This window comes from Spermophilus citellus (genome assembly GCF_964194105.1).
Source record: "Spermophilus citellus genome assembly, chromosome: 9".
Taxonomy (NCBI): Eukaryota; Metazoa; Chordata; class Mammalia; order Rodentia; family Sciuridae; genus Spermophilus; species Spermophilus citellus.
Window position 1 is genome coordinate 54,440,712 of NC_138191.1, and position 72,089 is coordinate 54,512,800.

Below are 72,089 nucleotides of genomic sequence, written 5' to 3' on the forward strand. Positions count from 1 at the left end.
TATTAATAAATAATATTTTTCTATTTCTCTATTTTCATAATCAATAAGTAGCATTACATAAATTCACTTTCTCTCCTTTATAGCACATTTTAATATGAATGTATAAGTAGTAAATCAGAAAGTAACGATCTGTGGCATATTTTTATGGCAAATGCAAGATATAGAAATCTGTATGATTGAATAATATCAAATAAAATTTTATAAAGTATTTCAGATATGCTCTTTTGTTGCCTCTTTTACTAATGCAACCTTATGTCAACAGGTTTCGGTTAGTTCTACAATGAATCCATCCAAATGTATGTATAAGGCCAGTTCATATCTAATAAGGGTGGTGAAGAATAGCCCTTCAATGTTTCCCTCCCTATCCCCCTTACCCTCTTTCTCTAATTCAGTTCTACTGTGCCCAAATGCATCCTTCAGAGGGAGCAAACTTAGGTACTACCATTTCCCAAATGAATGAGGACATGGTTATACAGTCTAAGTAACCTGTTCCAAGTCACAATGCTAATTGGGTATGTTTCTAGATGCCCTTGGTTATGTTTAATACACTGCCAGCCTTTCCCCTGTTGTTCATTCAGCCATGATTTATTCAACAAATGATGGTCAAATAACTACCGTGTACCAAGCACTCAACTAGAGTTGAGAGTATGAATGCTCCCAGCCTTAGTCTGTTTGGGCTGCGGTAACAAAATATTATAAACTGGGTGCCTTATAAACAACAGAACATTTTTGTCACTGTTCTGGAGGCTGAGGAAGTCCAAGATTCATGCACTGGCAGATGAAATATCTGTTGAGGGCCAGCCTTCTGGTTCATAGATGGCTTCTTCTCATTGTGTCCTCCATGGTAGAAGGTATTAATAAACTCCTGGGGGCCTATTTACAAGGGCACTTGTTAGAGTCTGTAAACAAGTCAAGATGGCGCCTGGCATTTTGCCAGAGGGAGTGGTTTGTGAAGTAACGCCAGTGAGCCATTAAGTGTGGAGATTCCTTATTGGTTGACTGCTGTATCTATTTTATGTTAATTAAGATAAGCTGTGTGGAATGTATAAATACCCCTCCGGTCCTACTATAAACGGCTCCCACTACTGCTGTATCAATCTACACAAGCTCCCTGTCACCCCCGGGGTTATTTTGCTGCAGCCAGACTACAGCAGGCACTCATACCACTTATGAGTGTTCCACCCTCATGACCTTGTCACCTCTCAAAAGCCCTACTTCAAAATTCTATTCCATTGAAGATTAGAATTTCAACATATGAATTTTAGGAGGGCTCCAGAACGTGGCACTATCTAACTTCATGGCTCTTCTAATGGCGAAGGAAAACAGGCAGGTAACAGTTCTTTTGTCACATGTTACAAGTGCTGGGAAAGCAATTTTGAGAGACAGGAATGGGTCACAAGTCCAGATCAGAGAATCTAGTTAATATTTCACAGAATGTGAAGAGGATAGAATGTTCAGGGAGTCACCTTGGAATTAGCTAGGGCAAAAGGATCATGTGGAGGTAAAGAGAGTGACAGATTTGGGTCATGTTAGTATCCCTCAAAATCAAAATCCACATTTTATTATTTATTCAGTCATTCATTCATTCAAAAACTGTAAGTGCCTTCTTTATACCCAGTACTTCCTAGTTGATGGTGATTCATCTTTGAGCAAGACAAACCATGGTTCCAGCCTTACTCTTGCCTCTCAATGGTTGACACGAAGCACAATTCCAAGTAAATCAAGTGCAAATTATAACAAGTGCTCTGGAAGTAACAATGTGGATCAGAGACAAGGGCAGTTGTTTTTCAATGAGTTGGCAAGTAAGTCCTTGCAAAGAGAAGGAGCCAACCACATAAAGAAGAGGTAAGAGTGTGTTGTAGAAGTAAGACCAGAGTGCAAATGTGGAGCAATTAGCAAGAGCCTGGATTATTCAAATTATCAAAATGGTAACTTGAGGTACAGTAGTAAAAGGCAATTCCTAAAATCCATAAGAACCATGGAGTCTTCAAGCAATTCCTTTGTATTTGTTCCCCCTCTCCATGCTAAGGTTTCAATGGCCCTTTCTATATAGAGATGCCAACAGTTGCACTTCCAAGTTGGACTTCTATTCAAATACCTGAACACTTGTTGGATTTGAGTATTTCAAACTCAAATAAAAATAGTCATTCCCCCTACATTTTATGTCCCATACCTGCATCCAGTCAGTCACAGTATCTAAAAATTGTATCTCTAATGCATTTCCACAGACTTTCTCTGTCTTCCCTTTCTATACACTGCCAAAGTTTATTTCCTCCACTGTGTGTTCTTGAGAACCGTGTCCCACTCATTCACCCACTGATCTAGATTACTTATCAGCATGAAAATCCACCATGGTCCTCCACCATCATAAAACCCTCAAGCCCCTCCATGTGTTAACAACTTAAAATGAAAATCAAGACCTCCTAATTAAGCCTCTCATTCCCATTGCAACAGTATGTGACCTTAGAGACATACCTCTGGGCTCTAACCAAAGTAGGAAGATGAGTACAGTCTTTGGAATTTAATACCCTGCTGTCACTTAATTGCTTGTGACCTCAGACAATGAAACCTTAACTTCCTAATGTGTAAAATTGTTATTAAAATAATTTATACCTCCTAAAGCCATTGTACAATAAAGGGAGACAATGCCATTTAATCTAAAGGACACATCAAATAAGCATTCAGTTATTGTTTTCTTATTTTATTTTTAAAATTTTTTTTTGTAGTTGTAGACGGACAGAATACCTTTATTTTATTTGTTTATTTTTATGTGATGCAGAGGATTGAACCCAGTGCCTCATGCATGCTAGTCAAGCGCTCTGCCGCTAAGCTACAGACCCTTGTTTTCTTATTTTAAAGAATCCTATGTGAAATATTTACAAAACAAAGAAAAGTTTTTAATATATATCATATTGTCTCTTTACTTAGATAGTATTATTTTTTTAAAGAGAGAGAGAGAGAATTTCAATATTTATTTTTTAGTTTTCGGCGGACACAACATCTTTGTTTGTATGTGGTGCTAAGGATCGAACCCCGGGCCGCACGCATGCCAGGCAAGCCTGTTACCTCTTGAGCCACATCCCCAGCCCTAGATAGTATGATTTTAAGATCTAAGTGTTTATACCAGAGCTAGTTGTAAATCTTTTAGGTTATCTCATTAATAATCGGTTAAATAAGATTTTTAATCTGGTTTGCATTAAAAATTGTTTATGCTAGAGTTCTAATCAGGTTATACATTACACTACATAGAGTCTTTCAATAAAAATAAAAATGAGACAACCAAAGATTGATCTTATATTAAGTACTCTGATGAGAGCCTGTCACTTTAATAAAATAATTTCAAAATTTATACTGACTCTGTATCATAGAAAGGAAGAGCCTTACTTATAGATAATAGGATTTTTATATAAAACATGCATTTTATATAAAGCAATTAAAAATAGAGAACAAATTCTTCTAGTGTTGTTTTAAAACTACATAAACAAAAATAAGTAAGTAAATAAAGCCAAATTGAAGTATAAATAAAGCATCTCATTTAACCGCACAGGGCTTTGGTCATGTAGGGGTAATCAGCACCATTTTATAGATGAAAACGAGACTCAGGGAATTTATGTGCTTTCTCTAAGTGTGTAAATTTATGTATTTATAAATACATAAATTTATATATTTATTATATAAAATAATTTTAATATATAAATTTATATATTATATAAAAAATTTATTTATTTATTATAATTTATGTGCTTTCTCTAAGTGTGTAAATTTATGTATTTATATTCATCCCTCCATTCATCCACCCCACAGCCTACAGTGTGTGTTCCCTGACTTTGCTTGAGCCTCTCAAAACTTAATGCTACTATGAAAATGAGTTTTCATCTTACACATCCAGAATATTAGGATCTGATTCTTTCACTTGCTGAGTGTGTGAACTTGGATATGTTAACTAGACCACTGAGCTTCATTTTCCTCACCTAGAAAATACAGACAGTAGTCTCTCATTAGTAAGCTAGATATAATTAGCACTGCTGTTATTTGTGGACATAGAAATTTCAAGCAGAGTGACTAGATTCAAAGTCAGATGGTAATGGTAGTAGGTAATAGTGTGAATTTTTACACTAACATTTGTCATAGCGACCTGGGAAAAGTTCTTCTATACAGTAAAAAGATGAAGATTTTAAGTAAAGACCAAGATAACTATTTCTTCCAGTAATAAAAGATCTTAGTAATATAATTTAACATACACACATACACATATAGAAGGTAAAAGATGATTCTATTAAATATATCTATATACTACATATTTATACATGTCTGTATATATGTAAAACATAAATAAATATAAAATGACCTTATTTGACCTTCTCAATTATGAATTATTTATTTTTATTTCTTGGGGGAGGGGAAGGAAATAGGAAGACAGCAGATAAGTAACAATTAAATTGGTACATTTAATTGGAACTGGATTTGGAACAGAAGCTCAGTAGACTTGACTTTTAGGCAATGCTCTCTCTGTCAGATCATTTTGCTGAGTGTTATATATTTTGCTATAATATGGGTATTTGGAGATGCATTATTCATTTTTGCATGGTCTTAGGTTACCACTAAATGGCCAGGTAAAATCATGTAATCATGTTGTCTGAAAGGTACTGCCCTGAGCAAGGAACATATTCTCTAACAGAATCAGGTCTACTTCTATCCTACGAAGTTAATCCAATTAACAGGAAAGCCATTAGACAGACTATTATCCACCCTGAGTTGTAACATTTTCCTCTTACCCACAGATGCACACAATTCAGCAAATTGCCTGCCAAATGAAAATTTGGACCAGATTCTTAATGGTTCTGGGAGGTTCATGTAGTCTATAACTCTCTCTTTTATTAATTAATAGGATACCCTTTTTATGAAATGGATTCTCTTCTTATATTTTAAAAATTACAGATAGCATCTTTAAATTGGATAGTCTCATTTACATTGGAAACATGTATACCTGACTGTCCCTTTGAGTGTGTTAGACTTTCATTAACGGTTCTGGAACATTTTTAAACTCTGACATTATCTTACCTTGTATTTATATTTATTACTCTTCTCATATGCACTATAAAACATTGTGTCATAAAAGAATCCAATCCATTTTGTCACTTGTAAATAGGCTGTAGTAGTGAGTTATCCTTATTTACAAAATCTGTAGTTATTCATTTACAGAATTTATATTGAACTTTTCCATATGGTGTGTTCTGCATGCACTGAGCCATTGTGTGCTCCTGTTCTTTCTACATACCTCTGCCTTCTTTATTATACAACCACTGAGAAATTTCACTACCATTGATAAATTCACGTTTATACATTGCTGGCCATACTCAAAGATTTGCAAAGATCAACAGAAATTTAAATTAAGATAATCTCAAAGATTAATCAACATATGGGTCAAGACCTCCTCTTTTACCAATACTTTTAAGTATTTCTGTTGAAAATGTGCTCTACATGCCTATTAATGTTGGCTTATTCTTTCCTGGCTTTCTATGCTATCTATCTTCTTAAAACACAGGTATTTTGTCAAAAGTAAAGCAAAACATATTTCCATACATATACATACATGAGTGTGCGTAAACACACATGTATATTGAAATCCAAGATTAATGAAAAATATGGGTATTTTTTCCTGAAAACATAATAAACTGAGTGGAAGATAAGAACCTTTTGATTCAATTTATGCCTTTAGAAAAGAAACTCAAGGGCTGGGGATGTGGCTCAAGAGGTAACAGACTCGCCTGGCATGGGTGGGGCGCTGGTTTCGATCCTCAGCACCACATACAAATAAAATAAAGATGTTGTGTCCACCGAAAACTGAAAAATAAATATTTAAAAATTCTCTCTCTCTTCTCTTTCTTTATCTCTCTCTAAAAAAGAAAAGAAAAGAAAAGAAACTCAAATATGCTTTTTTTCTCTCTTTTAAAAGATCGGCTTTTAAGTAAAATGGGATTGCGGGGTGATATGGTTTGTATGTGAGGTGACCCTCAAAAGCTCATGTGAGATACAGTACAAGAAAGTTTAGAGGAGAAATGACTGGGTTATGAGAGCCTTAAACCAACCAGTGAATTAACCACCTGATGGGAATAATTGAGTGGTAACTGCAGGCAGGTGGAATATGCCTGGAAGAGGTGGGGCATTGAGGGTGTGGCTTTGGGTATATATTTTTATTTGGCAGGGGCGATCTCTCTCTGCCTTCTGATCATCATGTGAGCTCCTTCCCTCCACCACACTTTTCCATCTTGTGCTGCCTGACTATGAGCCCCAGGGATTGGAGGCTGCTGTTTATGGACTGAGACTTCTGAAACTGTGAGCCCCTAATTATACTTTTCCTCCTTTACAGTTGTTCACTGGATTTTAGTCACAGCAGCAAAAAAATCTGACTAAAACAAGGGGATTACAGATTTGGGACAGGACTGTAGGAAGTTAGTTGTGAATATTTTTATACTCTATTTATTTATATAGTATTTAGGTGATCACATCTGGTTCCTCCTTCTCATAGGCTGGAATGTTTTGATGGGCCTTCAACCAATGTGTGTGTGTGTGTCCGTTTTTCACCACTGTGACAAAGTACTGGAGATGAACAACTTTTAAAAGAAAAATTTATCTTGCCCCATGGTCTCAGAGGTTTAAGTCCATAGTCACTGATTCCTCTCATAGCAGGTGCACACGGCTAAGGAACTCCTCACCTCATGGCACCAAAGAAGCAAAGAGAAACATACGAGAAAAAATTGGGCTTCCAACATGCCCATCATGGTAGACCCCAAGGCCTAACTTCTCCAAGTAGTACCCACCTCTTAAAAATTTTACCACTTCCCAATAAAGCCACAGAATTGTAGCGAAGCCTATAACATACGAGCCTTTGAGGAACATCTAAGACCAAATCATAACAACCAACATATAAGATTGGGTGGGGAAAAATTGTAATGAAAATTTATTTTCTTTTTGAAACTAGAAATAAGTGTGATTTTATCATACTCCAAAGTTTGGCCAACAAGTATAGCCAATGTTAGTGCCTTTATTACAATATAAATCTTAACTAACTCTTAAAATAAAAACTTCAAAAATTTCTTAAATACAAGAATGTATTATCTTTACATTATTTTCTGTTTAAGATAGTCATATAGGAGACCAGCAAACCAAGAACACCAAAACAAAACATCTAATAGCAAAGATAAATTTTTAGATATTGCAAAATATATTATTGTCATCCCTATGTCTTTAAATTTCAGACCTCTATATCAGAGTGCTTATTGGATGTGGATATTCAAAGACAAATCCTAAACTCAATATGCCTAAAGTCTACTCTATTTGTTCCTTAGTTTGTGTCTTCTCTCCTTCCTACATGTATATCTTCACCCTTCTCCTAGTCACTCAGGATTGACAATTATATTTGCAATGAACTCTTCCTTTTCTTTCCTCCCTAACTCATCCTTTTCTTTCCTTCCCTATATCAGTCAAGATGTTTGATTTCAAGTGACAAAAAAAAAAAAAAGCCAACTCAAACTGGTTTAGGAAAAGAACAAAGAAATTTGTTGCCTCACATAACTCAAAAACCCAGGGATAGAGTTCACTGAAGTTTCTACTGAATTCAGAGTTTCAAACAGTGGCCTCACCACAACTCAGTTTCCCTTCATCTCTGTTTTGCTTTGTGTGGCTTTATTTTCAGGCTTCACACATGACCCCTGGAGTTCAAATTTCATACCATCTTTATTGTTCTGTGTGGTAGGCAGAACAAGGCCGTTTCCCCTCCCAAAGTTACAGCATTCCCTGGAACCTGGGAATGTATTGTTACTCTGCAAAGGAGAACTAAGTTTTAGAGAATTAAGTTTTAGGTTACTAATGTGCTGACCTCCACCAAAAATAGGGAAATTATGCTAGATTATCTAGATGGGAAGAATGAAATCATAGGAGTTCTTGTAAGTGGCAGGAAGAGGCAGAAGAGTGTTAGGGTGATGAGATTTGAGCTAGATTTAGCTGGTCATTTCTGGCTTTGGAAAAGGAGGTAGATCACTCAGCAGAATATGAATAGCCTCTAGCAGATGGGAAAGAGAAGACAATGGGTGTTCTCCTGCTACCTCTAGAGAAGAATGTAGTACACCCATATCTTGATTTCAGCTCTATGATACCCATTTTAGACTCTAAACTCCAGAACTGTAAGATAATTAATATTTGTGTTGCTAATTTAAACCACTTAGATTGTGATAGTGTGTTGTAGCAGCAGTAAGAAATTTATACATTCTGCAAGAAAAATAAAATTTCTGTGGCATCCTATCTTCTATGTCTCCGCTGTGAACAAATTTGGCTAAATGCATGATGCATACATCAAAAAAAGAATAAATTATAGTCTTTTCCTCTTTATTCTTCTTATCATTTGCCATTTCCTATCAAATCTGCCTTTGAAATACGTATTCCTATGTCTACCTCTATTCTCACTGCTCTATTTTAGGTGCTAATCAGGGGATTAAAAGAGATTGATTTTAAGATCTGTTTTGCTTCTTTGCAGGAATCTAGTATTTAAGATATAAAGAAAAATGCCTAGAGTAGCTACTTACATGATCTTAGAATTAGAATATGAGTATTTATATACACAAAATAAATTGTAGAGGAAACAGACATGGGAGATGAGACATAGCAAAAAGTAAATATTTTTCAAAAATTTTTAATACTTTATCTTATGCACTAATTTTATTTCTGAATAAATTCCTTTAATTAAAACTTAATATATTCAGAAAATTGCATATTAGAGTTATTTAACCACCACCCAAATAAAGAGATCTCCATGCACTCATAATCCTCTTTGGACTCCATTCTCTCTCCACAAAGGCAACCAATGTCCTAATCTCTCCTACCCATTGATTTTGCCTATTTTTTAACTTTATACAAATTGAATCACATGGTATGCATTTTTATTGGTTTCTTTCATTTAATATTATTCTTGATAAAGTCATTGATGTCATTGCATAGAGTAGTAATTTGGTCAGTTTCAATGCTGTCCAGTATTCTATTGCATGAGTTGTCATGGTTTTGTATCTTCACTATTATGGAAGAAAATGCGTGTCATTGGCAGATTTTTACTATTACAAATAATTCTGCAATAAAAACTCATATGTGTGTCTTTTGATGCACAAATTTATGCATTTATTGGATAAATAACTGGAAGTGGAATTGATAAATCATAGGAATTGAGCATGTTTAGTTTTATTTGTGTTACCAAAGTGTTTTCCAAATTAGTCATAGCAATTTACACCTCTCCAGCAATATTCTGGTTGCATCACATCCTTGCTAACATTTTATATTATAAAAAAAAATTAGTCATTCTGATGGGTGAATATTGGCAAACACTGCATAAATATAAAGCAAAAACACTGGTCATGAAGGAGAAAGTTGATAATGATGACATTAAAATTAGGAATTTCATAGTACCTAAAGACACTATTACAAAAATGAACAGATAAGTCACACAGTGAGGATATATATTTGCAATACATATAAATACAAAGAACTCACATGTAGAACATTAAGAAAAAATTTACAAACCAATTTTAAAAAATGACAAATTACCAGTGGAACAAATGGGCAAATGATGTGAGCAGGCACTATCGTAAAGATGATCTACAAAAGGTCAATAAATGTGTGAAAAGGAGCTTAACTTCACTGGTTATCAAGGTATGAAAAATTAAATTGGTTATCAAGGTATGAAAAATTGAATTCTATAAGTCCAAATCTGGGTTATGGTACAAATCTACTGATAGAACAAAAATTTGAAGAAACTATATAGCAAAAGAGAAAATTCTGAAGCTGCCTGGCCTCTAACTAGATTGTGTAATTGAGCGGTTAATGAAATTTAGCCTACAAGTTTCATGCTGAGACAAATATGAAGTACTCTTAATCTTTATGCATTGTAAAAAGATTTATTTATGAAGGAGAACTTATTAATTTCTATATCAAGTGATATTTTAATGAATGGATGACTGTCAATTCACAGAGTCTAAAAGTCAGACTTCTACTAGGTTCTGAATGTTTGCACATGGTGAATCCATATGGTGAAACTTACCCCACAAAATGGTGGTATTAGGAGGTGAGACTCTTCAGCAAAAGTCATGAAGGTTTCTAATAAATTCCAATGGGATTAGTGACCTTATAAAAAAGACTGCAGGGAGCTCATTTTCCCTTCTACCTTGTGAGGACCCAGCAAGAAGGCAGCATCTGTGAATTAGGAAATGGGCCCTTTTAGACACCAAGTCTGCTGATTTCTTGAGCTTAGATTTCCCATCCTCCAGAACTGTGAGAGACATTTTTCTGTTGTATAGCCACCCTCTGGATGGTGTTTTCTTATGGACTAAGACTTGATCTTATTGAAAATTGTCAGAGTTATAAGCAAACCAGCATGAAAATTGTCAGGCACTTGAAAATTTTAGATGACTTGTTTGATACAACAGTAAAGAAAACCATACTTTGCATATTACTTTGCATATTAAACCATTTTTTAACTTTTTTCAATAAATACTTTATTGACATATAATCATTATACATATTCATGACTATAGTATGATACCCTCAATAGATGATCATATCAGTGTAATTTTCATTTTCACTTCCTTTAAATAGCTACCATTTCCTTCCTTCAAATCCTCTCTTCTTGTTCTTTGTAAAAATATATGAGTGAACTATAGTTATTACCTTATTATATTGTGGAACGTTAGAATTCATCTAACTAACTGTATTATACAACCTCCTTCTATCCCCTGCTTCCTAACCTTTGATGACAACTATTATACACTTCCAAATATGAGCAAGTCAACCATTTGTACTTGTGTATTCAGCCAAGATGTGATTACAAGTCAACACTCTTCATCACCATTCTTTAAGTACTAGGGATTGTATCACATTCATCAAATAATAATTAGAAAAAGACTCTCCTATGGCAGGGCTGTCCAAATTTTCATAAAGTTACTGGGCTATGTATATCACATTTAGCTATTGGACCAATTTCATCAGCTGGGAAGCTAGATTCTTTTGGTTGCACAGAACAGAGACTCACAAAGATGATCTCATATGACAAAGTATGGTGAGGGATATGACAGCAAAGGGTCTAATTAGGATGCTGTTATATCCGCTCAAGCAAGAAAATTTGAGTGCTGGGACTAATAAGGCAGTGTTCATGGGATTAAGGAGGAGGGAATGGATTGAAGAAATATTCATCCATAGAGTTGAGAACAATCACATGTATTTATTAAGAACCTTTGTAAAGTAATAGGAAAATACTAGAAACACAATAGCATAATATGCTTCTAATAAAATGTTGAATGTGATATCTTGAAAATACAGATAAAGGAAACCTTAAATCCATCTGGGGAAAAATAAAAGATGCCTCATAGTAGATATATACCACATATACTCAATTTGAAGAGTATAATATAAATTCTGGAATCAAGCTCTGTATTTTTGAATCCTGGCTTTGTCTTTTAATTTGTGGGAGGTATGTAATAATTTAGACTATAACAGAAACAGAAATGAGATTACTGAAAATGATACAAAAAAACAGTAGTCACCACAAGTCAGATGCATTCCAAATACGGTACATGTAATCATCTTTTCATTCATCACAGAGATCCTATGAAATAGGTATTGTTGTGATCACCAATTTAGAGGTGAGAAAACTGAGGTACTGACATATTAAATTGCACAGCCCACACTGTGGTGAATGGCAGAACTATCATGAACCCATGCATTCCAGCTCCCGGATGCACATTGTTGATCAATATGCCACTCTCTCAAGGACCAAGTGCTCAGCATTAATGTGAGCTCTAGAGGAGATAATGCACCTAACGGGCTTAGCACAGTGCCTACACATGGGATTTCGTCCGCTTCTCCCTCCCCCTTGTCTCTTTCCTCTTCTGATCTCCCTGAGATTTTCAAGAGATCTCTTCCCGCCTTTCTTTCCTTTTTCTTCTCTAGCTTCCCTATATGAGAGAAAACATATGACCCTAAGTTTCTGAGTTTGGCTTATTTCTTTCCACATAATGTTCTCAAGTCCCATCTATTTTCCTAGAAATGACATAATTTCATTTTTCTCTTTGCCTAAATAGAACTCCATTGTGTATATAAACCACATTTTCTTTATCCACTCATCCATTGACAGATACCTAGGCTGGATCCCCAGTTTGGCTATTATAAATTGTGCTGCTATAAACATGGGTATGCATGTATCACTATAGTGTGATGATTTAATTCTTTAGGATATAATACTGAGGAGTGATATAGCTGGGTTGTATGTTGGTTCCAGGCCTTCTTCTGGGGATCCCCCATGCTGATTTCCATAGTGTCTGTATTAACTTACAATCCCACCAACAGTGTAAAAGTGTGTGGGAATAGTTTAATAAGTATTAGCTTGATCATGCAAATATTGCAATGTGAATTGAAACATTAAGTAATGCTAGCTATGCAGAATGGTGCCACTGTGTAGTAGGATCTGCTGGCTGGACATCCTAAGGAGTACAAAGGGAGGAAGTAAGTGGTGGTGGTGAAATAGGAGCCCATGATCCCCATGTCCAGCTTCTCTGGTGCAGGCAGTGGTCTGGCCCATGTTCAGGGAGGGCTTCATAGTGTGGAATTTGGGACCTGGACAGATAGGAGAGCATGGATCTGTTCAATCAGTTCTCATTGTTAAGGAGCAGCCTCGGGAAGTGTGAATCTGGAGGTATAGCGATACCAGAGGTCAAACTGTACTACAAAGCAATAGTAACAAAAACAGCATGGTACTGGTACCAAAACAGGCAGGTGGACCAATGGTACAGAATAGAGGACACAGAGACTAATCCACAAAGTTACAACTATCTTATATTTGATAAAGGGGCTAAAAACATGCAATGGAGGAAGGATAGCATCTTCAACAAATGGTGCTGGGAAAATTGGAAATCCATATGCAACAAAATGAAATTGAATCCCTTTCTCTCGCCATCCACAAAAATTAACTCAAAATGGATCAAGGAGCTAGATATCAAATCAGAGACGCTGCGTCTGATAGAAGAAAAAGTTGGCTACAATCTACATATTGTGGGGTCGGGCTCCAAATTCCTTAATAGGACACCCATAGCCCAAGAGTTAATAACAAGAATAAACAAATGGGACTTACTTAAACTAAAAAGTTTTTTCTCAGCAAGAGAAACAATAAAAGAGGTAAATAGAGAGCCTACATCCTGGGAACAAATTTTTACCCCCCACACCTCAGATAGAGCCCTAATATCCAGAATGTACAAAGAACTCAAAAAATTAAACAATAAGATAACAAATAACCCAATCAACAAATGGGCCAAGGACCTGAACAGACACTTCTCAGAGGAGGACATACAATCAATCAACAAGTACATGAAAAAATGCTCACCATCTCTAGCAATCAGAGAAATGCAAATAAAAACCACCCTAAGATACCATCTCACTCCAGTAAGATTGGCAGCCATTATGAAGTCAAACAACAATAAGTGTTGGCAGGGATGTGGGGAAAAGGGTACACTTGTACACTGCTGGTGGGGCTGCAAAATGGTGAGGCCAATTTGGAAAGCAGTATGGAAATTCCTGGGAAAGCTGGGAATGGATCCACCATTTGACCCAGCTATCGCACTTCTCGGACTATTCCCTGAGGACCTTAAAAGAGCGCACTATAGGGATACGGCTGCATCAGTGATTATAGCGGCACAATTCACAATAGCTAGACTGTGGAACCAACCTAGATGCCCCTCAATAGATGAATGGATAAAAAAAAATGTGGCATCTATACACAATGGAGTATTATGCAGCACTAAGAAATGACAAAATCATAGAATTTGCAGGGAAATGGATGGCATTAGAGCAGATTATGCTAAGTGAAGCTAGCCAAGCCCTAAAAAACAAATGCCAAATGTCTGCTTTGATATAAAGAGAGCAACTAAGAACAGAACAGGAAGGAAGAGCATGAGGAAAAGACTACAGTAAACAAAGACGAATGGGGGGAGAGAAAGGGAGAGAGAAGGGAAAGCATATGGAAATAGTAGGAGACCTTCAATGATACATAAAATTATAAGAGGTTATGAGGGGCAAGGGGGAGGGAAAAAAAGGGAGAGAATTGAACAACAGCAGAGGAGGTAGAGAGGGAAGATGGGAGGGGAGGGGAGGGGAGGGGGGATAGTAGGGGATAGGAAAGGTAGCAGAATACAACAGTCACTAATATGTCATTATGTAAAAATGTGAATATGTAACAGATGTGATTCTGCAATCTGGATTTGGGGTGAAAATGGGAGTTCAAACCCCAATTTGAGTCAAATGTATGAAAGATGATATATCATGAGCTATGTAATGCTTTAAATAATCAATAAAAAAAAAGGAGAAGCCTGGGGCCTGGCCTTGTATCATGTTTCATAGGAAATGCAAGATTGGAATATTTTCAAAATAAGAGTTGCAGCAGATAACTCTTGATTCTGGGGACAGATTTTTCAGGTTTCAACACCAGCTGTACCACTTAGCAGCTTTGGGCAAATCACTTTCCCTCTCTGTGCTTCATTTCTTGTGTCTATAAAAGGGAGAGAAAAGGAAACAGATCTCACAGGGTTGTTTACAGATGAATAGAGGTTCCACAAAGCAAGTGCTCCACAAATGATTCCCCTGTCCCCTGCTGATTCCTCATCTACTCCCACCCACACCACTGACCTGTACTGACATCATTGAGACACGGCAATCACTCAACCAGGTGCCCTTCAAACATCTTTCTTTTTTCTTTTGTAGTATGTTTTTAAAAATAAATTTCATACCAAAATCAAATACATGAAGCACCTCCATTGCTTAGCATGTGCTATTTCCTCTTTCTATATGCCACTTTGTCATCTCACACTTGGAACAAGTTTCTTTTCCTTCTTCAAAAACTACCTTAAGTAACTGGAGCCTTCTCCCTGAGGACATCCCTGACTGAAAGAATTAATCATTCCTTCCTGATAAACTCTTTGCTTATTATGTATCTGCCTACCAATGGACCAGGCTGCAAGTGATTGTCATATTTATCTTTGCATTCCCACAGTCAGGTGCAAGGCCTAACAATAATAGGCTGAGAACACAATAAATTATTTTTATAACAGCTTTATAAAATATAATTCACATAATAGACATTTAAATCACTCAGTTCAAAAACTTTTAGTACATTCATAGTTAGGCAATAATCATCAGACTCGATCTTTATCACACCAAAAAGTAATCCAGACCCATTATTAGCGGTCACTCCCCATTCACCTCTGCTCCAACCCCAGGCAAACACTAATCTACTTCCTCTATCTATGGATTTGCTTATCACAGATATTTCAGGTAAATAAAATCACATAATTCATGCTCTTTGTGACTGACTCCTTTTGCTTACCATAATGCTTTCAAGGTATATCTATGTAGCAGCACCTGTCAATATTTCATTTTTTATGGCCAAATACAATCCTATTATATGGACTTAATATATTTTATTTACCCCTTCATGAGTTGATGGACATTTGAGTTGTTTTCGCCTTTAGACTCTAACAAATAAAGCTCCTAGGAACATCCATGTACAAGTTTTGTTGTGGACACAATTTTATTTCTCTTGAGTATATACTATACACGCCAGTGGGTTTTCTGGGTCATGGGGTAACTTTCTTTTTTAACCTTTTGAGAATGTTTTCCTAAGGGCACATCTATGCCCTTTGCCATTCCCACCAACAGTCCTCGTCCTCACCCACACTTGTCATTCTCTCTCCTTTGGATTAGAGCCACCCTAGTGTTATGGTTTGGATTGGAATGTCCTAAAGTCTCAGGTGTTGAAGTCTTGGTGTAAAAGGCCACAATGTTCAGAGGTGGAACTTTATAGGAGTGATTGGATCATGAGAGCTCTGACCTCACAGTGAATTAACCCATCAATTTCTACATGGACAACTGGGTGGTGGTGGGAACTGTGGATGGTGGGCATACTGGAGGAAGTAGGTCACTAGGGGTGTGCCCTGAGAGCACTTCTTTTCCTTGGCCCCTCCCCGCTCCTCTTTAATTTCATTAGCGGAGTTGCTTTCCTCTTTCATGCCCTTTTACCATAATGTTCTGCCTCACCTTGGGCCCAAATCAGTAGAGCCATCTTGCCACGCGATGAACTCTCTGAAACCATGAGCCAAAATAAAACTTTCTTTCTCTGATTTGTTTTCCTTAGGTGTTTGTCATATCAACAAATGCTAACATGCTAGTGATGTGATGTAGCATCTCATTATGGTTTTGATTTACATTTCCTTAATGACTTATAATTTTTTTTTTAAAAAAAAGCATCTTTTCATGTACATATTTCCTATTTCCCACCTCTGTTAGACATAGTCTGGGCTTATTTTTAATTGGACGTTTATATTATTAATGACTTGTAGCACTTCTTTAAATAGTTTAGATACGAGTCCCTAGCATATATAATTTGCAAAAATGTTTCTCATTCTGTGAGTCATCTCTTCAACTTTCTCCAAAGTGACCTTTGAAGCAAAAAAGTTTTAAATTTTGGTGATATTTAATATATCTTTTTTTAAAAATTTATACTCTTTACTTTTGGTGTAAATACCTAAATTATTATTGCTTAATGCAAATCACAAAATTTAGGCCTGTTTTCTTCTAAGATTCTTTCATTTTTATTTTTTTTTTATTTTTTTTTTATTTTTTTTTAATTTTTTATTGATTATTTAAAGCATTACATAGCTCATGATATATCATCTTTCATACATTAGACTCAAATTGTGTTTTGAACTCCCATTTTCACCCCAAATATAGATTGCAGAATCACATCTGTTACATATTCACATTTTTACATAATGCCATATTAGTGACTGTTGTATTCTGCTACCTTTCCTAACCCCTTTCATTTTTAGCTTTTACCTTTCTGTTTTGATCCATTTTGAGTTGATTTTTTTTAAGATGGTGAAAGGTTGATTACAACTTTATTCTTTTGCATGTGGGTATCCAGTTGAACCAGCCCAATCTTTTCCCCAAAATACAATATAGAATTAAACTCAACACCACTGGGCTCCTGTCTTCAAGGAGCACTGTGCCACCACAATGAGAGGAGCTGGTGGTACAGACAAAATGAGAACACAGCATAATGGGGGAGTCCAGAGGAAGGCAGGAGCCGGCTGGGATCTCTCCTGGATTTCTGGACTGAACTCTGATATTGAACACAGAATTATCACAAATAGTGGCCTCTCTTCCTGAGAGAGATAGTTAAAAGTGACAGCTGCATAGGACCTGAATTTCTAGAGGGCACTAGTCTTTCCACTCATATGCAAATTCCAACAATTAATAATCACCAAGGGAGTTAAAACAGAAACAGATGCAGGTTCCTTTATTCCAAAAGAAGGAAAACTTAAGTCTGATTTAAAAAAAAACAAACAAACTAAGAAACCATGGCAGGACCCTTGAAGTAACCCCCACACACACACACACATTATCTTTGATTATAACATCCTGATATTGGTTAAATTAGTCTACTAATTTTAAAAAAAAATTCACTGAATTTCCCTTTCCCACCCTTCTTCTATCTTGTTCTCCATTCTGAATCTGAGAGTCTGGCTTCTCTGTAAATATTGCTAAAATCACCAGACTCAGGTATCAGAGGGGTCTGCACTACCTGCCCTCAGATTCATAGAAAACCTCATCCATGGGCCACAAAGTCTGTGTGAAGACTTTGAAAATTCAGAGTCTTTCGGTCACCACGTCTCTATGAAGTGACTGAGACAAGCTTTGAGCTTGATACTTCTGAGATAATCAAGAAAACATTGACATGAAATTATATCATCCATTAAAATTGTACCATTTATTTCTACTTTGCAATTCATTGACAATATACTAGAATCCTTTTCTTTCCTTAATCTGGCAGTATGGTTGTGGATCTGCACAAATACATACACGCGGTGTGCTGTATTTATGCCTTTCCAGTTGCAAAAAATATATATACACGAAAATTCTAAATGGAGGTTTATAAATCCCATAGAATTTTACACATAAAGACCTGGAAAAGATTCTCCCATTACATGAAGAAATGTGCTGGGGGGGGGGGGGCACTGTTTGCTTTAATGTGGAGCACCATTTTGCTGACGACCTGTGGAAGGAGAGTGTGCCCCGCCAGCAGCTGGCTACCTGGCAGACTCCGCAGGCAGCTGGGGAGGAAACTTCAGAGTTGCTTCTGGGTCTTCCACATAATTAGCCTGTTTATAGGCCATCTGGGTTGCTTTGATTTCACCACTGCCATTTCTTTCTTTCTGAAGATTTTCTGCATGTCTCTTCCTCTGGGACTGAGATCATTAATAAAGCCTTCCTTAGTCAGGGACACTAGCTGCTTTAATGTGTCTGGCAACTCTCTGCCCCCCTGGATCCAGCTCATTATGAAGCACCCTACAGACCAAGGGAGGGCGGTGTTTATATTTGATAATGCTGTCATCAAATTAACAGGCCTCGTTAGAAGGAAATTACAGATTTGGGGCTCCCTAATACAATAGATTCATAGAAAACCTCATCCACAGAATTACAAAGCACACTTAAAAAGAGCAATTGCAAGAAGAACCGAATGTTAGCTAGGCCTGCTCAGATGGGTAGAGAGGCTGAACTATTAGTGCTGTGCTAATCAGTGTCAATATGAATTTTAACCTAATTTGAATATCCTCAGGCCTCACCAGCATGTGTGGACCAAGGAGGTCACATTAACATCATGGAATACATTTCAGTGGTTAATTAATCCTCACCTGTAAACCTGCAGATGCCAGCTCCTTTCGGAGCACACCTTTTCCTCAGTTTCCAACAACAAAAGGAGGGCCACTCAACAAAAGGAGGTAGCGCACTCTCCCATCCACCTAGGCCCAGGCCCGCTGGTCCTGGGGACACAGGTGCTCCATCACTCTAAACCTAGGGTCCCACTGAGCTGAATAAATGCCCATTATTGAATCTTCTTGTTCACAGCCTGCCACTCACCATGGTCACCAAAATGCTTAGTCCTCTTAGTGCTTCATCACCTCTACTGTGGGGTGAACAGAAGAGCAGCTTCCTCCATTCTCTGTATTACCTTCTTTTAAAGGAGTCCAGTAAGGTAATCCTAATATTTATGGGGTCTGGGACCAAAGTGAAAATGGAGAAGCCCCTTCCCCACCTAAATCTTTCTTTCTTTATATTTGCTTTATTGCTATTTATAAGTGACCTAAGACACACACATGTGGACATCTTAGCCCAAATGTTAAAATCAGTAAAAACAAAACAAACAAACAAAAAAACCCTCTCATTTTCCTCTAAAAGTCTCGTTCCTCTAGACCAGGGATGTGCACACTGTATGGTAGTGTGCCCTTAGGAGGGGACCTGGGAAAGAGACCTGTGCAAGCACTAGAAAAGCCAGGGGGATGCTTGGGATTCTGTGTTCCTGAAGCAGAGTCCCATGGGTCTCCACTTGCTAGATGTACCTGAATCTCAGCTCAAGCCTAAAGAAGATAGACTTTTATAGTAATGTAGCCATGATACTTAATCATTTGTTGAATTTTTTATAAATATCATATATAAGGTAACAGCTGCTGTCAGAAATGTGCAGTTTGGGGAAGACACTTTGTGTGCTGCAGTAGCCTGCAAATGTGTTTTTCACATGAGCTCCTCTTTAGGATCTTAGAGAATACAAAAGATGAAAGAGAAGTTGCTGTTGTTGAATCAACTATGAATGAAAGTCCTACTTGTCTTCATTACTCTTTTTATTTTTAATTTACTCTTTATTCATAAAGACAGACAAGAACTCTGCTTACAAGGACCTTATAGTCACTTTCCCAAACCATGGAGCTCCACAGGATACATTTTGAAAACCCACATTTTCTTCTTTAGAATAAGAAAGAGCAAACATGTTCAAGAGAGTTCCTGATGCTGCTGCTACCAAGCCACAGCAAGCCCCTGGACTTGGAGAGCCAAGGAAGACTGGAGTATTCCCCTCACAAGATTTTCATAAGTATTGTGATAGCTTTTAAGCCAATTAGCATCTTGCTATACTTCTTTAGACGTTCCTACTGCCTTCTTCTCCCCATTTGGTATTGATGGTTGTATCCATACTTTCTGGTCCCCTGGGTCCAAGAGAAACATCTCTAGGGGAAATGGCTAGGAAGGAATAGATTTTTGACTCTGGAGCAAATAGAAGCTGTCCATCTGTATGGAATGTTAATGTGTATTACAAATAACAAAGTACATATGGAAAATGTACAGTGAGTAACAAGATTGGCACTTATGCCTAATAATTAGTTGGATTTAACAATGTAGCTTTTTCTTTATATGTCTTCCTAACATTTCTTTTTATTATCATTAACCCAATAGCTATTTGATGATTTCTCTGTGCCAGGGATTGTTTTAAAGCTTTCATTTATATAACTTATTTAATCCTTGAATTGCAAAGATAGAGAAGCCTATGCCTGAGGTCATTTATCTATGGTCTTGTAGCTAAAAGATGACAGAGCTGAGATCTGACCCCAGTCAATCAAACCTCAGTGTTCATCCTGCTGAACACCTCACCAACTTTTACTTACCCTCTGTCTCATGATGTTTCTCTTTGTTTGTTTGTTTGTTTGTTTTCTTTAGTTACCAAATCCCATGTATGCAAATTGTCTGCCAGGGGGTCATAGAAACAGTTTTTTTCTCGGATCAAATGGCACTAAGATTCTTTTTTAACATTAAAAAAAAAAAACACAAGGTATTTCACATCCAATCTTGATTTCTAAATTCTTTGAAAACTGAGATCAATAACCATCAGCTTTAGAGCAGGATTTGGGAAACCATGGCCGCTGCATCATGGCTTCCAAATTTTATAAGTAAAATTTTACTGGGATGTATTCACACACATTCTGTAATTATATTGTCTATACTTTCTTACATGGGTGGCAGTTACATGGTCAAATTGCAACAAACAAAATGGCTGGAAAAACCTAAAATATTTACTATCTGGCAAATTACAGGAAAACACTGCAGACTCCTGAGCTAAAAACTAAAAGCAAATTCCTCTCTGGACAGGGAGTGAGCTCTCCAGGTCACAGACCATCCAGCCACTCACCAGACCTTAGTTATTCCTACATTTGCTTGCCTGACCCCTGCAGACCTGTTCACAGGTTTTTAGAACCTCTCCACAAGTCAGCTCTTATTTCTCTATCTTTCCTTCAACCAAGTCAGTCCCAAATTCTCTCTACTGTCAATCAAACAGCCACACTTACCTGCCCTGGTTTAGCTGCAGAAATATTTTCTCCCTGCGTAAAGTTTGTTGGTTTTGTCTCTCCAGGGCAGGAACATTTCTTTGCTTCTTTTGCATGCATGCCCCTAGGGCCTGGCACTATGTGAATAGAACAGTAGACACTTGGTAAATATTTTTATCTGACTAATTGTTGTCAACCTGATATACCTTAACCTTAGAAAAGAATAAAGAGTACTAAAATAGATGTTTTGCTTCAGGAGAAATCTTGAGAAAAAGATGCATATTTCCCATCTAACAGCTAGAAGAGTCACCTGCAGTCACCTTCACCTAATCACCTAGGTACTCTGTAAGTAAAGGCAGGGTGCCTCAGCAGGGTGCCAGCAAGAAGTCTTCTCAGGGTAGCAGCCTCAGCAGTCCCTCCCAGGGCTTGTTAGCACCTGTGTAGCTCCATATCATGGGGCCAATTCCCATTACTTTAGTTTATAAACACAATTATCTAAACAAATATGCAATAAGAAAAAGAACAAACAGGGGCCTGGGCTCTCAAGCCTCTGGCCAGTGTACATTTTTTTTCTCTTTGCCAGAAAAACAAGAATAAACTAAGTGGAGTTGTTTAGAGGATTAGAATATTTGCTGGCATCAGTTCCAAAGTCTAGAACACCCAGGTCTAGCAAATCACCTCTCCTGGCCAAGGTCCCCTTCCCTTCATGATGTTTTAGTGATTTCTGTCTCTGATACTATTTCTAGGATTTCATTACCAAAAGTTTATATATTCCTTCACTGAAATATCTGACTACTAGCATCCATGGCTTTCTTAGGCCTGGGAACCTTGTATTTTTTTTACATGACCTTGTATATGACTCTTATAATTTGTAGATATTGACCTATCAGCCTATCAGAAGTATCTTATTTTCAGGATAAGCAAAAAGAAAAGGGAGCGCATCACCACCAGAGTTGTCCCAAGAACTATCACCATTACTGAAGAAGGGCAACGTTGGGACAGCTCACTAGGATAACCAAACTGAATACTAAACAAAAAAGTAGATAAGAATCCAAGGTAGAAGTCTAGAGGCATCCAGCACTTGCCTGCTTCTCTGGGAGACAGAACCAAAAAACCAGGTGTACAGCTGCACTTTGAGATGAACACCTATAAAGTGTTGAGGTTCAACAGCAGAAAAATGGGGACCTGGTGAAACACAGATTTTGGATGTTAAAATAGCAAGAGAAAGGGTGCCCTGGTTCCTTTCATTATAGCCATGTGGCCATGGGAGGGGAATATCCCATCAGTGAGTTATGGGTAAAAAAAGACAGAGTCCCATAGAGCTCCACTAGTGCAGAATGTGGCATCTTGCCCACATATTATAAATAGATTAAAGGTCTGCACAATGAGCTAGCTATGGAAAAGGAGTTCACAACATCCTTCAGCAAATTCTCAGGTTGTTGTAAGCAGGAGTCATCTTGAGTCATGTTGTCTAGTTTGCACTTCTCTGGAGATCAGAAATCCCTGCATCTTCCTATCTCTGGGACTCCATGTCCACTCCAGTGCAATACCTCAGCAGGCAGCTGGTCATGGCCAGGGCAGGGGAGTGATGCCTCTGACACAAACCTGCTGAGAGTTCCATGTTCTGGGAAATGCAGACTGCAACATGAAGGAGTGCACTCTGTGCTTGCCTTTAAAATCAGTGTCTTTGGGAACTTGCACTTGGAGTCCAGGGAAGTGAACATTTCTCTGGCTTTGTGAATTTTTTGATTCTGAAGCCATCAGAATCAAAGGCAGCAGACTTCAAAGTTCCCCTAGCCCCACTCCAGATCAGATCTTCATGGCTCCATTTCTCCTCCCCACCCTCAGAGGCACAAAGGACTTGCTGCCATATTGGTAGCTCTCACCCTGAATGCATGGGCTAAAAAAGATGCAAAGAGAATCCTTCCCTGTGATGATCTGCATTCCTTACTAGCTTCAGCTTCAAATCTCTCCCCTGGACACCTGATAGGCACAACCAGCACTCTGGCTCTGTGAGTGCACAGACCAGGAAGTCCTAGAGAGAAGTTTCGATTAGCTTAGGTCAGGACCATCCATCCTCTCCATTCCATCCAAGCACTTCAGAGGGGAGGAATTTTTCCTTTTAATTTTGTTTCTTTTTTTTTTATTGTTGGTCGTTCAAAACATTACATAGTTCTTAATATATCATATTTCACAGTTTGATTCAAGTGGGTTACTTTTAATTGCTTTTTTCTCTTGTCTTTTTCTCTGATTCTTCTTTTTTATTTTTTTATTTTGCTTTTCTTATTTTTTAAAAAACAATCAAATGTTTTTATTATTTTTTATGTATTTTAACATGTTATTTTGTTATAGATTACCTTTTCCTGTTTCTTTTTCGTTGTTGTAGTTGTTATTGGTGGTGGTTTAAAAAAAGTGGTGCTGGGGATCAAAGCCAGGACCTGACCCAGGTTGTCTGTACACTGTTCTACTGAGCTACTTTCACAGTCCAGCTGAGAAGCCTTCTGCCTACCTCCAGCCAAAACCAATCCAACTCAAACCATAGTGGATACTTTGATCTAAAGAATAAGAAAGGTAAAAGTTCCCAGCCAAATATCTATCCCCAGATGGGCATAGCTATCTGGGGTTCGGGGTGGAGATCTGAGGTCCCTCAGTAACAACAGAGAAAAATAACATAATTATTGCAAATACTTCACCTATAAGGGCTCTCTGCATTGGTTGTACCAATAGGACTGTTGGATTACACATTGTTGCAAGACTAAATATGAATGACACTGGGGGAGAGCTGTGAGTCCAGTGCTCACCTCTCTCCAGGAAAACCAGGAATTATACTAGTATCTATAAAAGCTTCAGGATCTTCACCACAATTGGAGTAACTAGTATCAGAATTGCTTTTAAGTAATAGAGTCAATGTCAACAGTACCTGTGGAAACCTTAATCACATGGCAGTGGTTTCCACTCCTTTCGTAGAAGTTATAACAGAGTACACCCTACATGCTTTTCTGTCAACACCATACCTGCTCGAATTATTAGAGGATCCCCTCTTGCAAAACCTGCAGAGACGGTGAATCCCTCAAACTATACAGTGCATCCACACCCACTAATCACAGTCAAAGAAGCCATAGAAAGATTACACTCTAGAGAGTCCAATTGAAAATAAACTCAACAATACACAAGACACCCAAATAACATCTCAAAGGAAAACTAATTGCTCAGAAGACTAGCACATAAAAAGGGAGGAGATAGCTATCCCAGAAGATGAGCAAAACTCCACACAGAAACAAAAGAAATACGAAAATTCAAAGTAATATGTCACATCCTAAAGTACTTGGCACTCCAATAACAGATTCCAAAGATATCAAAGTGGGTGCAATGCTGAATAAAGAGTACAAAAGAATGATTATTAGAAGTTCAATGAAATCCAAATAAATACATAAAAATGGTTGAATGAGTGAAGGAAGACAATGTGGTATATTAATAAGAAATTCCATAAAGATATGGAGATTTAGGAAAAAATCATATAAAACTATGGGAAATGAAAAGATTAATATGACAAATAAAATATACAATCACAGCCAGGCATGGTGGCACACACCTGTAATCCCAGCATTCAGGAGGCTGAGGCAGGAGAAGTATAAGATTAAAGTTAGCTACAGCAACTTAGTGAGGCCCTAAGCAACTACGTGAGACCCTGTCTCAAAACATGGGTAGAGATGGGGGGGGGGAGGACTGGCAATATAGCTCAGTTGGTAGAGTGCTTGCCTCACATGCACAAGGCCCTGGGTTCAATTCCCAGCATCACACATAAAATAATAATAATAATAATAATAATAATAATAATAATAATAATAAATAAATATATATATAATAACAAAAACTCAATCACAAGTTTCAACAACAGATTAGAACAAGTGGAAGAAATAATATATCAGAGCTAAAAAAAAAGCCTTTCCCAATATTATATTCAGAAAAAAAAATGAAAAAGAATGAAGAGAACATATAAGATCTCTCTGACATCATTGAAAGATCAAGATAATGGCTCATTGGGATATTCAAGGGAGAAGAGCTAAAGGATGAGGGCATTGAAAACCTATTTGATGAAATAATACCAGAAAATTGCTCAAATCTCAGTAAAGAGTGATACAGACGTAGGAGGCATTTTGTAAATAGACATAATCAGAAAAGAACATCTCCACAACTTATTATTGTTAAATTGCTTAGAGTACAACACAAAGAAAGAATATTGAAATCTGCAAGAGAGAAGTGCCAAGTCACATTTAAAGGCAAAGCCACTACATGAACAGCAGATTTCTCAGCAGAAACTCGAAAAGACAGAAGAGGATGAAATGAAGTATTTCAAGTCCTAAAGAAGAATCGCTGCCAATCATGATTACTATACCCAGTAAGGCTGTCTTTTAGAATCAATGAAAAAATAAAGATCTTACAAGAGAAGTATAAACTCAGGGAATTCATGACTACTAGACCAGCATTTCAAAAGATGCTGAAGCAAATTCTACACCCAGAAAGGAAAAAAAGGTAAACACCAACATGAGAGTATGTGAAAAATTAAATCTCACTAGAAGAGGATTCACAGATGCAAAATAGGAAATAATCCAATATTATCAATATATTAAACCATCAAATCTTTAACATAGAGGAAGAAACAATGAATATTCAAAACAACCAAAAGAAAATCAACAAAATGACCAATAATAATTTTTAATGTAAATAAAAATTATTACAATTAAAATCTATAAGCTGGTTGAATGGATTAAAAAACAACACCAAACAATACATTGTCTACAAGAAATGCAGCTCACTTGCAAAACAACATACAGACTTAAAGTGAAAGGGTAAAAAAATTAAAAAATTCATTCTAAGTCAATGAAATCTGAAAGCAAGCAAATAACTGTACTTATATGCAACAAAATATACAAGATAAAATGTTACAAGAAACAAAGACAGTCACTATATATGATCAGGGGAGCAATTAATCAATAGATATAATGGTTATAAATTTATGTGCACTAAATATTTTTATATAAATTTTATGTAACAAATAATATGAGAAAAGAAATAATAGTAATAGTGAATGACTTGAATATCCCACTTTGAGTAATAGGTAAATCATCCAGACCCCCCCCCAAAAAAATCAAAACAAAGAAACATCAAATTTAAATTACACTATAGATCAAATGGACTTAAAAGACACTTATAAAATATTTGATCCAACAACAGAAAAATACATATCCTTTTCATCAACACATGGAGATTTTTCTAAAATAGACCATTATCTTAGACCACAAAGGAAAACTTAACAAAATTAAAAAAGACAAAATTTAAAAAATAATTTGCATCTTCCTGGATCATGATGGAACAAAACTAGAAATAAATAGCAAGATAAACTACAGAAATTATAAAAACACAAGGATATTGGACAACATACTTTGAACAAACAGTGAATCATTAAAATTGAGGGGAAACCTAAAAATTTCTTTAATCAAGTGAAAATGTATAACAAACCTATAGGATACAGAAAAAGTGAAACCAAGAGGGAAATTTACAGTAATGACTACCTACATTAAAAAAAATAGAGAACTCAAAAAATATCTTAATGATTCATCTTAAAGTCTTAGAAAAACAAGAACAAATCAAACTCCAAATCAGTAGCAGGAAGGAAAATAAGGATCAGAAGAGAAATAAATGAAACAGAGTTTAAAAGAATAAAACAAAGGATCAATATAACAAGGAACTGGTTCTTTAAAAAGATAAATAAAATTCACAAAATCCTCAGCTAAACTAAAAAGAGAGAGAGAACCCAAGTGACTAAAATCAGAGGTGAAAAAGGAGACATCACAGCTGATACCACTGATATTCAAAGGATCACTAGGAATACACACACACACACACACACACACACACACACATATATATATATAATTTTTAAAAATAATTTTTAGCTGTAGTTGGACACATACCTTTATTTTATTTATTTATTTTTACTGTGGTGATGAGGATCAAACCCAGCACCTTCCATGTGCTAAGTGAGTGCTCTACCGCTGAGCCACAACTCCAGCCCTAGGAATATATATTTTTTAAAAATATATGCCAATAAGTTGAAAAGTCTAGAAGATATGGAAGTATCTCTGGACATATATGACCCACCAAAATTGAGTCAAGTGTATATAGAAAACCTAAATAGAACAATAGCAAGTAACAAGATTAAATGAATAAATAAAAAGTCTTCCAACAAGGAAAAGCCCAGGACTGGATGGCTTCATGGCTGAATTTCACCCAACTTTGAAGGAAGAACTAGCATCAATTCTTCACAAACTGCCTCATAAAATTTAAAGGGGAGAGAACCCTTCCAAACTCATTCTATCCTGATATCAAAACCTGAAAAGAATTCATCAAAACAGACTTTATTACCTTATGTAAATATATGACTGCATGACCAATGTGATTCTACAACATGTACAATCAGAAAAATAAGCAATTATACCCCATCTATGTATGATATATCAAAGTGTATAAATGCATTTTTACTGTCATATATAACTAATTAAAACAAATTAAAAAATTTAAAGAAAGAAAGAAAACTAATGGCCAATATCCTGAATTAAATAGATGCAAACATCCCCCAAAAAATACTTACAGATTAAATTCAAGAACACATTAAAATGGGCTGGGGATGTGGCTTAAAGTGGTAGTGCACTCGCCTGGCATGCGTGCGGCCCGGGTTTGATCCTCAGCACCACATACAAACAAAGATGTTGTGTCCGCTGAGAACTGAAAAATAAAAACAATTAAAGAAATTCTCTCTCTCTCTCTCTCTCTCTCTCTCTCTCTCTCTCTCTCTCTCTTAAAAAAAAGAACACATTAAAATAACATATTTCATGGTCATGTTGATTTTCTTCTATAGGTGCAAGGATGGTTCAATATTTGTAAATCTATTGGCATTAACACAACACATACATAGAATGGAGGATAAAATTCATATGATTATCTCAACAGATACAAAAAAATGCCTTTGATAAAATTCAACATCTCTTCATGAAAAGACCCTGAACAAGGTATAGAAGAATCACACCTCAACATAATAAAGCCCATATATGAATAATTTCCTCTCACATCAGAAACAAGAGAAAGATGTCCACTCTCATCACTCTTATTCAATATCCTGTTAGATATTTTAGGTAGATAAATTAGGCAAGAAAAAGAATAAAAGACATACAAATAGGAAAGAAGGAGGTCAACTTACCCCTTGCAGATGATATGACTCTCTATATAGAATATTTGTGTTAGTTTTTTGTTGCTATCACCAAAACACAACTTACAAAAGAAAGTCTTTATATTGCTCATGATCTCAGAGGTTTCCATTCATGGGCATCTGGCTGTAAGGCAGAAACATCAGGGCAGAAGGGTGTGATAGAGAAAAGCTACTCAATTCATCACATAAGAATTCTGATTATCCAAACAATCTCTAAATATTTACTCCCAGCTTCAAAAAGGTGGGGACAGGTTGCTTTCTCTAAGACAATATGCCACCAGTCTTTAGCTGTTGACTTTGGTTTACATGGTCTCTCTTTTCTCTGGGAGCCCACAAGGGCCACAGGTGTACATAAAAGATAGACGGTCAGGGAGCTGGTGTCACAAGTAGAGAGGCTGGGGGTAAAAAACGACAGGTTACACTGGGTTAGCTCATTTGGCAGACCAAAGAGAATCTGTGAGCAGGTAAAGCTCTTAGTTCATTATCAAAGCTTGGGGTCACGCGTTTCCTGTTTTAATTTTTTTTTACATTTTAGAAAACGATGCATGTTCTTTTTCTTATATATACTCCCAGTCAGGTCTAAGGCAGCACCTCCTACACAAAGTCATTAATATTTCTGAATCAATTCATATAATACTCAATTAAGGACAATGAAGATTCACAACAGAATGACATCAGTTCAAAATTTGCTCCCAAATGAATGCTGGTCAGGTTGGTTTTACTGACAAACGATGTTAACTTCTCAACAAAACCTCTTGTATTTTTCAGCATTTTGAGTTCAGAATCATGCAAGAGATCACAGACCTATACTGCCAAATAAAACCGAATTTATTACCAACTCTTGGCTCATCTTCAGTGCTCTCTCAGCCCAGTGGGAAACACAGCCATGCCCCAGGACCTTGGCTCAGGCACAAACAGACTCCCATGGCCCTCTTTGCATCCAAGCTGCAGGCCTAAAAGTAGTTTTCTTCTACTCATTAAGTAGATACAATGCTCTCTAATGTTTGATGGTGTTTATCCCTAGAAGAGCAATGACACTTTCTGATTATCCCCAAAGATAAATGCTAAGCATTTTTCATTTTGTAAATGTTGCCGCTAAACATTATCAACACCAAAGAGAAGTTATTGATAACAACAATACTAGTGAAAATACTAAATAATAGCAGTAATAATAAGTGTTAATACTTATGAGTCATTATTTTATCCACTGTCTTCTTGGCTTTGTACATGATTTCATTTAGTTTTAAAATAAGTCAGTGGCATGAACAACTAGGGTTGTCTTCATTTTACAGATGAGGATGTTAAGTCACTGAGAAGTTAACTTACAAACTTAGGAACAAAACATTCCTGATTTCATTGATGAGATGGTAAAATTTCAATTGGGTTAAAGTTTGGGTCATGTAGAACAAATTAGAATAAATTAAAAAATTAAAAATTAGTAGATAAGTAGATAAATAAATGTTTGGGTCTCAGTTTGTTGGCTTTTAATTGTTGGGGATAGAATCCTAGGACACTTCATGTAGCCAGGAAGTCTCTTCTTCAGCCATGATGGTCCTAGGGGAAAATAAAGGCAGCAGAAAAGCAGCCAACTTTCCCCAAGTGGGGAATCGGCTTCTTCCAGGGTTTTTTGAGTGTGTGAAAAGCATTACTGTCCACTTGAGTGTTTTCCCATACAAATCTAAACCAGAGTACTCTAGTGTCTGCACCATTCTTACAATTATTGGAAGAAATGAGAAAGCTTAAAAATAAATCTTATAGTTTTAAGGAACTCAATAATCAGTGGTCCAGTGAAAGAACTAAACCAGTGATAGGGTGATAGGGTTTTGTACTGAGCAGACCAAGGGAAAACCCCCAGTTCAATTTACCACAAGTTAATAGGGAGCTCAGAGCTTATCAATAATCAGACAAATTTCTTGGTTCCTTAGAAATATGTTCCCATCAGAGATGCTAAAGGTTATAATATGTATATTTTTTCTGCACTCAAAATGTTTAATTTTTTTACTGTTCAAAAACCTTTACCAAGTGTGTTAAGATATAGCTCATCAACAGTAGTGACTTATTCACAAAGCAGGAATTAGGAGCAAAATTAGGAGTAAAACGAATATTTTAAAAAATTCTCACCTTGTGGAATACTACCATAACATTAAAGCAAATGTACTTTAATCTCCAGTAATAAATGCTTGACACCGTCCTCCCCCCCCAAAAAAATAACCCTTTAAATATTTGCTTAAAAAGGAAAAAGAAGTTGGGCCTGGTGGCTCACATCTGTAATCCCAGCTACTTAGGAGGCTGAGACAGGAGAATTACAAGTTCAAGGTCAGAGACTCTGTCTCAAAATAAAACATTAAAAAGAGATGGGGATGTAGCTTAGTGGTAGAGCACCCCTGGGTTCAGTCCCCAAAAGGAAAGAAAAAGGGCAATTCCATTACCCAATGTAGTCATTGTTCAATTTACCCAGAAAATAATCCTCATGCCTTTCTGGTCATCTTTCCTTTTACACAGGAATGGCGAGGTAACTAGAACTCACTGGTTGAAAGAATATTTTCCATTATTTACATGTTCTTGGGACATCTTGCCATCATTCTTTATATTTCCCCTCATTAGAAAAAGGTTTGAACACAGCAAACAAAGATGACAGTATCAAACATAGTAACCAAACAGTGACCAATAATGATACATCCAGTATCTGGGAGTTAATGTTGCATAGGAAATTAGTTAATCATGCAGATTATAGCCAGAGAATGAAATCTTCCAATTTGATTATGCGGACAATGACATTGCTGCCCTGATTTGAAGGACCAAGAAATAGAGAATGAATGTAGTCTTGTTAATAATTAAGGTAATTTCGAGTGAGTTGAGACTGGCTCTGATCACTTACGGTAAGAAAGACATGGTGATAGTGTCAAGGATAGTGCCTCTTCTATGTATAGATGAACTCTCCTGGAGCAGAAATAATGAAAAATGGTGTTTGCCAAACCAGTCCCCATGTCTCTCCTTTTAGGATTCATTAGCTCTTCAGAGGTCCCAGATCATGGTAATAACCCAATGGCTTAGTCTTCCCAGACAAAATTCTCTGCTACAGACATTTCTTAGTCTTCTGTGAAATCCTGATTTTCTTGAATTGTCCACACTGGAACCTATTAAGCAAAATAAACAAACAAACAGACAAACAAACAAACATTGGTCAAACAAATGGATTAATTATCAAAAAAAAAAGATGCTAAGAAATACAAAATTCAGTTACTGTCTCTCTATTTCTCTCATCGGCACATATTTATATTCATAATAAGTGCTAAGCATCATGCAAAGTACAGACAACTCTAAGTTTCTTATTTGCAAGATTTATGTTTCATATGCAATTTATAATCTTGGTACCAGGCTTAGTTCCTGACACATACTAGGTGCTCAATAAGTTTATGTGAAATTAATTCAATCAAAGTTTAGTGTCTATCAATTATGTCAGATAGTGAGTGGGAATCAAAGAATACAAAGACAAAAGATGCATTATGCAAATAAGGAGGAAAATAAGAGAAAATATTACCTAAACTCCTCAGGGGTTAAAGGATTTGAATAATGTTTCCAATATTGGGATAAGTGTGTACGTATATATGTATGTCTGTGTATATAAACTATGTGTACATATGTATGCATACATAAGCTGTATTTATAGTTATTATCTATACTGTTTATATAAATTCATACATGTATATATGAAATATAAATGAATTAAATGTAAATATGAAATTTCTTGTAAATTAACTATGTCATATATAGTATTTTTTTAGAGAGAGAAAGAGAGAGAGATTTTTTAATATTTATTTTTTAGTTTTTGGTGGACACAACATCTTTATTTTACTTTTATGTGGTGCTGAGGATCGAACCCAGAGCCCCACGCATGCCAGGCGAATGCGCTACCCCTTGAGCCACATCCCCAGCCCCAATAGTATTTTTAATTATAAAGTAATCCATTTTTTTGTGGTAAGCTAGAGGAAAAGAGAAGACAATGATGTATGAACTTTAATTCTACCAGCCAGAAGTAATCATTTTGATTATTTGGAGGTATACACTGTGTATATATCTTCCTGGTTCTTTTTTGTGTTGGATCAGTATATGTGCATGTTTTCTTTTCATAAATGCATAATCACACAAATACTTTAAGACAAATTTATTAAGAAGATGGAAAGGAATTGAAAGATGGAGTTAAAAATATTATGTAATACTAAGTGTATACATACAAAACAGAAATTATTTTCAGGAAAAAAATTAAAAATATCAAAACTCAAGAAAAATGCAAGTTAAAAATGAGCAAAAAATTTGAACACTTACCAGAAGACAATATAATTGTTAAGTCATTTTGAAAACAATACGGCAGTGTCCTATAAAGATGAACACACAATAACTTATTTTTATGGACTGAAATTTGCATCTTCTTAAAATTCATATGCTGAAATTCTAATCTGCAGTGTGAGAGCATTAAGGGTTGGAGTTTTCCAAATTTGTTAGATCATAAGGGGGGCACCCTCATGTATGGGATCAGTGCTCTTATAGAAATGAGATTCCAGGGATGGCAAGAAAAGGTCGTCTATAAACCAGGTTGCAAACCCTTACCAGACACCAAAATGTCATTGACTTGGACTAGGACTCTCCAGCTTCTAAAACTGTGAGAAATAGATTATTATTAAAGCTGCCCAGTCTATGATTTAAAAAAAAAACATTTTTGTTGTTGTTGATGGACCTTTATTTTATTTATTTATTTGCATGTGGTGCTGAGAATTGAATCCAGTTCCTCACACATGCTAGGCAAGTGCTCTACCACTGAGCTATAACCCCAGCCCCAGTGTATGATAGTTTGTTATTGCAGACTAATGGACTAAGGCTCCAGTCCACTGAGCAATTCCACACTTAGAAATTTACCTAAGAGAAATAAAAACAAATCTCTGAGCAGAGACTGTGTACTTGAATGTTCACAGAAGCTGTACTTGTAATAGGCAAAGACCACAAATAATCCAAATGCCATGTGAACAGATAAATTTCTGAAAATCCAAGTAGAATACTGCACAGCAGTAAAAGCAAAAGATCTATTGGTACAAACAGCAACACGAGTGAATCTTAAAATCTTTACAGTGAAATAAAGAATTCAAATGCAAAAAAAAAAAAAGAATATGCTATATGGTTCCATTCACATAAAACTCTAGCAAAGAAATCTAATATCTAGTGATAGAAGGCAAATCTCTGGTTGACTAGAAGAAGGGTGGGAGTAGTGATTGACTAACAAGAGGAACAGGAGAACTTGGGGGGCCAATAAAAAATGTGCATATGGGGCTGGGGATGTGGCTCAAGTGGTAATGTACTCGCCTGGCATGCGCTGGGTGCTGGGTTCAATCTTCAGCATCACATAAAAACAAAATAAAGATGTTGTGTCCACCAAAAACTAAAAAAAAAAAAATATTAAAAATTCTCTCTCTCTCTCGCTCTCTCTTTAAAAAAAATGTGCATATGTGTTCTGTATACTGACTGTGATGGTGGTTACTTGATAGTATACATTTTTAAAAAAACCCATCACACTGTACCTTAAAAATGTGTACACTTTACAGCATGTACATTCACATCAATTATGTTAATATTTAAAAGTTAAATCACATTGGATAGACCGATTTTTAACTTAACTTTAACCTAAAAAATTAGCAACAATTATTTTTCTCTATCAATATATGCATACCTCTGGCAGACTTTCTAATGGTTTCATATTATGACCATGTTATAATTTATTTAACTTGATAATTTCACCATGGGACATATAAAATTTTAACCATTTTTTCTATTACATATTAAATATTATGTTGCCTACTTTGGAAATATGAGTTAAATTTTGAACTACAAATTGGATAACATTACATGAAGAAGCAAAGACATAGTTATAGTAAAGGAAGAAACAGCTGTCAAATGACAGAAGCTTTGAGAATATATTGCATATTGAACATATTCAGCCAACTTCAAAATATCTTTTTTTATTAGAAAGTAAGATGTGGGGTATCAGAGGAGATGAGGGTAAAGTCCCTAAGCTTCTAAGCATGAGGCCTCTTCTAAGTCAGGTTAAGAACTCTGGATTTTTATGAAAGTACTGGGAGAAAATGTGAAAGATTTGAAAAGAAGACACACAATTTGATCTGTGCTTTAGAAAAATTACTTTGCTATCTGGGTGCAGAGTAGACTGGAAGCCTGTTCTATGATGGTAATCCAGGGAACAAACTATGCATGCCTGAGCTAGGAACAGGGCAAGACTTACAGAGAATGGTTCTGACTGAGACCTGTAGCAAGGCAGACAAAGAAGATGGGAAATCTGGATCACGTACCAGGGATGAGAAGAAGATGGAGAAAAGAGGTTTATGAATGAATCTGAGTCTTTATCATAGTCTGGAACTCATCTTTAACCTGGATAGATTTACCAGTGTGTTATATTCAGCAAACTCACTTTCACACAAACTCCATAACCATATCTAAAGAACAAATCCTGCTGTTTACGTTATTATATTCTAGTGAGTTTCTTAAATTGAATTATTTTAGCTGTCGTGGTAGTGTGGTGGTAGTGGTGATGTTACACAAATATAATACATTCCTGGAGACAGGCTACATAATAATGTATTTGATGATTATCCTGATATCCCATTTGAATATATTCCATTTTTTTAAGGTTTCACTCAGAATAGGTTTTTTATTTTGAAGGAGGATGTGTTTACTTTCCAGATCTCCTCTTAAGAAGGGACATAGGTAAACTTCTTTTATAAGGTTTATAATGTGCAAACATATATTCCTTTTTATGCTACTGGTCTATTTATTGGATTAACTAGGAGGATTTGATGTGAAAGCTTAGGATGATATTGAAAACACATCACTTCTATTGTAGCTAAGAAAATCAGCTTTAGAATTAGAGACCTTGTATTGGGCATTACGTGTAGACCTTTAGCTTTTTATCACAGCTGTTCTTTGTTGCCATGACAACAGAATTAACCATTTCATTAATATCACTGAGAAAAGACACACATATTTATGCATGTCTGACTTCAAACATAGTCCCTGTTCAGATTTCAAGGTCTTTGGCATGTTTATACTTATTTTTATCCCTCAATATTTTGCTTAATGCTTCTACAGGATTTTTTTAAAGCAAAGCTTTATATTTTTAAAATTAAATTTCTATTGGCTGCATTGGTTTGGCTGCTTTTAAATGTCCCCTGAGTGGTGAAATGAGCTTCAGAATCTGAAGCTAGTGAAAGCAATGGGAAAGGAAATTTAATACAAAAGAAAACAGTTACCTGTTATAAGAAAAGTCAGATGTTTGTTTTTTTTCCCTTCTTTTGGGCTCCACTTGGTGAAATGGGTGTTACTATAAATACTGAAGAGTAATCCCTCATCAAAACGGGTGCTCCAGCTGTTTCTGTTGCTGCTGAAAGCAGGTAGTGTTCTGATTGCAATTGTGATGAAAAGGCAGAAAAAAAAATGTCCTACGACAAGTAAAATCCATTATTTTGAAAATAATACCTCAAGAGAATAATTTTGCCCATTCCCCAAAAGCCACAATAGCTTCCTTCATATTTGTATCCAGCTTTTCTGTAGAAGGTTAAAAAATGCATCATAACATGAGACTTTCTATAAATATTCATATTTTTAATGACCAATGTAAAAATTCTCTAATTAACATTGAAAGGGCTTAAGGAAGTGGCTCATCCTGTTTTCTATTCATGCACTTTATTTATATATTTTCCAAGCAAATAATGTAACAAAGATGATTTTAAAAAAATAGAATTGTTGTGATTAATTTCTCTCTTTTCTTGCACATTTCCTATGGCCAAGCCACTGTGCAAAGTCTTTAAAATACATTATTATCTCATTTAACAACCAAACAACAGCTATATGAAGAAGGTACTGTTATCCTCACTTTACAGCTAATGAAACCAAGTCTCCAGGAGAATTTGTGCAAGATTTGATAACTATTGGGTAAGGTTTGAATCTTACTCTGTCTGACCCCGGAGCCTCTGCTGGTATCCACTGGGGAAAAGTGCTTCCTTCGGCCTTTTGTTTATGTACTTATAAATATTGTACCAACACTGAAGATATTTACATTCCCCCTAAGGTATTTTTGTCCTGCAAGAGGGAAAAAGTCAGGAACTATTATTCATAATAATTAAACTCATAAAACAAGAAAGCCGATGTGAATCAGAGACATATAATTTTTAAAATCTTAGTAAAGTTCTGGGAAGTTCACTGAGTTACCTGCACAGATAGGAAGAGTTCTAAATGCCACATAAAGACCTTCTACCAGCCATTGAAATAAAGGAAAAGTCTTACACTGGGTTTGTTTTGGCTTGTTCATTAGTTTTGTCTTTTTGTTTGCCTTATTTGAGTCTTTCATTTTCAAAAACAAAAAATTACTTCACTGAGATATAGTTCCAATGCCATAAAGTTCACTTGAAGTGCCAAATTCAATGGTTTTTAGAATATTTGAGAAGTTGAACAATTGTACAAGCCTGGCACAATTTTAAAACATTTTTATCTTCCCCCCCAAAACCCTATCACCATGTCACTCCTTTTTTTCTTCTGCCCCTCCACATTTCCCCATCACCCCTGGCCCTAAGAAACCACTAATCTGCTTCCTGTCTCTATCGATTTGACTATTATGTATAATTCACACAAAAAAAAAAGAAAAAGAAAAAACAACTCACAATCATACATCACATAGTCTTTTGTGTCTACTTTCTTTAGCATAAGATTTTCAATATTCATCCATGTCATAGCATGAATCAGTACTTCATTTGCTTTTATGGCTGAATAATATTCCATTGTATTGAAAGATCTTGAAAGATCACATCTGGTCCATTGATGGGCTTTTAGGTTGTTTCCACTTTGGGGCTATTATGTCTCCTATGAATAATGCTGCTGAACTTTTGTGTACAAGTTCTTCTCGGGACACATGTTTTTATTTTGCTTGAGGCTCTGTTTGCTTTTAAGCTATTCTTATCTTCTAAAAAGATGAGGCTCAAACATCCTCCACTGTCTGAAGACCTCATGGAATTCTAAGCTGTGATCCACATCAAAGCTTCACTTTAACATTCTGTGAGTTATGGGTTAGAGGTGGGGTAATTAATTCAAACAGCATTGCTTGGGATTCTTAGCCACTCTGATAACATTCACAAGAATGCTCAGCTAATTCTCTTCTTAAGTCACAAAAAAAAATTGTCAGGTTGTTTATGATTCTAAATTTTAAAATACAAGAATGCATGTGCATAGTCAGAGAAATGCAAATCAAAACCACCCTAAGATACCATCTCACTCCAGTAAGATTGGCAGCCACTATGAAGTCAAACAACAACAAGTGCTGGCGAGGATGTGGAGAAAAGGGTACACTTGTACATTGCTGGTGGGACTGCAAATTGGTGCGGCCAATTTGGAAAGCAGTTTGGAGATTCCTGGGAAAGCTGGGAATGGAACCACCATTTGACCCTGCTATTGCCCTTCTCGGACTATTCCCTGAAGACCTTAAAAGAGCATGCTACAGGGATACTGCCACATCGATGTTCATAGCAACACAATTCACAATAGCTAGACTGTGGAACCAACCCAGATGCCCTTCAATAGATGAATGGATAAAAAAAATGTGGCATCTATACACAATGGAGTACTATGCAGCAATAAAAAATGACAAAATCACAGAATTTGCAGGGAAATGGATGGCACTAGAGCAGATTATGCTTAGTGAAGCTAGCCAATCCCTAAAAAACAAATACCAAATGTCTTCTTTGATATAATGAGAGCAACTATGAACAGAGCAGGGAGGAAGAGCAGGAAGAAAAGATTAACATTAAGCAGAGACACGAGATGGGAGGGAAAGGGAGAGAAAAGGGAAATTGCATGGAAATGAAGGGAGACCCTCATTGCTATACAAATTACATATAAGAGGTTGTGAGGGGAATGGGAAAATAAACAAGGAGAGAAATGAATTACAGTAGATGGGGTAGAGAGATAAGATGGGAGGGGAGGGGAGGGGGGATAGTAGGGGATAGGAAAGGTAGCAGAATACAACAATTACTAATAGGGCATTATGTAAAATTGTGGCTGTGTAACCGACGTGATTCTGCAATCTGCATTTGGGGTAAAATTGGGGGTTCATAACCCACTTCAATCTAATGTATGAAATATGATATGTCAAGAGCTTTGTAATATTGTGAACAACCAATAAAAAAAAGAATGCATGTGCATAAAATAAAACTTCTTATTAAAGTCTCAATTAAGATAATCTGTTTTATCTACTTATCAAATATACATTTCCTCATCATAGAACTGAATGCTTGGAAAAATAAGATTTAAAAAAAAATGTGTAAGAGAGTGCATGTTCTACTTTTAAATTTTCAGTGTTAATTTTGTGAATAATTTTCTAAGTTTTACTTTCCCATACTATTGACAAAGCCAAGAACTAGCATTCAACAGACCCAAGGAATTTATTTGGACTTCTGTTTCATTTAGTTATGTGATTCTATTCATAAATGGATCATAATATTTTGTAATTAGATATAAGCATATCAGTTATTTGTTGAATGGGAAACTCCATGGGCTCTTCCTACTGGGGAGCTGCTTCCTTGTTTTGAGGTGAGAGTTTACCTTTGGTCTGAGTTATATAAAGGAACCATGAGAATCATAATTATTTTCTAATGTGAAAAGAGTCCAAAGGAAGATTAAGAGGAAATTCTTGGTATTTTTAAATGTCAACTTGTGGTTTCCAAGTATAGTATTAACTTCCATTTCAGAATGCAGGAGAAATTGCATCAGCTAATCAGGTAAATTATTTAAAAAAAAAAAAAAAACAACAGTTGCTTCTCATCTCTGCACAAGAGGGCAGCCTTTCACCAAAACCAAGGAAACACTTGGGCAGAACTCTTTGCTGATGTATATAGAGACCCCTCCAATCACGGAACTTTCAGAGAAGAGCTCTTTGACATAAAGAATGAGGAAATTATGAGATAGCTAATACCATGTGCTGTCAGTCCCAGAAAAGGTCTGCACAGCTATATTACCCTACAGATGTTCAAAGTTTCAGTGACATTTTGTCTTATTATTACATAAAATTTCTCAAACTTCTGTGGACAGCTATGAACTCCTAAAAAGAACTCTAGGGACAAGATATTTTGTTTAGAAACTGCTTATACAATCAAATTATTCAATCCTAAAGACAACTATTTTTCTGTATCTCATGAATATTTTCTTATTTGTTTATCCATAATCAGATTTTGAGGTTTAAAATCAAATTGTCAAAATTAATTTGAAATTAATAATTATACTGGGACAATTACCAATTTTAATTATAGAATATACTAAAAAATTATACCAAGAAATTAGGAAAAAACAAAAAATTGCTATATCCATACACTTTCAAAATAATTAACTGTTCTTAATAAGAAATATGTAAAATAGATGTATTATGTTAAAACTTGAATGCTATTGAAAAGGAGGTTAAAGTTAACTTATCATAGAGAAAGGTAACTGCCTTTATGTTTAAAGCTTTGGAAGAATACTTTCATGAAGTCTAAACTAACCACAGCCCTTTTTTTCCTCTTAAAGTTAATGGAACTTTCAACTACATATTTCACAGGAAATTACTGTCTCCAAGAATATAAAGGGTTTTATATGAGGGATGCTGATCAGTTGTTCTCCATGGATACAAAGACACAAACAAGCAGAAATTGATTTAATAAAGCAGGAGAGATTTCAAATGGACACAAGGCAGAACTTCTTGACTATCTTGGTGATAAAGAAAAATGGGGGAAGCTTTTCAATAATTTTTCAAAGATAGCTGTCAAAATATATCCAGCGAGATGAATAAGAGATGTTCTTAATTTTATTACTTATATTTTAAAAATTGAGTACTGGACAGGGAAATTAATTCATACAAAACACCATTTCAACCATTTTATTTACTTTTAATAAAGTGATGGTTTCATAATGGTTAATCATCCAATAAGATAAATGAGGAACAGTGTTTCAACCTCCTTCAGGTTTTGCTTTGTAAACAGATACAATTATATACAGTTACATACACTGTTAGGAGCTGGGCAGCCACCTGACTCATTTTCCTCTAGATAATATTTACTTGTAGAGAAATTTAAAAGACATTCAACAGAAGATAAAGAGTTCTTCAATTCTTACTTGCTCAGTACATTTTACTGAACTGAGAACACCTTACATACAAGGATGGGGGTACCATGCACACTGCCTGGCACTTAGTAAAATCTTGGCATAGGTTTATTGATTTGTGTTTTAATAAAATTGCATTTTTTCTGTATCATGATGAGACTCAACCTCTGCCCTATTATCTTTTTCACATATTGCTGCAGGACTGGAGATAGCAAAAGCTAAGTTGTAAATAACATACCTGTTTATAAAGCCTTGTCATAATCTATATGAAGGTATATTGCTCTTAATTTGCTTTTTGGCAAACCACACTAGTCAAATTCTTACAGAGACTTACTTTACTGAGGGTAAAACTTCTTTTACCAGCAAATATTTATCTGAAATTTACCACATACAAGACATTGTGTCATGTGTGAGAGATATGGCAGTAAACAAGGCAGGTGTAATTTCTGCCCTCCTGCCACTTATAGTCTAGACAATGTGAGCAAATCAAGTCAAGTCGGCAATTAAGCCTTTATCTACAAGTGTTATGAGTTCTAAAAGGAGAAGTCCAGGAAGTTAAGAAAGATTTGAATAGGGCAGAGTTACAGTACCTCTTGATGGGAGGTAAAAGACAGTTTTAAGAGAGGTTTCATTGACATTGATAATTGATTTTTATAAACTGGGTCCAAAAGATGAGTAGGAAAAACTAGGTGGGGCAATAGCAGGTATTGGAGAACATGGGGGACAGATTGGAATTCAGCATGGAGGGAGGGGTTTACCCAATCACCCCAGTCTGGGAAAATATTGTCTCATACAGGGAAATAAATGAGGCCAATCAGACCAAACATGGAGTGGGATCTGAGATCCCCAACCTGATCAAAAGAGCAAAAAGGCATTAAAGAAAGAGATGAAAGACAAAATCAAGATGCTACCAGCTGGGGAGAAATTCAGATCTATTTGGTCTTTTCCTTCTTCAATACCCAAACTAACACTTGTCATTCTTCTCCAACTGATTCCCACAAACTCCACCATCTTCCTAAGCATGAGTCTATTCCCACTTTCTAGAACAGGTGTTGTATACTCCAGCACAGTTGTTTTTGCCTATGGAAGCATCCCTTTGAGAGTTGAATCATAATGTAGAACGTTCTCTGTCAGAGCAGTGTTGAAACGGGAGGCATAAAGGATGCGTAATTCTTGAAGAGACTTGGGTCTTTATAACAAAATAAAAGCTCCATATTAAACTATAAGGAATTACACTTCTATAAAATAAATTAAATAAATGGCCAACAGGGGTGTTTTACACAATTTATTGGTGCCCTCTACAGTCAATGCTACATCTCATTAGTGGCTCTGTCACTCATGAAAAATGTGGCACCCATCAGCATTACACATTAACTTAAAGCATGTGCCCACACATCAAATACATACTTTTTAATTATGGAAACAAGCCATAAAGCAGAGGAGTCTGTGTGTGTGTGTGTGTGTGTGTGTGTGTGTGTGTGTGTGCCCATGCTCCCTACAAACAGCAAAAGGCAGTCAAAGCCCACCAAGTCTTTTCTTGTTTCCTTCTTGTTGTTGTTAAACCAAAATGGAGAATAAGATACTGTTCTCATCCTTTCAAAGTTATTTTTCTCTACTGACTTTTTTTTCTGCTTGCATTCATTGCAATAGTCCAGACTTTGCCAAATTTTTTTCCTTCTTGACATTTCATTTTTAATTAAAAATGACATTTTAATTAAAAGGAAACATATGTAGAATAAACAGAATAACTCACCAACAGCAGAGAACTGGGGCTGTCCTGTCAGCTCAGTTTTAACCTTTCTGGCTCATGAAAGGCTGTGCTGGGCTTCTCCATAATGGTTGCCAAGGCACATTCTTCGCATAAAGAAAGAAAAGATGGTTATCCAACAAAGGTATACCTACATCCAGAAAACCCTAAGAAGAGCAAAGGGTGGAGAAGAGAGAGAGGATACCCACTCCAAACTATTATTTTGGACTTTCAGGACGGGGAGGATCAGTCTTTCTTTTGCTCAGAATATTAAAACTATCACTTTGGTGAAAGACCTTGGTTTTGCAACTTTTCATGTTTGCAGATGGCCTGATTTGGCAATCTTAAATGTTAAGGGAATTAGAAATCTGGCAGGAGGTAAGCATAGCCAAAAGGAAAGTATTACAATTAAAATGAACTATCCTTCTATGAACATCCATAACTTAAGACACCTCTCAGATCAGAGCTAGTGTTGTCAGGGTGCACCAGCAGTTGGGTGCCAACCCCGTCCCTAGAATGAAATATTGAAATATTGAAGGGAGTGTAGCAATATTGAACCAAATGACAGAGAAAGAATCCAGTGGTGGCTAACCTGTCTGAGGATCCACAGGTTTTGATGTAGTGGACTGTCACCACATTGGGTACCTATTTAATAAACATAATGACACTGAGATGGGCAAAAATTATTTATAAACTATTGTGTATGTATAACCTAGCATGAAGGAGGATGCAAAGGAATATAATTTTGTACCTACTAGATGCCAATGATTTGTTATTCTAATTCAAGCAAGAATTCTCTAAATCAATATATGGGTTGAATTGATTTCCCCCAAAAAAGAATATTTAAGAATCCTAACCCCTAGCACTTAAGAATGTGAACTGATTTGGGATAGAATTGCAGATGTGATTAGTGAAGTTAAAATGAAGGCATTTGGAGTAGTGTGTGCCTCTAATCCAATATGACTGGTGCCACTGCAAGAACACAGCATGTGAAAACAGATGCACATAGGGGCAGTGCTTTGTGATGACAAAGGCATAGATTGGACTTACACAATTGCAAGCTCATGAATGCCAAAGCTTGGCAGCCCTCTACTGAAAGCTAGGAAGAGGCAACCCTACAGGTCTCAGAAGGAGTATAGTTCTGCCAACTAGATTTTGGAACTTGTAGATTACAGAGCAGTGAGACAATAAATTATTGCTATTTTAAACCAGCCAGGTTGTGATACTCTCTTATAGCAACTCTATAGAACAAATAGTCAAATTTAATTGTTTTGCGTATTTCAGAAGGAAAACATAGTCCTAGAAAGCTAATATATTTTCTCAAAATCACATCGCTAGCCAGGAGCCAGAATCAGTCTGCCTCAAGCCTATATTCCTCAAGAAATATTACAATACCTCTAGGCCTTTGGCCAGTAATAGAAATCGAGATTACATAAAGGCATGAGGAGTTTATAATTTGTAAATACGTTCATTAACTAATGACAAAGAAACAGGTCATTGTGTATTTTTGATAGAAAAATATGACCTCCTCTTATGGTTTGCATATGAGGTGTCCCCCAAAAGTTCCTGTTAATTCAGAAATATTCTGAAGTAAAATGATTGGGTCATGAGAGGTATAACCTCATCAATTCATCCTAGTTTGAATGGACTGACTGGGTAGTAACTATAGGCAGGTGCGGTATTGCTGGAGGAGATGCGTCATTGGCAGTGTGCCCTGGAAGGATGTCTCTTCTCTGTTTTTTCCTTTGTGTTCACCATATGTGTTCACCCCCTCTCTGCACACCAAGAGCTTTCTAGCTTTTCTTCATGGGACCCTTCCCTCACAAAGTGCTACTTCATCTTGGTCTCAGAGGATTGGAGTCAGTTGTCTATGGACTAAGACCTCTGAAACTGTGAGCCCCCCAATAAACTGTTTATCCTCTGAGTTGTTCTTGTTGGATATTTTGATCACAGGGACAAAAAGGTAACTAAATCACCTCCTATTAAGAATAACTGCGGGGCTGCTTGTGGCTCAGTGGTAGAGTGCTCACCTAGCACATGTGAGGCCCTGGGTTCAATCCTCAGCACCACATAAAAATGAAATTAAGATATTGTGTCTACCTACAACTAAAAAATAAATATTAAAAAACAATAACTGCAAAATGATCAAAATGAATTATTTCAACAGGCATTTTATTGCACTCCTGTTGTCTTCTGCAGGTATCATTCTAAAAATTACCTTCAAAGGTCCTTCAACTAATTATGGAAAATGCACATGTAAAACAGTTGCCTGAGAGTGTTGTGGGCACTCCACTCGTATAGTTATGTTCCTGATATAAACAAGGGACCAAAGAGTTTTGCATGCAGAAGATTTCAGATAGGGTTAGAATTTACTGTTAGATGTTCAAATTGTCTAATTAAACAAGTCTTAAAGGGAATGTTATTGACGGTGATTATTTGTGAATGGCTTTGTCTGATAAATTGCAAGAGAGGTCTAATGTTTTTAAAACTTAACACTGAATAAGTGGGGCAGGTGTACATCCACAAAGCCATGAGCTGCCTAGATATCTATATCAAGTACATAGACAATGAGAATCAAAACAAGCTACCTCTAAAGCAGGCTGGACGCTAGGATGGAACCTATTCCACGCCACTCTTAAATAATTATCAATAACAGTGTTGCCTTATTAATGTCTTTACCATTTCAGAGACTTAAGTTCTGGCAAATGGCTTGACTCTTTATGAGAAAACAAAAAGCAAGCAAACAAAAAATGTCTAGAAATATCCATCAACTCTCTTCAATGGGAAATAGTTACAGTTTGTATCCCATGTTTCCTAAGATTTTTTTTAAATCCTTTCATTCAAAAATCCTTATTGTTCCCACCAATTCTAATAAATTATCTACACTGAAATACCTTTCATATACCAAAGTCTCAACTCTCAATAAATCCAAACCTTGCTTTCTCATTCCCCTCAGACATTGACAGAGTTCTATTTACATGTTCTCTTTTACCTCAGTAAATAAAGTATTGAACTTTATCTCATCAACAGGTTGTGTGAGTGGCAGTGAGGAGCTTGCATTCAATGATAAATATGGTGAACACAAAGGAAAACGGACAAGTCTGGAGGAGAAATACCGTTGGTTTTAATATGCTGAAAATCTCTTAGATGTATAAGAGCCAACAAAGCAGACAAGTCGTCCAGCAAAGGCAGTTAAGTGGAGCTTAAGATGAGGATTTGAGCACAGTAGCTGGATTTTATGGTTTGCATATCAGGTGCCCCCGAAAGCTCCTGTGCTGATGTAGGAATATTCAGAGGTGAAAGGATTAGGTTATGAAGCTGTAATCTAATCAGCCCATCCATAGTTAGAATGGACTGATTGCGTGTAGTTGTAGGCAGGTAGGTTGTGGTTGCAGGAGCTGGATTACTGGGGAGATGCCCTGGTAGGGTTCATCTTCCTGAAGCCCCTTCCCCTTACTCTCTGCTTTCTGGCTACCATATGGTGAACGTCACTTCTTCACCATGCCCTTCTACAGTGATTTTCTGCCTCCTCTTGGCCCCAGGGCCATGGAGACTACTGGCCATGGACTGAACCTCTGAAACCATGAGCCAAAATTAACTTCCTCCTCTAAGTTGTTCTCATCGGGTATTTTGAGATGAAAAGCTGACTAACACTCTGGGTATCATCACAGAGTTCACTCAGAGAACATGTGTAGAGTGATAGGAAAGGAACCTCGGGCAGAAACCTGAGAAAGATTCATAATTTAAAATGTGGACAAAGACTAGAACCTTCAGAGAGGAGACATAGATATAAAAAGAAGAAAAAGCAAGAAAGCAAGAGGACTGGCTGTCATGCAATCCCAAGATAGAATTAAAAAGTAAGGAGGGAACAGCAGGACCAGATATTACACAAATAACACACACACACACCCCTAAAGATTGTGTGATGTGCCACCATGGATCCTCCCAAGAAGAGCTAATTCAAAATCTAATTAATCATGAAATAACTTTAAACTCTCCAGGCCCATTTTATTGCTCTGTAATATATTTCAACTTTGGGGGCACATAATTCTGACTTCTCAGGAATGAGTGAGCTCTTAGCTAACACACAAAAGAAGTGGTTTGCATAAAAACAAATTAGTATATTGTCACCTAAAGTGTATGATAAGAAAAAATAGCTTAGTTTAAAAATTTAAAAGTAAACTTCAGCTTTCCAGGAACTGTTTAATTATCAAGCTTATTTCATTTTTTAATCTTAGACTCTGATCAAAAAGGGATAACAATATGATTTTTCTGGTCATTTCACAATTGTTCCTTAAAACAGTACAATCTCTTATTCAAGTTAAATCCTCCATTTCCACAGGACTGTGCGAAGCATATCCCCGATTTCTTAAAAATCACTTAACTTTCTTTGGATTCGCTTTAAATTAAAGGGGTCTATCAGGTTCTGGGTTTGTTTTGGTTTTGAAACATCAGCCACCTTATCAGCTTAAGTAAGCTCAATTTTTTTTTAAGGCACAACTTCCAGGAGATACAGGATCGTTGATTGCCTGAACTGTTTTCTATGACCAAACCAGTTTTAGTTTTTTCATTCTTTCCTCTTCCCCTGAGTGGGAAAACCTAAAGCAAACAACCATTTGGATTTAAAAGCTAGCTACTTAATATTGGTGTTGTCATATTGACACAGCACGGCATACTGTCCTTAAGAAATAATTTTGAAATGATCTTTAGTGACCCTGGTGCATGAAGACTTTGTTTAGATGTAAATGGAATTCAGGTGTAACTATCGATGAACTACCAGTTAGCCCTCATTAAAGAATAAATCAATTCAACTGATCATTAAAAATCATTATTGCCATGAAAAAAATGCTAAGTATATATGTTAAAGAATGAAGATCCTCAGAGTCCAATCAAGAAGTCATTTGACTAGCATATTTCACCAATCGCCAAGTCCAAGTCATTGAATTAATACTGGGGAAAGGGAAAGCAATGGTGGAAAAAAAGGTGCTATATAAGACAGTTCCTCCTGGGAAAGGCTAGAATTCAAATCATCTAGGATAACTGTCAGTTTGGAGAATAATACCAGGTTATCATAAATATGATCTCTTTTATTATGCATTTTAAATTTTATGTGTTATACCACATACCTCCAAACAAATACCTTAGATACACATGCTGCAGAACAAGGGCCTTGAAGTAATAAATTATGTACTTTTTTTTTGCCTTTGTATGCAAAATGCTATCCCCATGCCCAGCATCTAGTAATTATTAAAAAAGGTTTTTTGAGTGAATGCATTAATATATTTGTGCTATAACTTTGGCCCTTATGGTAGTAATACAAAGCATTGAGAACAAGTAAAAAAATGACTATCAATCAACTGGGTTAGGATATGTAAAGACCATTATCAATAAATCCAGTATCAATTAATCACTGCTTTTGCTTCAGATACCATGCTAAGAACATGATGAATATAAGAATGAAACAATAGACTCCCATCCCTAGAAAAATATTCCTTCCCATTTGGATTCTGTTCTTATTTCATTCATGGGTTATAAGTGGAGTTCCTACTAAGTACACTTATTTGAGAGCATTTTTAGCCTGTGTTAAATGGTCCTACTTTCAAAGTGCTGAGAGCTGTTTTTGCTGAGGTGTAAGCCATAGCACAATACTTCTGAAGAGTTTTTAGAAGTCATTACACTAAAAAAAAAAAAAAAATTAACAGCACAGTGAGGCTTATACTTACCTAATGCTTTCAATTCTAAGTACAAATGAAATATATGTACTAGTGAGTTAGTTAGAATCCATTCAAGGCACACTTTCCTGTCTACCTTTTCTGACCTTAGGCAAGTCACTTAACACATTTTTCTTTTTTTTTTTTTGGCCATAACAGAGCACTATATCTGCTTTACATGGTTTTTGTGAGTATTAAATGAGATAACAAGTTAAATCTCATTTAATTACATTTAATTCATTTAATATTTGCTAGGCACTGTGTGAGAAGATTTTCCTTTCCAAAATGTGTTATTAATAAGTTAAACAGGCTCTGATACAATTGTTTTTATAAAGTTAAGAATACTGAAAAATTAACTGGGGGCTATAGCTCAGTGGAAGAGTGATTCCCTAGCATGTGTGAGGCCCTGGGTTTGATAGTCAACAATAGAAAAAAAAAGCAGAAGAAGGAGAATCAAAGACAGTTGAACCATGATATATATTGCATATTTAGGTAATATAGAAAATTGTTCGAAACGACAGTTTCAGTGTGTTACAGTTATATTGACTGGAAGTACTGTGTGTGTGTGTGTGTGTGTGTGTGTGTGTGTGTGTGTGTGTGTGAATACACATTAAGACTTTCTTCAGTGAAGGGACATTTATGTTAAAGATTACCAATAATTTTTCAAGAAACACTAAAATGATATTAAATTGTTCAAACATTGAAATAATTAAAAGACTCTTCTATTTCCTGAAGATATTTCCTGGGTTTACTTCCTTCTCTATCTTGCTGACCAGCTCCTTTCCTTCCCTTTGTGGATTATAATCACAAATAAAGTAGGTCCATTTGCTAACTGAAGGATTCGAGCTATGGAAATTATATGCCTAAGAAATATTGATTCTCACACAATGGAAGTATCCAATCAATTAACTAACACTATAGCTGTACTTTTTAACCAATTTCTATGCTACTATAGTGGGTCATAGGGTCTTCCATCTCTGCCTCTATTGATTCTTCCCCTCTGCCAATCATTCTTAAATCTACCATGATTTTTTTTTCCTAAAGCTCTCTTTCTACTTCTTTAAACCCCCAAACTAATCCTGTTCACACTTTGTTCCCTGGTCATTCTATTTTATATCTTCTACAGTTATACCACTTTTTTATTTGTAGAGTCTTACACTAAGGGTCTCTGTGCTCTGTGGTCTCCAACATATCTTCCTCATGGTGTCATGAATCTGGAAGCTCCACCTTCTTCTACTTTCTTATAATTCCCTTTATGTTGCAGTTGCTTCCCAGCAGCAACTCTCCATCCAGAAGTGTGAAACGTATGTGGTTCTCAACTATCTCTGAGTTACTACTTGTCCATCTGTGGCTGGGTTTCCTCACATGTAATTTGGAGATAATAATAATACCCACAGCTTAGGCTTGTTGTGAGGACTACATGAGTTAATGTACATACAGTAGTTAGAACAGTTTGCTATGATTTTGCTACTGTTATGGTTTAGATATGAAGTGTCCCTCAAAAGCTCATGTGTGAGACAATGCAAAAAAGTTTAGAGGTGAAATGATTGGGATATAAGAGCTTCAATCTAATTGGTGCATTAATCCTCTGATAGGGATTAATTGGGTGGTAACTACAGTCAGGTAAGGTGTGGCTGGAGGAGGTGGGTCACTAGGGAGTGAAGTGTCTGTTTCCTGGTGACCATATTCTGAACTTCTTTCCTCTGCCATTATTTTCCACCATGATGTTCTGCCTCATCTCAGGCACAGAGCTATGGAGCCAGCTGTCTAAGGTCTGAGACCTCCGAAACTGTGAGCGCCAAAATAAACTCCCTCAAATAACAGTTCTTGTCAGATCTTTTGGTCGAAGCAATGAAAAAGCTGACTAAAACAGCTACTAATATATATATATATATATATATATATATATATATATATAACTAATATATATATATTGTACAATATATATATATATATATATATATATATATATGTTGTATCTCATTATAATTCATATAATGGTTAAATGGGTACAAGATAGACTACATTGAAAACTTCTTGAAGACTTATACAGTCTTATTTTTGTATGTTCTACATTATCTTTCACATTGTAGGACTGCAAATCATGCTATTTAATTAAATTGTTAAACTTCTGGCATTAGTAAAGTTTTACTTGCTGTTTCTTCTAGTTTTTATACTTGCTAAATTTTACTCTCATAGGCTCCAACATAATATATACGTATTAGAATTACATATAAAACCAGCAGTTCTTGAAAATTAAGCCCTGGAAGTATTTTACTTTTATTATGAAACCAAGAAGTTGTGTCATTTTTTTCCTAAGAAATTAATTCTGAATTTAGATGAGAGGTTATCATAGTGTGGTTTCTAGACCACTGATGGCTCACAAGTGCCCTCTGACTGGTCTTTGGGCTCATAGCTTGTAGTTTGCAGGTTTATAATAAGACACCATCTGTGCTTTTGTTGCTGCCATGATTTCATAATCTATTTATGATGGTCAATAAAATCCAAATATTACTTCAAGAGTACACCATTCATGCTGTTAATCCTAAAATTTATTTTATCCTTGTGCTGAGCAAAAGTGGGCAGATGAGGGTGTTCACTAAATTTTATGTAAAGCAACTGACCTGAGATTGATTATGATAGCCATTCCATCAGATAGCCTCTGAACAGGAAACTATGAAACCTTTAAAGATTTTCTTACTTAATCCATCTAATCACAAGCCAAAGCTTTCCTGTTGATCATCAGCTGCATATAATTATGTTTCTCTCTTTGAAACAAAGATGAAACTAGACATCAGTCATTAGTTAAAAAAAAAAAACCCTCAGAAACCAAAACTCATGTTCTCTGAGGCTACTGATGTATTACCAAGACCTAAACTGTGTTTTCAGTTTAATAAAGCCTACCCAAATAACATCAACTAAAACAATGTTGTGCCTAGTGTTATTTATTTCCCCCATTTCGATGTAAACCCCACTTATTCTAGAAACCAACTTGACAATGCATAACTTCTCCATTAGGAATATTTTTATGAAACCCATAGTTATGAATTCATTTGCTATTCACTATAATAGCACATATCATAATGAATTCATTTACTATTCATGTAGATAATGCAAACACCATTTAGTAACTGGTTAATGAACTGAGTGGGGATCTTTATTTTTCCTGGGTTTTATTAGCAATATGCTCATTTATTTAAGTCATCAACTTCTTCTTAGCTTCATTTTACACATACTAATATTTTTTTATTATTGCTGTTGTTCTTCAAAGTATAAGCATAGATCTGGAGCAGCACACAGGTTTTTTTGAATAAAGGAAACCCCAAAACCAAGATCCATGAAGCATGGAGATAGAGCAATTAAATGTAATTCTGTCCAAATTCACTGCAAGCAAGAATTGATTATATCATCCTGACCACTGAAAATCACCTAAGTAATAATACCATTTATGAACCAAGCCCTAAGCTAATTGTGATATTTTATGCCCATTTTATAGATTAAGAAACAAAAATAATAACTGAAGTGCAGAAAGGTTAAGTAACTTGTTCTAAGTTCACATAGTAATTAAGTGAAAAAGCCAGAGCTCAAAGCCAAGTAACTGTATAACAGAATCTTCACTGTTGTGCACTAAACCACAGGCAGTGCCTTAGTCTCCTTTATAATAAAATAATACTATATGTGTAGCATAACTAACAAATTTTTGTTGTAAATGATCAAAATTTCACTAAAGAAATTGGAAAAACTAAAATTCCAAACAACTTTAATAACCTACAATAAATTATTAGACCAAGAATGATATGAGGCTGCTAACCTGTAGGTAACTTGAGTTGCAATAACTAATAGCTTTGACATAGGGTACAAACTGAATAATCCAGGAAGAATTTTGTGTGGGATGCACAATTAAACATGGCAAATTCTTAAATAACATGAGCAAAAGAAGAGAGAAATTTAGACAAGAGTAACAAGAGTTTTCCCCAGTAAAGTTAAAACGGAATGGAAGCTAACTCTGATATGAGATAGAGATCATTACAGTAGGTTTCCTCTTACCAAAACACTTGGTAACATCTACAAGCCAAGCAAAAATCCACACACACACACACACACACACACAAATGGAGGACAAACAGATCACTTTCCCTTCCCTTCTATCTATGTGCACAAATTGTTAATCAATGAGTTCACACAAGAGATAAACAGAGCTGTGGAAGGTGTGTGACTAAAGCAGAATCTGGAAGAAGTGATATTTGAGTGTTAAGTAATAGGAGAAGCCAAGGAAGGAATGGGAATTACTTATTAATTATACTCTTAGTTTTTCTATAAATGATATAATATTACAAAATAAAATTTGAATAATTGGGGTTTTTTTTTGTTCTGTTTCATTTTGTGCTTTGTTTTTTGCTTTAAAGCCTTTTTTTTAAACAGCTGTTTTAGATTCAAAACAAAATTGATGGTCCACATTCCCCACCAGAGCGGTACATTTGTTGCAATGAATGAACCTACAATTGACATATCATAAACCTTGAAGTTGATAGTTCACATCTGGGCTCACTCTTGGTGGTGTATGCTCTATGAGTTTGGACAAATGTATAATGATATATTTACTTCATGGTCGTGTTATATGAGTATTTTCATTTTTATTGCCTTAAAAATTCTTTGTGCACTGCCTAGCCATTTCTACCCCTATCTCTGGACATCACTGACTACTCTCTTCATGGTTTTGTCTTTTCCAGAATGTCATAGATTCGGAATCAAATGCTATGTAGCCTTTTGAGTTTGTTTTCTTTCACTTAGTAATATGCATTTCAGCCTTCTCTGTCATTTCATGAGTTGATAGCTCATTTCTTTTTAGTGCCGAATAACAGTCCATTGTTGAAATGCACCACAGTTTATTCATCCACGCACTGACTGAAGTACATCTTATTTCCAACTTTTGGCAATTATGAATAAAACTGTGTGTAGCTTTGATGTGGACAGAAGTTTTCAACTCCATTGGGTAAATATCAAGGAATGCTTTGCTGGATTGAATGGTAAGTCTAGTTTTGTATAAAACCACCACAGTCTCTTCTGAATGGCTATATCATTTTACACTACCACCACTAAAGAAGGAGAGCTCTTGCTGTACTACAGTTTGGTCAGCATTTGAAGTTCTCAGTGTTCTGGATTTTGGACATTCTACTAAGCATGTATGGTATCTCACTGTTGTCTAAATTTGTATTTCCCTAATGACACATGATGTGAAACATCCTTTCATATGTTTATTTGCCCTCTGAATGTCATTATGTAAGGTGTCTATTTGAATGTTTTGTCAATTGGTTATTTGTCATTCTTGACTTCCAAGGATTGTTCACATATTTTATATTACAATACTTCAGATGGGTCTTTTGCAAATATCATCTTCCATTGTGTAGCTTGTTCTCTCCTTCTCTTGACACTGTCATTCACAGAGCAGAAGATTTTAATTTTAATGTAGTCCTGCTTGTTAATATCACTTTCATATATTTTGCCTTTGGTGTTTTGCCTAAAAATTTATTACCAAACCTAACATCATTTACCTCTTTTTCTCTATTATCTTCTAGGAGGGATTTTAAAAAAGTATTTAGTTCATTTTTGGAAGGTTGTGTATTTATATGTTTGTTTTGTTTTGTTTTGGCACATCAATATCTTGTTGTTAGAGCACTATTTGTTGAAAAGGATATACTTATTTATTGTATTACCTTTACTCGAGAGCTAAAGATCGGTCAACTATAAGGTTGATTTCTGGTCTTTCTATTCTGTTCCATTGATATACTTGTCTATTTTTCACCTATGCCACGCTGTTTTGATTACTGTTGCTTTGAAATAAGTATTGAAATTATTAGTGTTGGTCCTCCAACTTTGTTCTCCTTCAGTGTTGTGTTGAATACTAAGGTCTTTTGCCTTTCCTTACAAACTTCAGTCAGTTTGTCAAATTTACAAAATAACATGCTGGGATTTTTATTGGGACTGCCCTAGAAGTATTCATCAAATGAGAGATAACCATTGTATTGACAATATTTAGTCATCCTATCCATGGAATAACTATTTAGTGGCTTTCATTTTTTTCAGAAGAGTTTTTCAATTTTACTCACTCATATCATGCACGTATTTTGTTAGATTTATTTTAGTGTTTCATATTCTACTTCTTCATAGCTTGTATATACCAAGAGAATGACTTTTGTTTCTTGACCTTGTGTCCTATAACCTCAATTGTTCCTGGGTTTGGGTTTTTGTTGTTGTTGTAATTTTTGCACTTTTTCTACATATATGATCATTTCATTGTAAAATAAATGTTTTGTTTTTTTTTTTTCTTTCTCAATCTATATATACTTTTCTTCATTTCATTGCATTATCTTGGAATTCCAGTACTATATGGAGAAGATGTGATTAAAGGGGCCTCCCTTGCCCTGGTCTTGGTAGGAACTTTCTAGCTTCTCAGCATTAGGTATAACGTCAACTGTAAATTTATCACAGAAAGATGTTCTTTATAAGGTTGGGGGAAGCTCCTCTGTGTTGGTTTAATGGGACCTTTTTTATTTTTAATCATGAATAGGTGTTGGACTTCATCAAATGTTTTTTTCTGCCTCTATTGAATGCAATGGATTGTAGTAATTGGTTTTTAAATGTTTGGGCAACCTTGCATATTTGGGATAAATACCACTTGGTTGTGGTATAGAATTATTTTTATAGACTATTAGATTTGATTAGCAAATTTTTTTGAGGATTTGTGCTTTATGTTCATGAGAGATATCAATCTGCCCACTTTGCTCGTAATATCTTTGTCTGGTTTTGATATTAGGATAATATTAGCCACATAGAATAACTTAGTATTATCTCTCCTCTGAAAGAAACTGTAGGAAATTGCTATTATTTCTTCCTTAAAAGGTGAAACCCAGCAGTGAACTCAGGTGATCCTGTTACTTTCTGCTTTGGAAGCTTATTGAGTTAATTTCTTCCATAAATATAAACCTATTAAGATTGTCTATTTCTTCTTGTGTAAATTTTGGCAGATTGTGTCTTTCAAAGAATTGGCTCATTCCATCTATATTATCAAATTTCTAAACAAAGTTATTCATAGCATTCCTTTTTTTATCCTTTTGATGTTCATGAGATCCATAATGATGTCTGTTCTTTCATTTCAGATATTAGCAATTAGTGTCCTCTCCTATTTCTTAGTTAGCTTGACTAGAATCTTATCAATTTTATTGATATTTTCAAAGCATTAACTTTTGGTTTTATTAGAGTTTTTTCTATTGAATTGTTTTCAATTTCATTTATCTCTCCTCTAATTCTTTTATTTCTCTTTTTCTTACTTTGAATTTTATTTGCTCTTTTCTTCTAGTTTCTTAACATGGAAACTTAGATTATTAATTTTGGACACTTATTAATTTTGAACATATGCACTCAAGGCTATAACTTTTCCTCTAAGCACTTTCACAGAACATTGCCAAAATTTTTGATGAGTTGTGTTATCATTTTCATTTAGTTCAGAATTTTGTTTTCATTTCTCTTGAGACTACACCTTTGATTCTTGAATTATTTAGAAGTTTGTTGCTTTGATCTCCGTATGCTTGTGGATTCTACAATTATCCCTCTGTTATTGATTTTTTTTTACTTCTGTTGTAGTTTGAGAATATACATTGTATAATTTCTACACTTTTAAATGTGTAAAAAATGTGTTGATTTCATTTTCTCTGGATATATACCCAGGGTTGAGATCATATGGTAAATCTAGAGATCTTTTCTCTTCCCAATCTTGCCAGCTTTCCTGTTGTTAAAAGTCTTTCAAACTGAGAGTAAAATGATAGCTCATTGTGTTTTTGATTTGCGTTTGGTAAAGGGCTAATGAAGTTGAGTAATTTTTTCTTAAATTTGTAGGCCATTTTAATTTCTTCTTTTTCTTTTTAAAGAGAGAAAGAGAATTTTTTAATATTTATTTTTTAGTTTTCGGTGAACACACATCTTTATTTTATTTTATTTTTCTTATGTGGTGCTGAGGATTGAACCCAGCGCCCCACATATGCCAAGCAAGCATGCCACCGCTTGAGCCACATCCCCAGTCCCTGAATTTCTTCTTTTAAAAGTCTATTTAGGTCATTTATTTGTTTTTAATTATACCATTTGTTTTTGTTAAGTTTTAAAAAATTCCTTATATTTCTGGATGCTTATCCTTTGTCAGATGACTACTTGGCAAATATTTTCTCCCATTCTGTCTCTTTCACCTTTGAAGGATAATTTTGTGGAATGTAAACTTCTATTTTTGTAAGTTTCGTTTTGTTTTTTCTCTCACCACTTTAAATATTTCACTTTACTTTTGCTTGCACAGTTCTTGAAGAGAGGTCAATTGAAATTCTTAGTTTTGCTGTTCCAAAGGTAATGTGTATTATTTCTCTGGCTTCTTTCATAGTTTATCTTTGATTTTCTGTAGTATGAAAATTAGAAGATCATTTACAGTGTGTTTTGTTGTTGCTATTTTCTATTTATCCTGTTTTGCCTTCTCTGAGCTTCCTAGGAATTCCTAGATCTATGGGTGGGCATTTGATATTAATTGGGGGAAAATTTTCAGTCATTATTTTTTTTTCAGATATTTCCTCCTCTTTTTTCTCCTTCTGTTATTCTGATTGCAAATATGTTAACCTTTTCTAGTTGTCTCACACCCCTTGTATATTTTTTTTTCAGTCTTTGTTCTCTTTGTTTTTTCAGCTTCTGGGGGTTTCTATTAACATATTCCTACACTCAAAGATTCTTTAATTAGCCTATCAAATCTTCTAATATGCCCATCAAAGGCATTCTTTATTTCTGTTACTATGTTTTTGATGTCTAGAATTTTGTCGTGGGGAAGCTCTCAGAATTTCTGTACCCTCAGAATTGCTTACCCTGTTTGTCTGTTTTTGCATGCTGACTATTTATCCATTAGAATCTTTAGCATATTAATCACAATTGTTTGAAATTTTAATCTGATAATTTCACCCTTGTTGCCATATCTAAAGTATGGTTCTGTTCTTCCCTCTATCTCTCTTTTCAAACTGTTTTCAACTTTTAGTATTTCTTATAATTTTTTTTTTCTTGGTGACTGAAATGATAAACCAAATAAAAGGAACTGCATAAAATGGGAGTTTAGTAATGTGGTGGTAAGAAGTGGGGGAAGGATGTCTTGTCTGTGTACTTGACAAGTGGTTCTCAGTATCTCTTCTCCTTTTAGGTGGGCAAGAAGTCTATACTGGGATGAAATTGGGTATCTCCCATTCCCATGTAGAAGGATAGGGCTGACTACCAACCATTGAGCATTTCTCTCCCCCAAGTCAATTAGACTTTGATAGTATCCTGACAAGTTAGGCTCTTCTTAACTAGTTTCTCCTAAAGTCAGTTCTTCTTAATAAGAACAACATGCTGTTAAGTATTTTAAAATGTGCCCTTTTCCCCTCCTGCCAGAAGCTCAGGGAAGTTTTTCCTTTGATATTAACTTGGAGAACCTGGTAGAACTCCTACAGGTAAAACTCATAAAAAAAAGTGGGAGCCTATTTTTGGATTCCCCTTGAGTTTTTGTTCTCAGATTTGTCTGTACTGTTATGGTTTGGATGTGAGGTGTTCCCCAAAAGCTCATGTATAAGACAATGCCAGAAGGTTCAGAGGAGAAATGAATGGATTGTGAAAGTCTTATCCCAATCAGTCATTTAATTCCCTGATAGGGATTAACTGAGTGGTAACTGACGTGGTAGGATGTGGCTGCAGGAGGTGGGAATTGGGGCATGACTTTGGGTACATATTTCTATCTGGCAAGTGGAGACCTCTCTCTCTCTGCTTCCTGGTTACCAAATAAGCAGCTTCCCTCAGCCACATCCTTCCACCAGGTTATTCCTGCCTCATCGGGAACCCCAAGGAATGGAGCCAGCCTTCTATGGACTAAGACCTCTGAAACCGTGAGCCCTCAAATAAACTTTTCATCCTCTACAATTGTGCTGGTTGGGTCTTTTAGTTGCAGCAACATAAAAGCCGACTAAAACATGCACTAAGCCTCCAGTAATTCCCCAGCTACAGTTCAGGTTTCCTGCATCAGCTGTTCTCCTGTGTAGTCTCCTCTCTGGGTGCCTGCTCTGCCAAATCATTGCTCCCTGGTTTGCTGTCTGATTCTCCAGCCTTGGAGCATGAGATTTGCCCTATGGCCTCATCTTTCTTATGGATCTAAGAAAACTTGTTCATTGTTTAGTCTTTTCAGCTTTTTACTTATTGTCAGGACAAAATGGCAATGTCTAAGCTCTTTATATGCAGAACTAGAGACCAGAAAACGATAACTTGATTTTTAAAACCCCAGGGTGAGGGATAATACAGTTAGTGGACCTATAAAAACCTCTTTAATGAATATAATTGAAATGCCAATGTGAAATGGTGACATGGATTTCATACAGAAACCACACTGAGTAATGTAGTGAACAAGGTCCCTCATAATACCCCTGAATAATTAAAACAATGGTGTGATTCAAAAACTTATTTCCTAACAGCCTTACCTTAATGAAAAGGCTGAGGATTTCAAGCACTAAAGCATCTTTCAATTAAAAGTCACCTGTCATGGTCTTACCACTATCATTCAGAGCAGGTCAAAATATCTAGTCTACTTCTTTAATTTTAGAGATTTGAGAAGAGAAATACAAAGAGTTAAATGTGTTTATTTTCCTCCCTAATCCCCATAAAATTCATATATTGAAATATATTATTCCTAGAAAAAAAAGCGTATTTATAAGTGAGTTACGTTCCCCCACTCTTTCTCTGTTTCTTAAAATCTAAGACACAACTACTTATCAGAACTCCTTATCCGTGGGAACAAGACAGTTTCTCTATACTGAGTTGATCTAATTGGAACCAAAAGAAAAAGAAACAATGAGGTGCTATTACAGATCAATTTAAGGCTTCCCTCGGGCTTTTTAAATAGTTAAAAATTCTTAAGGATTTCCAATATTGTTCCTCATTTTCAACATGCTGGATTAGATCACAAGAAAAGGTCTGTATCTATATCTATTTACACACACACACACACACACACATCCCATATTCCATCCTGGTTCTGTCTAGAGAAGACTAGACAATAAAGGACAGAAAAGAAAGAGAGGATAAGAGGTGAGGTGAGAAGAGAGGAAAGGAGAATAGAGGTAAAGGAGACCCATATTAAAGAGCACAATAAGAAAGGAGAATGAGAAAGATCAAAAACATCTTCGTTTATACTATGGAGCCGTGACTGCAAATACAATGCAGCACAAGATGAAATGCATTATAGGTGTAATCTTATTTTTCACACTTGCACCCATTTGGAGATAAGGAAACTAAAGCAGAGAAAGGATAGGACACTGCCCAAAGTTCACACAGCCAGTCTGGAGCCAGGATTTCCATTCCTGTTCCGAGTCCAAAATGCCTTGAAATACACTATCTTTTCTCATGAAATAAATTAAGAAAAAAAAAACTTTAGAAATTTATAAGGAAGAGATGTATAAAGATGTTTTAAAAAAAGAGGAGTCAGAGGTGTGCAGAGGCAGCAATCATCACTGGCTCCAGTTTATTTTACTGTCTCCACTTTATATAAAACATGGAAGTTTTTTCATTACCGTTGGATAATTGATGGTAGATCACACAGGAATGCATGAAAGATGAAGTGTATGTATAAAAATAAATGTGGTAAGAGGTTTTTTGAAACCCATCTTGCTTCTTTGCTCAGCGCACTTTAGATTTGTCTCCCCATTTTGGGTAGAGTACCTTGTCCTAGCTCCATTTCTAAAAGTCACCTCTTCAGCCCAGAAGAAGTCCTGGCTTTAAATAAAAGATATGAAAGTACTTCTTTATTTTATGTGAAATGCTCCATTCAAAATTTATAAAATGCAAGCAAGACATGAAATTCCATTCTTAAGGTAAACCTATAATGGAGATATATAGGTTTTATGGTAGCTGAAGGGAGCAAAAAAAAAAAAAATCTCCCAGCTTAGGCGAAATAATTCTCTGGCTTGTTTTGTTCTCCGTAAAAGCTAGAGTTTCAATAGGTTTATTATAGCACCGGTGCTGAAAAGAGCTGTCAGAGATTGCCAAAAATAGAAATAATCCTTAAATAAAATAAAAACATAACCACTGTGCAACTTTTGCTTTTCAACATCTAAAAGACGGTGAACGGCATTGATGTTTGGCTAGAAAGTTACTATAAAAAATGTAAAATCAAAGACAAGCTGACAGGATTGGAAATGTTCCACCATGGTGAGTAAATGCAGCAAAGAAGGCTGGCTGGTAGCAAAGCCTTTGTAGGGGGGTTGGCAGGCTTCTTGGAAATCCATTCTCAGGCTTACAGAAAATCCTTTGTCCCCAAACACTTCAGTCTCCTGCAGAGAGACTGGTGTTGGGAGTCAGGACATACCTTGGTCAAAGAGCTGATTCACTGCTGACCTTTCACTTTCAGAGTCCTGATGGTTGAGAGGGTGATTGAAATGATGACCACACCCTGCATTACCCTACTTTACAGAAATATTGCTCCAATAAAAAAGAATAGAATGTCTCTCCTCTCTAAGGATGCTGGCTGAGACTTATATGCTATCCTGCCATGAGGGGCTGAATTTTGAATTCCCCTTGCTCCCGTAAAATGCAAAAGGTGAAGCCTTGGTTTAAAGCTCTGCCACCTCAGAATGCAATTGCACTTGGAAATAGGGCTTTCAAGAAGTGATTATATTAAAATGAGGTCTTCAGGGTAAGCCCTAATCCAATATGACTTTGTCCTTATAAGAAGAGAAAATATGGACACACTGGAACACACCAGTTGTCAACACAGGAGAGACTATGTGAGGTCACAGTGAAAAGATGGCCATCTGCAAGCCAAGAGTTTATAGACTGAAACCACCCACTGATACCTTGAATTTGGACCTCCATGGTCCAGAAATGTGTGAAGATCATTTCTGCTACTTAAGCCAGGCAGTCTATGGTATTTTCTAGATTTCCATTTTCCCTTGGGGCTGCGGGCTGGAACAGAGGAGACATTCTCTCTGTCTTCTCTTAATGTCTCTGCTCCAACAGATTTGCAGGGGGTGCACCATCAGCTGGTAGTCTGGCCTCCTGCTACTTCTCCCTTCTCTCCTCACCTCACCCAGCCTTTTCCTTTTCCTCTTATCCCTCAACTAATAGTCTGTTTATTGCTCTGAAGATAAGGTTATCTTTATTCTCCCATTCTCATCTATCTACCTCATTTACTCATTTGCATATGGAGATATAGTTTTTAACTTTTCAAAAAGGAAAAAAATGAATCATTCCAACACTATTGGGAAAGTTTTAGCTTGGATACATGTTTTGAACTTAACCACAAGTCATCCTATGCAGGAGGTAAACAAAGCAGTGATTTGGGGCTCTTCATTTTCCCTATTATAAGAACAGTCTCCACCTCATTTCATATGTTCTTGAAAATAAAAATTAGAACTATCACACTAGAACATTTCTGCACTTATTTCTTCCTAAAATTTATTCTTTGTCCTATACCTAAGGAGTTTGATACAACTCTGTTTTACTTGGAATTCAATTTTTATTTCTTCAAGCATAAGATATGAGGGACCCATAGGTTCAAACAAGTTACAAAAGTTAACATATGAGTCATTGATTCTTTTTAATTATTATTATTTTTAATTAATTTATTTATTTTAATTAGGTATATATGACAGCAGAATGCATTTTTATTCATTGTACACAACTGCAGCACAACTTTTCATTTCAGTGGTTGTACATGATGTAGTGTCACACCATATGTGCAGTCATGCATGCAGTAATGATGTCCATCTCATTCTACCATCTTTTCTGCCCCCATGAACCCTCCTCACCCTGCCTCCCCTTTGCCCAGTTATAGTTCCTCTGTTTCCCCCATGCCTCCCCCCTCCCTATTATGGATCAGCATCTACTTATCAGAAAGAACATTCGGCCTTTGGTTTGGGGAATTGGCAGGAGTAGATCAAGAAGCAATGACTCTAGGAAGAATCTATAGACTGAAACCACCCACTCTAGGAAGAGTCATTGCTTCTTGATCTATTCCTTCCTCTATGTTCTAAAGAATATGAGGAGGGAGAATAAAACTCTATGTCAAAGACCTAGAAGAGAAGGAGAACAAGGATGAATTTACCAAGAGTATTTCTTTTCAAGATGACAACAACAGGAGCGTGTTCATCAGCTAAGATCCATAACCAAGATGGATGGGGCAGGGCAGGGATTATATGCAAAAATTACACGTGGAGACATATATCAGGTGGGGAGAGAGCCTGTGGCTTTTGTCAAAGAGGTTTCTGGTTCCCAATGACTCTTCAACAGTGACACTATGGAAGAGGCTTACATTAGTAGATGAAAATCATCAACCTGCTATCAGTTAGTCATGTAGCCTTGTGTAGGACACTGAAGCATTCTGAGAACCAGCTGCCTGATCAGCAGCAATAGTAATTAAGACTTTATTGTTGTTTATCTTGAGCATTCTGTTACTGTCCCCTGGTCAGAGTTATCTACAATCAGGCAATGTGGAGGTCATTGCAGAGGGTGCTGAAGGAAGGAACATGGCTGGGAGTATGTTATATAATGGGACAGATTTTTTCTGCCCAGAAATCAAGAGGGAATATTGATGGTTTGTTTTTGAGATTGAAGTATAAATAATAAGAAACATTATTAAACATTTGTCTATGGAAGGCATTGTGATAATAACATTACATGAATTTACTCATTTAATCAGAACAACAATCTATGAAAGCAGGTTCTGTTATTATCCCCATTCTGAAGATGGAATATTTGATATTTAAGAGATTAAGTTGTTCAAATTGCATTATCAGTAAGAAGGAATATTTTATTTTAATATAGACTCTATATCCCACATTCAACCAACTATATGATATTGCCTCCCAATTAAATAAGTGATGACTCAAAATTCTCATAGAATAAGAAATGTATTAGATTTTCTTTCTTAGAAATTATGATTCTAATGTCCTACGTTTCTCCTTACAGAACCAATGGCTATAATTTAGGTACAGTGATAGTCTAAGTACATTTCATTTTTTACCATTTTTGTACTCTCCTTGGCAATGTGCCCCACCCTGTCTCATCTTTTCCACCCTCCTTTTCCCACATATACCAGCTTATTCTTTCAAACTACTGAGACAGCCTTCTATCACCATAAACTAGAGATTATATTTATTTGTTATTAAATTGCCCTTTGAGCTTTCAGTGCAAATGCACATTTATTTCCAAGTGCAAGAAGCATTACAATTAGCCTGGGTATTTGCATCACCATCTTCCCAGAGCTCATGATAGAAAACTGAGATTTTTAATATCAAATATAAATATGAATATCAAACATTATTTTTTAAAGTATTAAAGCTAATACTTTTGAAACTCATTTTTTCCAAATAATTGAGTTCAGAACTACATGGACTCATCCACAGCACACTTTTTCTCACACTCCCTGAAATTGATCAAGGAGAAAGTCTTCCATCTGACTTCCATGTATTTTCAAATATAGAAAGAACCAGATGTAAATTTCTTTTTCTTACTTCAGTACAATGAGAAAGTGAAAAGGAAATTTGTCCTTCCCATTTTGGTTTGCGATCAGTGCTGAAAATGTGAACTCTATAAGATGCAAGCCTTTTTCACTGACACTGCTCCTTAGTACACGCTTGTCCAGAACTATCTTTGACTCTGCACAATGAGAGTGATGTAAGGAAGCTATAGCTAGACCAGCAGAATTTCCCCATCTTAAGCTTCACATTCTTCTCGAAGCTGGTCCAGGCCCACATCTCAGAACTGTGTTATTCACAGTGTTATGCATTCTGATTCTATCTTGTTTCTTTCCTTAAAAAGCACCAAGTAGCAGTTAGCGTATCAAAAACCTTTGACAGGTCAGCCTCTGCACTTTCCCTGGGCACTTTCACGCTCAGCTTTAAGCTCTTCTAATCACAGTCCTGGACTCTTTCAGAAGTCATTCAGCAGAAGGTCACAGCTTCTCTTCTGAGACAGGTGCTTCTTATTTCCATTGGCTTCTCATTATAAGTTTTTCTCACTTTAAATAGGTTCATCTAAAAATCCAAATTAAGGATGATATTTACTTCCCAATAATGTTACCTTTGCTGAAAGATTTATAATAAGATGTTCCCATAAAATCACCTATTTATTAAATTAACAAATTTGATTTGCACACCATTTTCTCAATGTATTCACTGAACTGCATAAATTAGGAAATGTTTTTAAGCCCTTTGCCAAATATTTACCTCTATAATTCAATGCTAACTTCAAGCAAATGATTTTAGTTGAGTTTTCTGCTATAGTAAACCACAAAGTATTGTCTATTGATAATCCTGTCCTTCTCCTGGGAATTTCTCCCTTCCTATTTCATCCATGTATTTCCATGAGATTGACATGTTTTCACATGACTCTACTCCTCTCTACCAACTATGTTTGATTTATTCCAAGGATGGCAAATTAACCCAAGTTAGGTCAATAAGATACATTGCCTTGAATTCTTGAACTTGACATCAAGAAAATGACAAAACTGTCTCCCTCTTGCTATACAAAATGTGTAAGCGATGGTAATAAATGATTTCTGCTATCTGGAAAAAGTGCGTTAGCAGAAAGAGAAAATGAATACAAAGAAAAGCAGATGAGAACCCGACAGACCCATCAGCCCAGGCTTCCCTGTCTGAATTGTTCCTGAGTCACCATGGCCTCCTTGTCCTTCCTGTGACTTCACCATTCGTAGTTCTCTTGAGACCCGTGAGCCAACAAATTTCTTCTCTTCCTCCGTTAGATTTCTGATACATGTGACAAAAAGTGCTGAGTAAATTAATTTTTGTTTAATATTCTTTAAAAGTATACTTTTATTTTTAAAATAAACATATTATTAAATTAAACTATTTGGGAAAGCAGGTATAATCCTTTTAGGAATCCGGAATCAGGCTTTAAGACTGATAGAAATAAATTCAAGCACATACTGGGTGATATATGTAGTTGCAGGTTAACAGCAAGCATCATATACTAAAACAAGACTCATTCTCTCTTCTAAGAAGGGAGGCTCTCCTGATTAGAAAGCACCCTAGTTGCAGAGTCTTAATTCAATGGTATGTATGGGTATGATCTTCCTCTCTTTTCCTTTTTTTACTGGGCCAAGTAGGAAAAAAACACCAGTTTCTTCTACAGTCAAGTAAAATTGCATGATCATTAATAGCTGGCACTCTCAAACCAGACTTCAAATGGGCTCAAATTATGACTCAGGTACTTACTAGTTGTGTGATCATGGTAGTTTCCTTAACAGTAGAAATGAGTATGACAGCACATTCATCATTGGGTAGTGGTAGAGGGAAAGTGAGTTAATCAGACTAGTCAACTAGAGTAGTCCCTGTACAGATGGAAGTGCTTAATGAATGAGAAATACTCATTATAAACATTGCTTTCATTGTTAAGGCATGATTCTAAAAAATCCCAAATTAAACTCTGGGTCTTTTTGAAGTAAAAGAGAAAGGATTTATTCTGGCCAGGGCTCAAGAAGCAGAAAAGCAAACAATTCTGCCACCACAAAGAAAAGTATAGGTGGAGATCAAGCTTTAAGAACAACAACAAACAACAACAACAACAACAACAAAAACCACACACACAAAGGAGGGAGCGGGTGAGGCAAGTTCAATCATAAGTCATAAAAGTGTAAAGTACCAACTAACAGGACATTCTTATAATTCACATTTCTTGTATCTGCTCAGAACATCTCCACAGTTGAAAGGTATTGCAGTCTAGGTGCAAGAGGATGAGGGTAGGGTGTTAGCTTCTATGTGAGTGGGCTCTTATAGGAAAGGGGATCAATTTCACACAGGGTCTGAACTAAATGGAGACAGCTTGACTTAACTTTTCATCAGCCCATAGCACCATTAGCATTAGAAGTTTCCACCTAAGTGGGATGGAGAATCAGGTCATAGGATCAAAATGATTTAGACTCCCTGCTAGTAGAAGGGAAACTCCATGGTGATCTAGAGACTCTCAGAGAATTTAAAAGGAATCTTGACTTTTTTTTTTTTTTTTGGTAAATTGAGTTTGAATGCAAATAGAATATTTTTCTGGGAAAAGGACCCTTCAATTTCATCAACTACTTAAAAAATCCTGGCCTGTACAAAAAATTAGGAGCCCTTGCTAACAGAGAATAAGACATACAGTTTTTTAAAACTGAAAACTATAAATCTTAGAACTGAAAATAAACCATATAGAATTTTTTTGTTTTTTTTTTAAAGCTTAATGTTTCAACTCCATCTTGAGGAAATAGGGTGATATTAAATAATGCTAACTATTGGGAGTCAGCAGGAAAGCAGAGTGAAAGGAGAGGGAAGATACAGAGAAAAAAAATAGTACCTAAAGAAAGGAGAGAGTGAAAGGTAAGAATTTTAATAATGCAATAAGTCCTGCAATTTGAGCAATTTCACTCAGTGCTTGTATGTCCCAGATAGAATTGGAGGCAAAATAATGAGAATAGGAAATTTTGTCCCTTTCACATGCCCAGTTCTCACATTTCCCTCATCATATGAGTATCCATGCTGTTTACTCAGAGTCTAGTACTCAAAAGTATATATATGGACATCTCAGACATTAGGTCCTTATGTGAAAGGCTCTGCTGCTTCTGGTGCATGGAAACACTGAGCTAGCAGACCTGGAGATGAAGCAGGCAGTGCTGTACACTTTCCATGCCTTCAGTACAACCGGTTCCTTTGATTCCCAAGGGTGATTCTGTTAACAAATGTCTTTCATCCTTTGTGATTATTACAGCACTTGTCACTTAGAAGCAGCTTCACCATGCCCACGCTCAGTATTAGCACTCCACATTTGAGAATAAGGAAGAATTTCTATAGCACATTCCCCACAAGTTTATGTGCCACTATTTTCTGGCCTGAACACCAAGGAATCAGTCTTGACCTCCTATTTCATGGCTCCAGAATGTCACATATGTTATGCCATTTCCATCTCAGAAAGAGTTGTAACAGGAATTTCATAGGCTCGACTAGAATTGATGGAACCCTTTGGGATGAGATGAAATGATAGCACATTATTCTGTTAAGGGCTCTATTGCCATTCTACATTTTGTCCTTGACATCTTCTTGTAGCACGGTCTCACATAATATTTCCAGGCATGATGTTTGTCCAGTAATTTCACAACTTCTGGCTGAGGGGCTTTAAGCATGTAAGATTTTCAAAGTTTCAATCTGAGAAATCCAAGGTTCCTCATTGCCTTATCTCCCATAATAATCTCTTACAATTAATCTCAGTTTTCTTTTCATTAGTTAGCTCCCAAAAAGCACACAAAGAGCATAATTTGATACACTCAACAGAAAAACACAAGTCTAATATCTCAACCTGGAACCTGCCCACATATTCAGTTCCCTTAGTCAAAGACAACTCTTACGTTCCAAAGCATAAGCTTATTATAATTATTTCCCTAACTTGCTTAAAAGACTATGGGAGAAAATTCATTGACACACAAAAATAAGTTCACGTGGTTAACCAAAAATTCACTGGTAATGAGTGAATATCTTCTAACTTTTAAATACACTGTATGAAACCCAGAAAATGTCAGACAAAAACTTATTAAAATCCATATTAAATTAATGTGAATCAGAAGTGACCTAATAAATGTCCCTGAAGTGTATGTTCTTAAGAAAAATCAATTGTTCATTTGAATATATTTTAAATTTTTGTATAACAGAAAAATAACAGAAATGCTTGAAAAGGTGATTTTTCAATGCTAACACCACTTAATCACCACTGTCCATCAATAGTCCACACAATAATGCCTTGCAACATTTAGCCTGACCTTCTTTCTTTATGTGTAATTATCACCAGGAAGGAGATATACCTGTGTTGGTTAGCAGTTTTAAATTACCTCTATGTTATAATTTATGTTAATAGCACAATAGCATAACAATGATGGATAATGTGTACCAACATTTACAAATCAGTTGCAGTGCATTTCAATTACTATTCTCTTCCTATCTCTGATCAGCAGCAAAATCAAATTAGCAGTGCAACCATTAGTTACTGAATTATCCTAACATGTAGAGTCTTAACTTGGATATGTTTTTATTTGCAGAGCTGCTCTAGGCTTCTAAGTGTAGCCAAACAGGAGAATCAACCAAATCATGCACATGTGCTTCTAATGTTTTTTGTGTGGAGCAACAACAGTGAAACTAATCAGGAAGTAACACTGGACTTCTGGTTGAGGTTAGAGCCAACGAGAAGAGAATGCTGTTGATATGGCTCTAGACTAAAATGGATTGTATGATATGGCATTGATTGAAACAACTGAACCAATGGTCATCTTCTTCTTGTGTCCTGGCCACAGACCAAGGCAAGGTCCATGGGGTTAAGTTTCAACTGGCCCTCATTTCATTAGTTCCCTTGGGGATCTCAGTGACTCAGTACTACCTCAACTGCTTTCAACAGCTCAGAAATCAGAGGAAACCAAGGCTTATTCCATTATGGTGAGGCAGGGCTAGGCCTAACAGATAAAATCAAAATATTCACTTCCAAGGCTTCCCTTGAAATGTCCAGTACATGATCAAATGCACCATGCAATGCATTTAAAGAAAAAAATCTTATAACTATGTATGAAAATTTAAAATGTGATCTTCATACTCTCTCTCTGATAGGAGGTCACAAGAGTGCTACTTATTCTAGGTACATTGCCAAATGTTTTAGCTGTAGGAAACACTGCATTCCACCAGGGTAGCATCCTTTTAAATTTTTTTCTATTGATGCACTATTAATATATATTAATATATATTATGTATATATTATATATATTAATATATATAATAGTGGGATTCACTGTGACATATTTTTACATGCACATAATATAATTTGAGCCCTTTCCTTTTTAAGAGAGGTTTTAAAATTGTGGATGATACAAATTTTGAAAATGTCTATCACTATCATAGTCAATGTTAAGGGAATCTATATGCTCAAACCCCTTACAATTTGCAATTTCCTCTTGTGCTCCGAATAGGTTACACATTCAGAATATTTTATTTTTGCAAAGTAGAAACTGTGAAGCTATCATAAATTCAGGATTTTCCCTCAAATTAAGGAATGCTAGAAGCTGTTACTAATAGGGCAAAGCAAGCTGAAAAGCCAGGAAGTTAATGCATCATAAATCAGAGGTTCCTTGCTTTTTGTCTGTATTCTTCTGCTTTTGAAAAAAAAAAAATCCCTTACTGCTACTTCTATATAAGAGCAGTCTCTTAAGTAAGTGGTGGGCAAAGAGGTTAACAAGCCCTATGCCTAGACTGGGAAAACCTGGATCTGTTTTCCTTCTACCACTTACTATCTGTGTAGCACTAGGAACATCACTTAGCCTTGCTGTATTTTAATGTCCTCATCTGAAAATTGGTATAATAGTAATGCTGCTTCATAAGATTGCTGGGATGATTGAGTGGACTAACACATGTGAAGTCCTTAGAATATGCCTACACATAGTGTCCAGTAAACACTAATTCATCTGTTGTTCCAGCAAAGAAATACCCAATATGCAAAGCACAAGTAGAACAACAGACATTCCAAACTATCCCTGCATTGTAAATAGTTACTGGACAGCCCTGGATCAGGAATGGCAGAAACCTCATGTCTAGGACAGAAGTGAGGCATCAAATCAGTCCCTCTCTTCTATTGTTGCACCCAATTACAGAGTCACTTGGAATCCAACCTGGCAACCTCGAAAAGTGCTAGTTAGAGATTTTTCTCCCCACGAGATAATACAATCGAAACCAACACAGCACCTAATCCAAACTAAAGATATCATAAAAACACCCCTACAAATCCAAAACCTTACATTCTCTAAAGAAACCGTAAGATAGTGAGCTAATCTCATCATTGTTTATGAGCACAGCAGCCTATAAAGTTACTAAAATATTATGGACAAATCCCACATGTTGAAGGCTCACCATGTATTTCCATTATGCACATAATATAAATGATCAGAATCCCCTTAGACTGTGGCTGGGAGATTTTGGAGGCCAGAATAGATTCCGAAGCCAGGATTCTGGAATAATTTTTAAAACATTATGCCTGTTGAGTAAAAGGTAATATGTTTTCATACAGGCTAAGAAGTGCTGGGAGTCCTGCAAGCTTCCTCCATTATTGCTCTAATCGGCAATCCAAATGTGCACAAGACCAGGTTCCAAAAAACGAATATTCCTTAAAGTGAGTCTGTAAGGCTACTTGAGAAGTTGTCATCAGAAGAGAAGAAAGGTCTTTGTTTTTTATGTGCTTCTGTCAGAACTCTGGTGGTCATTGATCTCAAACAAGGAAAAAAATTGGCATTTCTACTCATTTAAGAGAAAGATTGTTATAATTGCCCCAAATAGGCAGGAGGCAGAGTGTGTTTCCATCGAGCTTCTCTCTGGATGTGGTATGTTGGACAGGTTTGGAGAAAACAAATCATATTTTAAAAAGCAAGCGCAGAGCTACAAGGAGGCACACCAGACTCGCCTGCTGCTGCGGATGCTGACAGCCTCACCCATCCCGCGTGGTAGCTGGAGCAGCTGAGTGAGTGATGCTGCATGAATATGAGGACCCGCGTTGTTAGGAATCACAGCTACCACGATATAATTAGTAACTCATTCCGAGTCCTATTCCCAGGTGGGAAGAGAAATCAAAGGGACAGAAAAAGAAAAATATTTCAGACTCAGAAACAATGCTTGTCGTTGACAAGGTTTTGCTACGAGGGAGCTCTCGACAGTCTCAGCCTCCTGACACTGGCATGCAGCCAGCTGGCATTTCTGTGGGCTACACTGAGAAGCAGTGAATACCATGTGGGCGGTTGTCAGCATTAGAAACAAGAAAAATAGAGGAGGAAAATGAGTGGAGAGCTAGAACATCAACTTTCAGAGGCTTCTTATTTCTACCAAGACAGTATAAATATTCCTAGGTATTGGGACCCACACAGTAGACATCCCAGGATAATAATTATGAGCTTTAAAGTTTACAAAGTACTTTTACACAAATGGTCAGGATGCTACAGCCCAGAAACTGATGTAGTAGTGGCCTGGCATACTGATTTCTCATGCAACTCCAGTTTTTTATTTATTTTTAATGTAAATTAAATTTACTGTAATTTACACAAAAAAATTGTACATATTTAATGGAGTACATGTGATGTTTTGCTACACGTATACGTAAGTGTAATGTTTAAAGCAGGGTAAATGTGTCTCCTCAAAGGTTTATCATTTCTTAATGGTAATAAAACACTCAAAATTCTTTCTTTTGGCTTTTTGAAATGTGCAGTACATTAACACTCTCTATAGTTGTAGTCACCTCCTGTGCCATAGCACCTCAGAACCTTCTGACTCCTGTCTGACTGTAAAATTAGTACCCATTAGTTGACCTCTCCCCACCCCTCCCACACCACCCATTTCTTTAGTTTGCTTATGGGTTAGGGCCATCTGAATAGTACAAAAAAAGTCCAGTAAAATGGAAACACTGTAGTCTTCTCCTGAGGGCACTATAATACATATTCATGTGATATAGCATATGATATGTTTACCATATCTCATAGTAGAATAAAATATTCACCAGCTGTATACAAATATCATACAGATTATGGGCTCTTTGGCCTCCAGACTACTGAATCATGTATAACATTAACCAACCTGACTTAAGTCCACACATACCACCTATCATGATGCAGTTTATAATCACCTATGTTGGGCTTGCTTTTTTCTCATTTTTGACAGACAAATCTAATGTTGATATTCATAAAGCTGGTATTTATGCATGACTTCCTGTGTGTCAGTTGCTTTTCTAATTTCTTCACACATATTATAAAGTTTAATCCATTAAACAACCATCTGCTATAGGTACTCTTATTATCCTCACTACCATTGTTTCCATTTTCAGAATGAAAAATTGAGGCAAAGGAGACCCAGATAACA

At 36.0% G+C, this 72,089-nt stretch overlaps 1 protein-coding gene and 1 long non-coding RNA gene across 3 annotated transcripts in view; one reads left to right on the top strand and one right to left on the bottom strand.

Annotated features, from left to right (window-relative positions):
• DPYD (dihydropyrimidine dehydrogenase) overlaps positions 1 to 208 on the top strand; it is an 824,864-nt gene extending 824,656 nt beyond the window's left edge. For both annotated transcript variants that reach the window (XM_081305920.1, XM_081305921.1), the window contains one exon: positions 1 to 208. This exon is cut by the window's left edge and continues 1,144 nt beyond it. The gene's annotated coding sequence lies outside the window, so the exon portion shown is untranslated.
• Positions 209 to 8,013: 7,805 nt separating this feature from the next.
• On the bottom strand, positions 8,014 to 42,703 carry LOC308655730. Its single transcript, XR_014023510.1, has 7 exons — positions 42,637 to 42,703; positions 42,434 to 42,534; positions 35,811 to 35,999; positions 32,827 to 32,876; positions 31,379 to 31,637; positions 21,255 to 21,370; positions 8,014 to 10,236 (listed from the first exon to the last, which is right to left on the bottom strand). It is a non-coding gene; the product is annotated as an uncharacterized lncRNA (long non-coding RNA).
• Positions 42,704 to 72,089: the final 29,386 nt, after the last annotated feature.